Source organism: Trifolium pratense, linkage group LG2 (genome assembly GCF_020283565.1).
Source record: "Trifolium pratense cultivar HEN17-A07 linkage group LG2, ARS_RC_1.1, whole genome shotgun sequence".
NCBI classification, from domain to species: Eukaryota; Viridiplantae; Streptophyta; class Magnoliopsida; order Fabales; family Fabaceae; genus Trifolium; species Trifolium pratense.
In genome coordinates, this window is record NC_060060.1 from 55,952,056 (window position 1) to 56,023,779 (window position 71,724).

The window sequence follows — 71,724 nt, forward strand, 5'->3', positions numbered from 1 at the left end:
TAAGAAGATTCTGAAGTATTATATGTACCATATATCACATTTAATTCTCTTATACTTTATCATAAAAAAAAGGCAAAATTACACTGCAGGTCCTTCATCTTATTTTTTTGTAACACTTTGGTCCTTTATCTTTTTTTTGTAACAATTTGGTCCTTTATCTTTTATTTGTAACACTTTGGTCCTTTATCTTTTTTATTTGTAACACTTTAGTCCTTTTTTTGTAACACTTTGGTCCTTATCTTATTTATTTATAAAAAATAAAGGACTTAAATGTTACAAATAAAAAATAATAAAGGACCATAGTGTTACAAAAAAAAAGATAAAGGATCAAAGTGTTATAAAAAAAAGATAAAGGACCAAAGTGTTACAAAAAATAAGATAAAGGACCTTCAATGTAATTTTGCCTAAAAAAATGATGCTCAACAATTTAGCTCCAAATTCCAAACTAAATACTCATAAATTTGACTCTTAAAAATTCACGGCTGCCACTAATAACATTTTTACATTTATCAAATCACCAACTCATACATGTTAAAAGGTGGTCTCAAAATATTATGAGTATATAACAACCAAACATATTAATCATCAACAGTACATACATATGATCAAGAAAAATTTATACTGCAAAAAATGTTCACAAGAAGATCATATATTATTGTGATCCAATCAGTATCCATTATCTTAGTTCTAATTGAGCTAATAGTCAAGTAAAGAGCGCAACACGTTAACTGATCGAATTCAAATAAACTACACCTAACAGGAGACAAAGTAATATAGGGAATATACATCTCATGGCTCTTAGAAGGGTAATCATGTCCATCCATAATAAGTAATAATAATCCTATATATTAACAATGCAAACCCATTCGTCGAGAACTATTTCAGCCAAAAATCATCCAGTTTTCAAAATACTGAACTCTCCTTGATTGGGCCACTGTTTGTTTAGAAAAAATAGGGTTTTTACTATTAGATTGTACCTCAAAATTCTCATCAATGGATACATCTCTCTCTTTATCTAGACTCCTCTCTTCTTCCACCACCACATCACTCTTATCTCCCAAAACCAAAACCCTCTCTTCCAATTTTACCCTCCCCCTCAAACTCAACCGTTTCAAAACAAAAACCTCTCCGATTTTCCACTTCATCCAAAATCTCCGCCACCATCTCCGTCGGCGACAAACTTCCTGAATCCACCTTCTCATACCTCGACCCCGCCGGCGAAGTCCAAACCATAACAGTTTCCGACCTAACAAAAGGCAAAAAAGCCGTTCTCTTCGCCGTTCCAGGAGCTTTCACACCAACATGCTCACAGAAACACTGCCAGCTTATCATGTGCGATTGTTCCAGCTTAATAGGGTGTTTTAGATTCGTTTTTCAAAAGCTTTGCGCGCGTAAATTGATTCTGATTATGGGAATACTATGCGGCTTTGTTTCTAGCAATTGGGTAAGAATATATTCTGATTCTTCTTTTCTCTATAATCATTTGAATAAGACTATTCTCAACAGTGTGTTATTGTTTGTGATTCTCACTTATAAATATCCATAATTTCTTTTCTTCTTCCATTGCATTTGAGGCTGAATCAGTCATCCAATTCGATTTCGAAATGGCAACCCAATTTGACATGTTGTGCGATGTTCTTCCTGGGCATAATTCATGGAAGTTCAAAGTTCGTGTCCTCCGTATGTGGGCAATTTCTTCTTTTATGAAGCCTAATGAGTTGAACTCTATGGAAATGGTGCTGATAGATGAGAAGGTTTGTTCGTAATATTTGGTTTGTTTGCTAATTCATAGAATTGATTATTGTGTATGATTATTTTTTTTTGGTTTTGTTTTGATATGTTTCTCGTGTTCTTGGTGATGGTTGATCTATAAATAACGAAACTTTGAATAATACACAGGGAGGTAAGATTCATGCCTTGATAAGGAAAGAATTGGTTTACCTATTCCAGAATAAATTAAAGGAAGGGGAAGTTTATAAGCTATCAAACTTTGATGTTGTTCCAGTCGTTGGATTTTATCGTACAACTCTGCATCCTTACAAATTGATTTTTCGATCGAATACCAAAGTTCAGAATTTTGCGAGTTCTGATATTCCTATTTTGGGATTTTCTTTCACCGATCTTGCTGAAGTGGCTAGCTACTCTGTTAACTATGATTACCTAATAGGTAATTTTGATTTGAAGAACCTTACAAATTTTGTAATTTTCATCGATTAATGGTCATTGTGTATCAAGTTATTTGTTTCTTATGTCATTGTGTAGATGTCATTGGTTTAATCTCTGGTATATCAAATGAGAGGGAGTATATTCGTGCTGGCAAAGTCATCAAGATGGTTGTGCTTGAACTTACAGACAATAGGTAATACCAAGTTTAAGTCGGTTAATATTGGTTTTTGCCTAAATTTATTTGCACACTAAATTTTCAATCGGATCAGTGGTAAATGTGAATGCGCGTTGTTTGGTGATCATGTTGATGAGTTGCAAAGATTAATTGGTAATTGTCCTTCCGGTCTCCACGTTGTTGCACTACAGTTTGCCAAAGTTAAAATATTTAGAGGTGAGTGTTTGTTATTTTAGTTCTTTTCTCTTAGTTGTGGTTGTACAAGTGTGTAATAATATCCCTTTTTTTTCCAATCTTTTCCAATCATAGGGAAAGTTTCCATTCAAGATGTTATGAATACCACAAGGATTTTTCTTGACCCTGAGATTAAAGAGACATCCGAGTTAAGAAAGGGGTATGCTATTGTTGTCTTGCCAATCTTAATGTAAGCACTGGATTTTTCTCATTGCTATCTTATATGTTTATGTTTTATTTTTATTATATAGGTTAGCCATTGCTGGTATGTCAAACTCCGAAAAAAGTATTGAGCAAATTAATGCTATGAGTACATAATACATAAACATACTTCACTTATTGATCAAATACGTTATAATTTTTACTAATATTTAAGATTGGAGGGAGCAGGATCCAATGCAAATATTAATTTTAATCTATAAACATACCGTATTCCTTTCGGCCTTATATGTAATTAAAAATAACTTTTTTAGATTATTTGAAAAATGGATGTATTTAGTCTAAAATTTAGACTAAATACATCATTTTTTCAATGAACATAAAAATGATACTTTTGCTTAGATACGAGGCCGAAGGGAGTACCTTCTAACACTCTCCTATCTATACTCTATAAAATCATATATTCATAGATGAGATTATTCACACCAAGGTAACGTGTGCAAACCTTACTCCACAAACCTTACTCCATTTCAATGTCTTCTTCCTCAAATAATCCCACAAACCTTACTCCACTCCAAATGTTAGATCTATGGAAACTTAAAATTCCTAGCAAAATCTATAACCACACAATTAGTGCAGAAACTACTAAAGTGTCTGCAAATAGTTCCGATGAAAAAGCAATAACAATAGAACTTCATGTACAAGGATTCTATAAGCTTTTTGTTCAGCCTTTGGCTGGACTTCAACCTATACCAACCGAAAGTGATTTTATTGTATCTCCTATCTATAAATACAGTTTCAAGATTCCTCTTTTCTATCTCTCTATTTTATCTTTCATTTTATCTCGAAGGTTGGCCAATTTACCCATTAGCAAGGATTTAGCTAATTATATTGAACCCTATATTGTTGAAAATTGCATTTCAATGGGACAACAATTTGGAGAGAAAGAATTTAAGATTGTTTTTTATATTGAGGTCGTTGAAATAGATCTGGCAGATTGTGAAGATTGCGATGATTATCGTAGACGCGGTATCGTTTGATTGATATTAATGATTAATTGTTGATGGTTTTCTAGGTCTTGGTATTTTTCTTTAATATATGGTATGTAATTTTATTAAGTCGTGGAATGCCCTTATTCCTGATGATGAATATTAATTGGTTTGTAATTTACTTATAGTTAGAATTGAAATTTATCTATTTGGGTTGGTCTGTGCAGATAATAATTGTATCATTACTTTGTGATCAAATATTCAAATGTGCTAAAGTGATTCAAAAAGAAGCTAAAGGATTAAGAATATATTGGTCATCATATCTACGATCATGTGCAAGACCTCCATTCAAGATAAATATATATTATGAAATACTTTGTTTGTGATAAATCTCATGTCTCTGATGTGTTTTATCGACAAAGTTATTGAACCTGATTTATTGTCATTATGTTTGATAACTTATCATTAGCTTCAATGATTTGAAAGTTTATTTATTTATGCTCATGCAACATGTGTCTGTAGTACGGACTTTGAATATAAATATCAATTAGTTTTAATAATCTGATCTTACCTTTGGGAAATTTTATTTTTAATTTATTTATAAAAAATTTATCCTTTATAATTTTTACTATTTATGGTTGAAAATAATTGTTAGATTATGTATTAATTAAATATTTTAATTAAACCCGTGCATCCGCACGGGTCTTACACTAGTTATAATAACAATTACGGGATTGAGTACAATGATGCTTCATCGAAAAAATATCTCCAAAAACAAATCACCAACAAATTAAATAATTTTAATTTTACCACAACAACCCCAACAAGTATATATATACAAAACGTATTTTCAACAAGGTGTGGAATATATCTCCTAAAACAACCTTAATTTGTTAATCATATCTTTTAAATAAATAAAAATCACAAATCAAATTATTGATTAAATCAAGCATATGAAAAACATGTTCTACCATAGATGATTCTCACAAATAGAAACATATACAACATTCTAATACATTAATATATCAAATGCACTGTTTTATAAAGATTGACCGAAATTCAATTACAGATTGATTCCAATTTCTAGACAAATTCATCAAAATCACATAATCAATATAAAAACTTGCGAGGTTTAAAGGTTAGAATATGCACCTGACCCTTGTGGAAGATTTCAAGAGGAGAATAATGTAGAACTTACAAATAATTCGATCACCATGTTGATCCCTTTAGTAGACTGACCCCCACATTTTTGCGTCGTGCATCATAGAGAAAACAAAGACAATATCGTCCATGTGCCGGTAACCGCAAGAGAAGTGAAACCATCTTCCGCAAGCAAACAAAGACATACCCCCACATTAGCCGATAGTATTCCCTCCCAACATTGGTTCTGAGCGCTTCATCCGAGAGACATGAGAGCGAAATCAGCAACAAGTTCTTCAACCATGAATTGGAGTTGCCGTAGCTACAAAAGAAGTAAAACCATCTTCCTTGTTGTCATTGAAATAATAATCTTCAGCCATAATTCCTTAGATTGTTGGCGCGGATGGCTGAAAAACAAATAACTGAAGGCGTGTAATCACTGAACTAAGGAATTATCCGCAAATATTGCGCAACTCCCCCAGAATACAACCGGTTCTTCTCAACGATAAACATGCCGAGGCTATCAAGACACGAGAATATCAACAAGGTTGGTAACTCAGACACTTCACATAATGAAAAAGGCTAAAGCATCGAAACTTATAATAATATACAATATTTTTCTCAAAACCTTTTGTTTTCACGATCAAGTATTTTGATACTTGATATAATCTTGAATGTATCACACATGAAAAACCCCACTTTCATTCTGATGTTGTTTTCTTTCTTATAAGCAATTAACTAAAAAAAATTAACTTGGCAAAACCACAAATGCTAATAATTAGGATTGTGTAACCGTCCAATAGCAAGTAAATAGGTACAATTACTTTGAGTTAAAGTAGCAATAAAAGAAAAACATGTGAAAATAAGTTGCATTGCCCCATTAATTTTTAATCATTTAAAATAGAGTTCCTCAAATAAAAATTAATTAATTGGATCACAATAAAATGCAAAATATTTTACTTTTGAAATATCCAAAATATCCAACAGAATTCGCGCGTGTCTTGCACTTGGCCCTAGTCGGACCTAAATTTTAATTTTTGTCAATATTTTACGTTATACTCTCTCCGGTCATAAATATTAGCAAAAAAAAAATTTACACGATGTTTAAGAAATTTAGTTAAGTGTAGTTAATTTTCTTGATTTAATGCAAAACATAAGTTAAGTTTACTATATTACCCCTTTTGAAAAGTGTAAAAGTGAAATAAATGCCTAAAAAAATAGAATTAAATAAAGGTATATTAAGAATAGTAGTATTAATTAGTTTAAAAGTAGTTAACTTTTGCTTATAATAGTGACCAAAATTTGAAGTGTTTTTTTGCTTATAAATGTGACCGGAGGGAGTAACTTGTTTTTAGATCGGAATTAACCCAATATATTGTGAGTTATTTTGGAGACTCTGGGCAATAGCGAGAATAATAACGGGTAGAGAAATATTGTTATGAACAACTTTTTAGTTGTTGATAAATTGATGAAATAATTGTTACAAGAGACTAACAAATTATACTAAGTTAAAATAACTAATTTCTTTCATTCATTTTGCTTGATGATTAGATTCACCTCATGTCTTTATTTATGGGTTTGCTTAATCCTAACAAACTAACCAATGACTCGTCAATTCAATTCATCTATATCCTTCTAAAATATGAATAATCACCTACAATTAACTATCTTGGGCCTATTTTACCTATATTCATTCATTACAACTTATAAGCTAGCTTTTAACTTATAACGAATAAGTTAGCTGATTGAATTTCTAGTGTTTGGTAAAATTACCGGTTGAACTAGCTTATAAGTTATAATAATGAAATGATATATAAATATATTTTAATCAATATTTTTTTTTAAGTAAGATAATAGGGATAAAATTGAAATAAAAAATTATAAATTATAAGCTGATAATCCTTAAAAAAAAAAAAAAAACTGATAAATTATTTGAAATAGTGTTTGAAGAAGTTATTTTTAGCTTATTGGTGTCCCAAACGGAGCCTTTCTCTTTTCACGAATCTCTCCTTTCTTCTGCGAGCGAAACCATCACACTCACCACAACGCTGCGCCGTTCTTTCTCAACTACCTCACTCGTTACCTCGTTTAGCTACAGTGTGCGTTCCAGAGCCGTCATTTTCTCATTCTGTCGATTCTGTAAGTTTTCAAGTTTGGTTCAATTTCTCTTTCGATTATGGCTTCTCCTGATTCTCATACATGTATTCGTTGAGTTGAATTGAATTTTTCTGTCGAGGCATAGCCTCGAGGCATTGAATTGGATTGTTTTGCTACACTGATGTCTGTGTTGTATTCATATTCTTCATTCTTGTTGCATACTTCACTTTGTCTTTTTTGAATATCTCCTCTTAAATCGATTTGGTTAAACTGCAGTTCTTATAAGCTACATGCTATGCGTTGCAGCATAGCAGAGCTCCACTCTGTACCGCCATTGCCCGCGGTTATGTGTTTTGAGCAGAAGTTGTTATGATTGCTCGTCAAGTGATGAGTTGTTGCATTGTTTATTTGTTGCGCATCAAGTGTTTGACATAAATACAAGACGAGCTATATATTGTTCTTCCACTCTCATAATGTGTGGTGTGGTTGTATTTGAGTTTGGTTGATGATTATACATGATATGGCTCTAGTCTCTTGATTGCATGTAATGTTCTAATTGTTAATTAAGGGCATGTTTGGATTAGCTTATTTACGGGCACAAATACTGTTTGGTAGAATTTATTGAAACAGCTTCATTAGTTGTTTTCAGCTTATTTTCATAAGCTCCTCAAAGAAATTTAACTTTACTTTATTGTTTGCTATAGAAAATAGAAATATGATAATCGCTTATGTTATAAGCTGCAAATTAAGTTGATTACCCAAACAGGGCCTAATTTATTCAACTAGAATACACGTTTGTGTTTGATGTAGCAACCATGCTTTGGCACCATCATGGAACTCAATTCCTAAACTCTTTTTGGATACTAAAAGCTTGTATATTTTTAACCGCAAATGTTGTTATTATGTTGCGGGTGGAAATCAAAGCATCGCCATCCTTACCACTTCAATCCTTAACTGCCCCACTCAACTAGAGTAGATGTTGGTGTTGTTTTAGTAATTTTCTAAAAAACACCAAGGCTATATAGTATGGGATTATTGATGCTTAATTAATTGACAAAATTTGTTTGGAATCAATTGTGTTTTTTGATGGGTTGAGAAACTTTCGTCTGGGAAGAATGAAAAGTTATACTTAATTGATAGTCATTGTGTCTACAAAAGAATTCAATTTGCTAGCTTCTCACATGCTTATTTGATCCTTCATGTGCTGGTGATCCACTACTAATTATTACCATGAATCAAGTCTTTTCTTGCCAATGTATTTGTTTTTCTGATACTCCCTCCGTTTCAAATTACTTGACGTTTTAGAAAATTTTATTTTTTTCAAATTACTTGTCGTTTTGATAATTTAAGGTTATATTTTGTCTATTATACCCTCATGTAAATTCCAAATATTTAGGAGTAGTTGTTGAAACCGAAAAAGATTTAATAGATATTTGAAAAACTAAAGTTTTGTTTAATTTTTTTTTGGTACATAACATATTAACTTTTTTTTGGTACGTAACATATTAAATTTATTGGAAAGAGAAAGTGTGTGGAAAAAAAAATATTGGTGAATTAAAATAAGGGTATAATAGGAAAATAAGGTGCAAAAATACACTTTCTTAATTTCTTGTTTTTTTTCTAAAACGTCAAGTAATTTGAAACGGAGGGAGTATATTTTTTTGGGTCAAGTTCTGATTAATTATATTCAATTGATGCGAATTTGGAGAGTAGGGCTATCGTGAAATGGGTTGGAAAGCAGCTGAGAAACTCATTAGGCATTGGAAAGTTCTCAGAGGGGACAATGTAAGCCATTCCAATACTCAATCTATAATTTGTTTATACCATAATCATTTCCTCCTCTCATACATGTATTTATTTTGTAACAGGTTATGATAATAAGGGGAAAAGATAAGGGCGAAACTGGAGTAATTAAGCGTGTTGTTCGCTCTCAGAATCGTGTCATTGTTGAGGGCAAAAATCTGGTCAGAGATTAAAACCTAATTCATCATCACAACTTGCTCCTTGTATTTTCATTTGTGTTTCCAATTCCATTAACAATGTGTTGCGTCATAATCTTAATTATTGGCCGCAGTGTGCCAAGGTTGTCAAATAGCGGCTAAAGAGTGCTACAGCGTAGCGCAAGTTTAATAAACTGTTATTGTGTTGTGACACGTGATTTATTACAAAGTATTGTCAAATAGCAGCTATAGCACTGTAATGTAGTGGAATCTTAACAACCTGTTATTCCGTGATTTGCAATTGACAACTTTGGTTTCCAATTCCTTTAACGACGTGTCTGTCTTGCGCCAGAATCTTAATTAATGACCACATGGAGAATGTGATTGTGTAATCCCACACTAATTCCTTTTGACTCCCTCTTTACAGGTAAAGAAGCATATCAAGCAAGGACAAGGCCATGAAGGTGGTATTTTTACTGTTGAAGCTCCAATCCATGCCTCCAATGTGCAAGTTATTGATCCAGTCACAGGGTATGTATATTTGTTCACAAATTTAATCTTTAGAGGTTGGGGATAGATAATAACATGTATCAAAGGTAACTGTTACTTATGCAGGAAGCCTTGCAAGGTTGGAACTAAGTATCTTGAAGATGGTACCAAAGTCAGAGTGTCCAGGGGAATAGGAGCATCTGGCTCCATTATTCCTCGTCCCGAGATCTTAAAGATAAGGACTACACCAAGACCTTCCGTCGGTAAGTATCTGAAAAACTTACCTTATTTTTTTTTCTTGTTAAAGTTGTTCTTGAGAAACTTCTAGGGCCTATAGAGAATTGAAAGTGAGAAACTGAAAATGAACTTGGATTGTCGAGTGAAAGGCATGTCCAACAAGACAATAAAATTTGGCATTAGCATATATAAACCATAAGAGCAAAATTATCTATTAATCTCTAACTTTATTTCTTCACCCCGGATTATCACGTCATTTTCTTGAAAAGATATTAGATCACCGTGGGAAACTTTCAAACGAGTAATGCTTACCATTCGATTATTCACACAAACCCTTCGATGACTTATCGGCTGCCTTGCTTGAGGAGTAGTTTCATTTTATGATTGTAACTAACTTCCTAGATGACACATTTAACAAAATAAACTATAGTGATAGTTTATTTATCTCATTTAATTCTAATATGTGGCTTTCCTCTTCTTCTCCCGGTGCTTGTTGACACACGTGGTTAACCATAAGCTTGTTGTCATGCTTGCCATTGAAGAAACAGAGCTGCCTTACACCTTATAGACATGGATTGTAGTGACTCCTTTTGTTAGAATGCATAATTTTAGTTAATTGGTTAGCACAACACAAAAGGAGGCCATTGGAAAAGTATGGTGGAAGTAGATTATAGCCTGCTTGGATTAGCTTCTAGCTTATGAGACTTGATTAAAATAAGTTTATGGTTTTTCACTTAGCGGAAAGTACTTATAAAGTTATAGATGTTTATGGAGAAGCTGACCGAGAGAGGTTCTAGAAAAACTGAAATGTAGAAACTAATTTTAACTTATATGAGAAGCTGTTGTTTGTAAAGCACATAGTTAGCAAGAGATTCTTTTAATATTTTACACGATAACAACTTTCGAAGGCGTTTATCCAAAGGACTTAAAATGTTGAAGAGTGTTGATGTTGATCATAGAAGGTTTAAGATTCATGAAGTGCCTTTCCATTGTCTCATAAACCTTTTGCCCCCCCTCCTGTTTTGACAAATGCATAATGGACATGCACTGCATATTGAGAAACTAAGTAGAAAGCTACATTTTGTAAAATGAACCACAAATACAATATGACACGTGCGTACAATATGACTCAAACACAGGGATACTGTACAACAAATTTACCGCATAGAAATTAGTATGAAATTAATATGGCCACGAGTCAAAAAGTGGCCATGAGTCGTTGTAGACATAATAAAATGCTTCGCTTTATTTAATTATTTTTGTGTTACCTTATGTATCGGTGGTACAAAATTGTAAAATGCAGCTAGTAATTCACCGAACCTTCCAACATGTTTATTATTTTGAAGTATTGTGCTTTCATGTATAACATAATGTATTAACTTGAGTAATTTGGATCAATGGATTTAAGTTGTGTATTGAGTTGAGTCAAAATCTAGGTTCAGTGCTGAGGTAATTGATGTAAACTCATTCGCTTGTTCCAGTGTCAATCTATTTGGCTATTTTTTCTTCTGTTTTAACTTTTAAATGTGCAAAATTTGAAATTGATATATAAAATTAGCGGGAAACCTATGCTTAGTTCCGAGACATTTTTCAGAAACTTGCCAAGTATCTTGCACTTATCCTGTTTGTTATTCATTTTGACAGCTGGTCCCAAAGATACTCCAATGGAACTTGTGTATGAGAAGACTTACGATGCTAAAACAGGAAAGGGCATGCCTGAACTTTAACTAAGGAGATAGATTTTATTAGGTACCATATCCAATTAGATATTTGCTATCTCAGTGAGCATGGTATGATATGAATTTTGTCGCATCATGATACGGTTAAATAAACCGCTTTCAGATTTATGTGGGAATTACCAATCACTTGTTGTTTTACTTAGTAGCTAGCAAAAATTTGTTATTTTTTGTTTCTAATCAATTGATTCTAGCTTCCTGGTACTAGTGATTGTTATTTCACTCTTTGAACTTGTAAATTATTGAGATGAGTAAGATAAACTCGTTTGATTGTGCTTATTCTTTCTAACAACTTTTTATGGCTCTAGTGAGACATAGAGTACCTCTTTTATTTCCATCACTAGAATTCAAACCTTGAACATATGTCTAAAAGGTCCAAGCTTAGCCTTTTGTGATTTAATTAACCAAGTTCTTTCAAAAAAAAATTTAACCAAGTTCTTCCATTTGTCCTTTGATTTAGCTCATTTTTATTCACAATTTGTCACTGTATTGTAATACTATTGACTAATCAGAATGATTGAGGCATGTTTGGTTCATGAACAAAGACTTTGAAAAAAGTTGTGGAGGAAAAATGAAAGAATTACATGTTGGTGTGGATATTTTTAAAAAGAAAAGCTGAAGAAATCTCAAATAACACTTCAAGTGGTGGACCAAACACTGCTTTAATTGGAAATTTAGATGGAACAAGCTATAGATAAGTGCCTTGTATTATATTAGTAAAACACACTTCTAGTCAAACATATGTTAGGTATTAGTATGGCACAAAACAAATTTGGAAGCATTTTTTGCACATCTAAAATTAGCAGTGAAAGTGATATGATTTGAAGTTGATTGTGGTTAAGTGCATGAAGCCAAGAAATGAAATATGTCCTCCTTCGTGAGTGATGGTCGTATATAATTTTTTTGAACAAATAACTTTAGTATGATTAAGTTTTTATGCTGAGAGTAGGATCAAACTTTTGATTTCTTTTATCTTCCTGAACCCCAATCAGCAATTCATTGTTATTATATCTCTTATAGTCAAGTCATATTAATTGTCTATATTCATTCTCAATTCATTTCCCTTCTAGTGACTTTTGCAGGTAGAATATTGCAATGGTGTTGTCATGTTTTGGATGATAAAACACATTAGATAAAAAATAATGAAAAGTTATAATTTATTTTTAAGAGAACATGGCATATGAAATATATTTTATTTTTAATGCATTTTTTTTGGTCAAAATTAATGAAAATTTATAATTTATTTCATTTCCTTTAAAATTTGTGGAAAAAATCAGAACAAGAACATGATGTGTCAATTTAATACACAGAAGAAATGTACTTTTCTTGCAAGGACATTACTTTTAACTCAATTTAGTTAGCAAGGAACAACTTGTGCTTAAAATAAATTAAATAATCTATAAATGAATTTTATTTGGGTTCATAAGAAGTACTGCATTACTGCTTTCTGTTGTTATCCGGTATAGCCCGTTAGCAAATAGTACTGCTTCTGTCACTAAATAGGACTCCCTCTTTAAAAAAATTAGCACTACTTGTTAACTTATATTTTTTAATTACTAAGTGATAGGAAGTTTTCTAATTTCCATTGGAAAATTTTTAATGCGTTTCATCTGCTAAAAAACAGGGGACTGGACTGGATAACTTTTGTTGTACTCTGTTTGATTTGAAACTGATCATGAGACTGGACAAATTAGGTAGCAAAGGACAGGACAAAAACAAGATTTTTTGTCATTTACTAAACCACATGACAACTTTTTGTCCACAGTAAAACTATAAAAAAAATACAAAAATACCCATTTAATTTTCGAATATAAAAATATTATCGCCTTATATCTCTCCGGTACAGTTTTGTCCTGTCCTGTATTATCTTGTTCTGTCTTGTGTTGTTCTGTCCAGTTCTTGCTATTTTACGAATCAAACACACCCGTCACGTGAATTTTTCTCTTTCAACTGAATTTTTTATAGACAAAAGTTAGAGATAGTCACCTGCTTAAAGGGCTTAAGACTTTTACGACATAAACTAATTTATTTATTTTTCTGTTGAAAAGGGACTGGTTCATTGATGGTATAAGAGTATGAGATAAATTGATATATGTCTTACTCTTTGCCCTAACTAGGACCTAAATTTTAATTTTTGTCAATATTTTCTAACTCGTTTTTAGATGGAATTAACCCAATATATTGTGAGTTATATATTGGAGAGTTTGAGGAATAACAAACAATATAGCCGGTAGAGAAATATTTTTTGGATACTAACATTAAATAAAAAATATTTGGACGCACATACAAAAGAAATATTAATATCAAAAAAATTAGTAACGTATTTTAATATCACTTAATCATTTTCTCTTCTCTTTTAATTTATTTGGGATTGTGTCTAAATAAATATTTTTTTCAACCAATAAAAGACAATTCAGTAAAAAAATTTGACATCACATCTCAGCCTAAAAGTCTCTTACTTGCTCTCCTCCATACCAAATAATGACTTTGATACTAGACGAGGTCACGAGGAGTTACAAACTTACAACAGCTGATAACCAAAGACACAAAAAGACCTTGACACCATCGTCCCAAATACTAAACAAGGAGCAACAACAAGCTAATAATTAAAGACCATCACAATATCCATTATAAACTTTGTGGTATTTAACATATTAATCGATTGTCTCTTATATATCATCCATTTACCATTAAGATTAGGCATGAATATGTGTTCATAAGTGATGGTAATTCTCACCTTATAAGTTAGTTTTGTAAAGATGAGTTAGACCCAATACTCAATTATACGAAGATATCAGAGCCTCCACGGTTCGTTGGGCCCCCTGTTATCAGGTTTTTGATCGGGTCATTCACCCTTTATATCCGCGCATCAAGCCCAACAATATTGGGCGCGAGAGAGTGTGTTAAGAAATCTCATATCAGTTGTGAGCTGAACTTAATATGATGTTTATAAGTGACGACAATCCGCACCTTACAAACCAATTTTGTAAGAATGAGTCGGATCAAATATATCCATTCTAAGAACCATAAATAAAGCAATTGACTTGACTGATCTCAACCAATATTTAATTAATTTGAAGAATTCAACTTGGATTTCCAATGAGCATATACCTAAACACATATTCAGTTAAGAAGTTACTAGTTTATCAACTAATCAAATGACAAGTAGTTACAAATCATTAGTTTATAATCATCATCCTCCCTACAATAAAGGTAAGTGACACCGACCAAGTAACCACTATATATGCTACTTTGACGTGACATTGTTTATCATTGATATTCCCTCCATCTCAAAATAAGCATCGCATTTGATTATTCCACGTCGATGTATAATTTTGATCATTAATATTGTTAGTCGTATATTATTAAAAATTATGAAAATCTGATATTTTGAAAGTATTCATCGAGATAAATCTAACAGGATCTTATATGTTAATATTTGTCTTTATACATTAGTAAAAAAAATATAGTCAAAGTAGTTTATGACACTCATTTTGGAACGAAAGGAGTATTATAATATTTCATAAACAAATTGAAAGACATCATTCACCAATAAAAGTAAGACATTATATATGATTATGAATATGATATAATATTTTCTATATATTTGTGGAAGAATTGAGCAGTAAATTGTGTCTAAAAAAGATAAAGTAAATTAATTAATTAATATATCATAATAAAGCAAATCTATGTGTAAATTCATGTATCCTAGACCAATTAATGGCTTGTGAGAGACACTATTACTCAGCACCATGTGTTATATTCACTTCCTCTGCTATCACACAAACAGAACAGTACCTTTTTAAAGTAGTTTGCATGGAAAATTAATGGAAAGCATGCATGAATATAAACTGAAATAATCACTTTTTCCTAGACACCATTATCACCCCACGTCTTGCTCAAAATAATCACTCATGAAACTGTCCCGGGGGAATGTATTGGACAACTTAACTCCATGAATAGTGCCTGACACTAAATTTTTGTATATTTTCTTTTGGTCCTAAGTCCTAACTATATATTCCCTCCGTGACAATATATAAGTAAAAGTTACTTTTCTAGGTTCATTGCATATTTAATGAATTTGGTCTAGATTATAAGACAAATACATTAAATATGTAATGAATCTAAAAAGTTAATTTTTCCTTATATATTGTCACAGAGGAGTATTCTCATCCCTATTATTTTAGTTTAATGCTATTAATTATAAGCATCCAATTTTATTTAACTGTTTTATTAGATCATCAATGGGAAACTTAGACTCAATATGCTGCAAGTTCATGTTTGGATTTAGAATGTCAATGGGGAAACTTAAATATATTTTGCATTCTTATGCTTCTCATAATGTCCTTCAGTTTATGGTTAGAACTTGGAAATATCATTGATCATAGAGGTTAAATATGCTGGCTTTCGAGTGTGAGTGATTAAGTCTCACATCGACTATAAATGAGAAGAATGTTGGATTTATAAGAGAGGTGACACATTAACCTAATAACTTAAGGTTTTTGGTGGAGATGACGTCTTCCTCTCTTGTGGTCATGGAGCATTGACCAACAAGTGGTATCCGAGCTGTGTTCGGCTTGGTGGGGGAGCGGGAGTGGATCCTGATATTGGATCAACTATATAGGATGTGGATTGAGAGGTGACCCACTAACCTAATACCTTAAGGTTTTTGGTGTCTTCCTCTCTTGTGGTCTTGGAGCATTGACGTCATTGTTTCTCTCGAGCTCCCCCGAACTCCCCGACAAAATGGTCTAATGGTCTTAGCTTTGATTTGGCAATCGATTGAAAGATTACAGTTCAATATGTGCACAACTTATATTTAAATTGTTGTGTAAACGTGTGTCCTAAAGATATAAAGGCGCATGTTAAGGTATCTAGAAATAGAAAATGTGCATTAAATAAAACAAAAAATTTAATTTTCAAATTCTTGAATGCACAAGTTAAACGAAACCATTTTTATATTTGTCTCATTAAACATGTGTCTTTATGTCACATGTTAACGTTTTCCATATTTGAAATACTATGGATGTAGCCATTAAGTTTAGTCTAGTGGTAAGAAATTTGGTTAGTATCCTAGAGATCTCGGGTTCGATGCTCGACTTAATTATAAAAAAAAAATACTATGGATGTAAATTACAAAATTTACAAATATAAATTGGACTCTACTAGAGTTTTGTCATTGTACTCTTTTAAAACCCCCCAAAAAAAAATTATTTAGCCCCTAAAAAATTCTATATCAGTGGCTAAATTGGGGGTTCCAGTTGTGTTTAATATTAAGCAAATCACTTTCAAAGAATTAAATCATCATTTTTTATTTTTCAATGACATAAATTAAGAATTGAACTTCTTAGAATCGAGAGTTGAGCGTAACTCAATCCTATAAAATCGACTTATTAGATAAGAATCCTCCCTACTTTATAAACTTATATCTAAGTCATCTCACATCTGATGTGAAACTAACGCTATTTATAATCGACTGATATTACTTGAATTTCTCCGTCCCATTATATTCTTTCTCTTTCATTACACGTCAGTTTTTGCATTGAGTTGAGTTGACCTTCAATAATCAAACCTATATCTCAATCAACATGCATGCATTTGGGACATTTGGATGGATGGGAAGAGAAGAGTGTTGCTAGCTACTATATATAGTTCAGTTGTTTTGGGGTTGACAATTGAAGATTTCCAATCTTTGTCTCAAGTTTGGATTCACATAAACAAAGCTCCTGCATTTCCTCATTAATTAACTTCGCCGGATTTACAATATTTTTCGTTCGCTACTACGTAGGACATAGTACAAATAAATTATTGCAAATGCCTAATTAATTAAGCTAGTTATGGCTTAAAAAAAATTAAGCTAGTTATCAACGGAAAAGATAGATCATATAGGCAATAAATGATTGGTTGATTTAAGTCTCATCTTATAGGGTCAATTTAATTTGTAAAAGATAATACTCCTACTATGCAACATAATACAAGACAAATCCTGCACCATGTACAATTTCTTTTTATTATTGGATCAACAAGTCTTACTATTAGATCAAATGAGAGATGACAAGACATATTCATAAGGTGAAAATCAAACTTGTGAATGGTGTACTTATTTACTTGTGCACATTAAAAAATGTCGTGTCGATCTAATTTGGACCACTTAAACCAATTGGTCAAATGTCCGATCTTTAAAATTCGGTTGGAACGAGAGAGCTCATCATATGTACTCAATGTGGTGAAAACTTCATATAATATATGATTAGGGTTGGGAATAGGCTAACCGAGCTAGACTTTGTCAAGCCTAAGCTTGATGTGTAAAAAATTTGAAGGCTTGAGTCTGGCCTATGGCCTGTCATAGGCTTATTGTTTAGGTCTGATCCTGACCTTTTGAAAGTCTGATATGACATGTTAACATGTTTAAAAGCTTATTTCACATGAATATATTTAAATAAATAATTATATTTATTTTAAATTTTAAATATACTAATGAAGCAATAAACTAATGAAATTAAACTTTCTTTTAATATTTAACATGATATTTTAGAGAACTTGACTATATATGAAATTATATTTCAATTCATCTAGTTTATAATAATACATTTATATATGTAAAAAATTAATGTAAACTAAAAACTACTGAAAAGATTAATAGATTTATAATTTAATCAAAGTACAAATTTTAATATATAATAATAGTAGTAGTAAAAATATTATTCATATTTACTTAAATAGGCCGACCTAGTAGACGCAAAAGTCTTTTTTAATGTCATGCAGTCCGACCTTTTAGCTAAATAAGCATATAAAAAACATTGGTTTGCTCGGATTTAGATTCTTTACATTCAAAAATCCTACATTCACTTGCATTTAGTGTCAAAATGCTAGGAGAGAGAATGGAGAGTAATAGCATGGTAGGTGGTAATGACAAATTTGACCTTAAAAATAAATTAAATGTAGGTGAATGTAGAATTTTTAAATATAGAGAATCCAAATCTTAGTTTGCTCTATTTAAAGAAATAGTCTAAACTTATATATTAGCCGTAGGTAGAGCTGTCAAAACGGGCGGTCCGGCCAATTTCGGGCCGGCCCGGTCGGGCTTCGGGCTTCGTCGGGCCGGGCTAAAAAGTCCGGATAAAAAACGGGCTACCAAATTTAGTGCCCGAGCCCGACCCGGTACGGGTAGTCGGGCTTTCGGGCGGCCCGGTTTATATTTTTTTTAATTTTTTTTTACTTTTAGTGCTCAAACTCAACTATATAAATAACATTAATAATTCTCGCGCGTCCTATTTTTTACTCATCCGCTATAAATATTATATAATTCGCGCGTGCCGTATTTTTACTCATTCCCTATCTACGAGTTTCTTGCGCGCCCTATTTTTACTCATCCACTACCTACGAGTTTCTCGCGCCCTATTTTTACGCATCCGCTACTTACGAGTTTCTCGCGCGTCATATTTTTATTCATCCGCTACCTAGGACTTTCTCGCGCGCCCTATTTTTACTCATCCGCTACTACGAGTTTCTCGCGCGCCCTATTTTTATTCATCCACTATGTACGAGTTTCTCGCGCGCCCTATTTTTACTCATCCACTACCTACGAGTTTCTCGCGCCCTATTTTTACGCATCCGCTACTTACGAGTTTCTTGCGCGTCATATTTTTACTCATCCGCTACCTACGACTTTCTCGCACGCCCTATTTTTACTCATCCGCTACGTACGAGTTTCTCGCGCGCCCTATTTTTATTCATCCCCTACCTACGAGTTTCTTGGGTGCCCTATTTTTACTCCTGCTACTTAAGTAGCGGATGGTATTTTATAATTTATATTACAAACTAATTTCAAATCATCCGAAACAAATTATTTATATTTATATTTATATTTTATTTTAAATTTTTTTGGGCTTGCGGGCCGCCCGCGGCCCATTCGGACTAAAAAGCCCGGAAATAATTCGGGCTAGGATTTTCAAGGCCCGAGCCCGAGAAAAAATCGGGCTTGGCGGGCCGGCCCATTCGGACTAGCCCATTTTGACAGCTCTAGCCGTAGGTCCTTGTAGGCCAAGTCTGGCCTATTTCCACCCCTAAATAACATGGTAATCTCTTATATTCCTAAATTTTTTAAATATATTTCATATAATTAAAAGGGTCTTGCTAACGAGTGCCCCCGGGGCACTTTTTAAGCATTCCATTTATAGAAACTTTTTATTCAAAAAATTAAACATTATAATTTCCAATGCGTTGACTTTACGCATTCCGATAAAAATTCTATAAAAAGTTTACTATTTAAGAGCTTAAAGAGTGTCCCGAGGACACTATTTAGCATTTGCCTAATTAAAAACCGTGTATGTTCAAGCTTAAGAGGCCTAAATTCTTTAAATTTTAAATAAGCTCAACTGCTCAAGTAACGGATGATGTTGAAAAACTCAAAAATTATAGGCCCCTTGTGTTGCCCTTAAACTTCAACATATAAAAAAAGTGGGACTCATTTTCTTCATATCTTGTTTCTCTCTCCCTTTTCTTCGACCCTCTAACTCGGTTTTCGCAAAAATGTTTTAAACCTTCTGTCACTTTTGCAATCTAAAAATGTCTAGTGCTCCAATTCTGTGAAGTCAATGTTACTTATTATGTCATGGTCTTAGTCTTAGATACTCTCTCCGTCCCAAAATATAGTAAAAAGTGGTCAACAAAAATGAATGTATTTACATCAAGTTTTTTTGACTTGTTTTTGCTTATATTTTGGGACGGATGGAGTACTTGACATTGCAAAATATTTTGTAGTGGAGCTGAAAATATTGAAATGCTACAACTTATTTATATAGTATTTTCTCATTTCACAAAGTTTTCTAAATTGAAATCCTGCAACTTATTGCAAAATATTTAACCGTTATATTGTTTTTTTTTAAGGAATTTAACCGTTATATTGTTGTCACAACTCACAAATATGTTTGGAAAGTCATGTGAATAGTATATATACTACAAATTAAAACCTGAACTTCAAACACATCATGATTTTACTACTTCATAAGAAATACAAGTATTAAAAAATATAGTAATATGTATCAATCGTTAGTTGGTTCAGTGGTGATTGGTGCTGAATTTTGCAAAGAGGACCATGGTTGGATCCTCGCACCTGCGATCAGGAGGAGGCTGAAATCACTTGATGTCAGAACTGACCCCCAAACCAAATTAAACTGGTGATGAAAGCAAAAATAAAAAAATATAGTAATACTATTGTTTTGTTTCTTTTGAACAAGTTTATTTTTTAAAAAAAAAAACTTAATTTTGAACGAATTAGTAATGATTTTGTAACAAAAAATATAAGAAGAAAAACATTCTAATGATTTATAAAACATCATTTTCTATCTTCTCACAAGGAACCGAAAATTTCAGGGACTGCCTATTGCCTCTTACTTATTGTTATTCCTACAAATGGATGATACTTGAATTGAAATATTGGAATTTTATTTTCATTATATTAAAAATATATTTTATTTTTTTGAAGGATATTAAATATATATATATATATATTTGTTATAGTTTTTGGTTATTTTTATGCAATTTTTCAAAAAAATAAATAAATAAATCGATCAACTTATATCATCCCCATGTCTATTTCAAAAAAGACAAAAATAACATATGTACAAACAATATAAACTAATTTTACACTGTCATCCAATAGTAACGGTATACTCCACCAAATTATTCCACTACACCCCACTTCCATTGCATAATATAATGTTAGTGTAAAATTAGTTTACACTGACAGGACATATCCATTAAACTCAAGATAAGAAAAGAATCCTACTAAGTTTCACCTATAAAATAATATGAATGATTGAAGTTTGAGATCATAATAATTAGAGTGCTGGCACTAAAAAGTTATTTGTCTTGATACAATAATGCTATGTGAGGACTGTGGTATAATACATGCAATACGACCTGAATAGTGGCCCCATATGTTTTATGTACAAAAGTTATGCCAGTGATGCAAATCTCAATCTCAACCATTTTTATGGCTTTGAATTGATAGTACTACAAGTACAGCAATTTATGAGTTAAGATTGTAAAACTTAAGTCCCTTAATCAGACGCTAATATCATCTGTTTTCTCAGTTAATGTATCCTAACATTCGGACATTTGGAATCAAATCAAAGGCCATAGCTCAATAATTCATTTAATTATTACTTCATTAAGAAATAATGCTAGATGAGTTACCACCGCAAATGGGAAACTTAAATTAAAATTAGTATGAATATGATGTTGCCATGTTACTTATTATGCATAGAAATAAGATAATATTATAAATAAATATTAGAATGTCAATGTCAAAGGAGAAGTTGACAATGTTATTATTAAATTAGAGGTAAATTATTGTGTTATTATATATTGAAGCCTTGACCATGTCTTCCTTAAAGCTAAAACTATGGGTAGAAATCTGTGTGTTAACCGTATAAAGTATTGAAAATTGTGAGTTTAAAGTAAGAGCATGTCATGTGTGAAAGTTATTAAATAACAGGCCTCTATATTTATAGTGGTTACAAAGCAATGTGGTGTAGTCAATCTATCTATGATTAGAATTAGATAATAGTCGGCAAAGATTTTAACTATACGTTAAATGATCATTGTCAAAGTCTCCAAAATGGATTAACTATACTAATAATACCATTAAGAAGATGATAATAATTTCAATGCAACCTTCATACATACTATATGTGAATCAAAACCAAAAGAATAGGTAAATTATCCCACACACAATTAACGATGGTTAGGAAGTCGTAGGTTTGGATAAACAGTTTAATTAAACGTTTATAACATATACGTTTACCATATAATCGTTTGTGTATAAGTTATTTGTTTAACAAATTTCTATAATTGAAAGACTATGGCGGAAAGTAAAAAATCTGTCATATCTGCCATAAAATGCCACGGTGCTGCCAGATGTCTGACAACACCGAAATAAAGTTAAACTATTTTCATATAAGCTATAAGCTAGTTTTTTTAAAATAATCTCACAAATGCATAAACTCAAACAAGTTAATCTAAACATACCCTTTGATAGGTATAATATATATAATGCTATATATAGTGGTTTAGTTGGTTAAAACATGACTTGGTTGTTTCTAAAGCTACAAAATAAAATGAAGTCAAGGGCAATGGTTGACAGGGACTGATTCAAGATCTATTACTAATTAGTAATTACTAATAATAAATAAAAGTATGTAAGATAGAAGCAAAGTAGCTTGTGTGATTAATCAAATGATTTAATTAATGATGAGAATTAATGAGATGTAATCTCCTGAAAAGTGAGGTTTTTGTGTTGTGGACATGTATGCTACAAACAAGCAGTTACTCTCAAAAGCAAGCATTGACATTGGAAATTTTAATTAATTAATTAATCAAATGTGTTACCGTCTGTTACCTAACTCTAACGGCTGCTTTCTTTATAAGGGAACTTATTATATACTATTATTGGTTGACATCCAATATGGTGGGATATGTTTTCTATAAATAGCCAAAGCTACACCTCTTACATATCATCCCAAAACAAATCTCAAACAACTTTCATATCTTTCTCATAACTTTTCTTATCATAACTTTTCTGATCCAATGGCAGTCCCAGTTATTGATTTCTCTAAGCTGAATGGTGAAGAAAGGGCCAAAACTATGGCACTTATTGCTAATGGCTGTGAAGAATGGGGATTCTTTCAGGTACTTGTGTATGATATCATGTTATAAAGTACTTGTGTATGATATCATGTTATAAAAAATGAATGCATTTAGTTTTTATTTTTTTGTGGTTTGGTATTTCATATACTATATATGCTCATAATTTGTTTTACAGTTGATCAATCACGGCATTCCGGAGGAACTTCTTGAAAGGGTGAAGAAGGTTTCCACTGAGTTCTATAAGCTGGAAAGAGAGGAGAATTTCAAGAACTCCACAACAGTGAAGCGTCTGAACGATATAGCTGAAAAGAAGAGCGATGAAAAGCTGGAGAATGTAGACTGGGAGGATGTTATCACTCTCCTGGATGATAACGAATGGCCAGAAAATACACCAAGTTTCAGGTACAAAGCAAATCTACTATTCTTTCCTAGTAAACACTCATCAGGCATATTGATATCAGAATCGAAAAATCACACTACTGATTATTTCATGCATACTGTCTCCTATTATACTTGCTCTTATTCTTACTCACCAGAATTTTATGTTCTCGTATAAGTTCAAGAATATTGTGGCTAATCAAAACTCAAGCATTCTTGAGAGACTAGGTAGCTTAACTGATTTGAGCTAAAATAGGTGATTTCACAGTAAAATCTAAAATTGGAAAATTTTTAAGAGTTAACTTGATACCACTATATTTTTTTAAAGATTCAAGGACAGCACTACAAAAGATACTAAGTGATAGCATGACATAACATGTCATTTCATAATAGGTAGAGTTTCAACATGAATGCATAACTGACTTCTCATATGGATAACAGGGAAACCATGTTAGAATATCGGTCTGAGTTAAAGAAACTAGCAGAGAGTCTCACAGAAGTGATGGATGAGAATCTGGGCTTACCAAAAGGATACATCAAGAAGGCGCTGAATGGTGGAGAAGAAGACAATGCTTTCTTTGGCACTAAGGTCAGCCACTACCCACCCTGCCCCTATCCAGAACTTGTGAACGGACTACGAGCTCACACTGATGCAGGAGGTGTCATCCTTCTGTTCCAAGATGATAAGGTTGGTGGCCTTCAAATGCTCAAAGATGGGGAATGGCTTGATGTCCAGCCTTTGCCAAATGCCATTGTCATCAACACTGGTGATCAGATTGAGGTCCTGAGCAATGGCAGATACAAAAGTTGTTGGCACAGGGTTCTGGGCTCTACAGATGGGATGAGGAGATCAATTGCATCCTTCTATAACCCACCACTCAAGGCCACCATAAGTCCTGCACCACAATTGGCAGAAAAAGAAAACCAGCAAGTCGATGACACTTATCCTAAATTTGTTTTCGGTGACTACATGTCTGTCTATGCTGAGCAGAAGTTCCTCCCTAAGGAACCAAGGTTTAGAGCTGTTAAAGCCATTTGAGAAAAGCACATCGTTTCATATAGAAACCCGAAAAGAAAAAAAAGAAAAGAAAAATCGTCTTTTGTTCTGTTTACGGGTCATCGTTTTATATAAGACATGGTTGACAATAGCAAAGAATACCACATGGTTGCCATTCTCTTCATAATGGGAGCCATTGTGGGTATTAGTAGTTTGGTTTTATTTTAGAATATTCTGCTTTATCTTTAACTATCATGGTGTGGTGTGGGAGATTGTATGCATCTATATGGGCTTGATTTGTATAATAGTACTATTACATAAATTCTACTCAAGTTATCCTTCATGAATTTCTCTCTTCACCTTGTATACTATTGCCCTGTTCCATTTCAGTTATATTTCACATGAAGTGAAATAAATGCATCTATCTCCTTAATCATGGAATATTTTATGAAAAGTACCCTCTTAAAGTTCACTCATTACCAAGGAGCAAAACCCTTCTTTTTTAACACCAACAAGTACTGAAAGTTTTAAGACAAAAAACTGCCACTGATTATCAGCAATGTTAGGGAGATATGAAAGTGCAACATTCTCTTTTTCTCCAAATTGCCCTTCATTTAAACTTGTTCCATGAGAATAAAATGATAGTTGAAAAATAAAATCCAAAATAAATGAAGGGTATTTTAGGAATGGTGCCAATAAATTGGATGGATTTAGTTAATGTTTTCTTATATTTTAGACCATTGAACGTGAATTTTTTACTTATATTCAAAAACGGAGGAGTTAGTCTTTAGTACCACATTGCAACTGCTGTGCACTAATGACAGTACTCTTTTTAGGAATATTATATTAAATTTACTGGAGGACAAGCTTTGAAACAACAGTACAGTTTCTGCCTTGTGACCTTGACTTTCTCATTAATAGTTGAGATATTTCATTTTTCTCTTTAAAGTGAATAAATTCTGAATATATACCTTGGATTTAATTACTATGCCTTGATAGCATGAAAAAGTTTTACCCAGACATTCAAAAAAATAACATAATAGAGTTTAACACAGATATCTAATCATACTTTTACTTATAGATATTTGTTTACACATACTGTATTTTAGGAATAACATTATGAGTTATGACACAACATACTGGTAAAATATGATTGAACACACATGTAAAATATGTTTACATTGTCGGTGTATAATTATTAAACTCGTGTTAGATAGCAGAATATACCTTTGAACAAAAGAGTGTGTTGAATAAGAGAAAAGATCCAAAGAGAATGTGAATTGGCTTTGGGTGAGTATCTAACACCTCGCCTGTTTATTTATATTAGTATTAACGTGAGGCTATGTACAGACAAATAGTAACAGTTGTACAACGGCACTTTCTTTTTTTTGACACAAACAACAGCATTTTCTAAGACCAACAATTTATAGCGTTCAATGTCAGTGTAGAACAGATTCTTTCCACAATAAAGGGAAAAAACCATTACCAAACCCTAATTCTCATGGGAAGCTAATGTTACAAATTGGTAGTAACGAGTATACTATGTCAAAGTTCTTCAATTTCAATGTATAACTATATCTTCTACCGTAACTACACAATGTAGTCTATACTAGAGAATAACGCATATCTGATTGTCATTTTCACATGCCTTATAGGGCCTTTTGATCAAGTCTTTCATTCCAATTTAAGCAGCGAATCAAACTATGAAACCAATCACCTGTTTGGTCAAACTTGTTAACTGTTGGAAGAGGATGCTGACTCATAGATATTCGTACAGAATCTCCTCTTGAAAGTTGCTGCCTTCTCTTCCCATCAAATGAAACCCAGGCATTGCTTCTAGCATCCTCTGGAATCTGCTAACAATAAATTGTACGTTACTCGATAGTCGATACCGATATCCTAATTATAAAACCCACAATCATTAAACCATTAGTTATCCTCTAAATTCCAAATCATGTCAAAGAATTGATTCCCTAAGTTTAGTTGTTCGTCTAACCATGTAGTTTTTTCCAATACATATTTTTTGAGAGACTACAAAATATAGCTAAGGAAGGAAAACATTTGCACGCATAGAAGATGCATTATAAACAATGAAACATGTAATTGTGGAAACAAGAACAGCCAACATGATATGTTTACAACATAGATAATGATAACTTCACCTTTAATTCAAGTTGAGCAGAGTCTGGAAGTATAACTGGTCTAAATGAGAGTGAATGTGGACAAATTGGAGTGAACAGCATGCATGGAACATTTGGATGGACCTGCAATTTCCATTCACCATTAGACAGAAAACATTAACGAAAGCAGTGAATTAATTCAGGACGACTTCACACTAATATTGTGCAGATATCATGACATTGGGAGATGTATATGTAGTACACTTTAAGAAGTTATAATAAAGAAATTAACAATTATACAAGGTAACTTGTACAAAGTTTCTACGACTTTGCAGTTTGCGTGGCAATTCCTCGAAAGCTGGCTTGTTTGGTAATCCAAAAGTGGAATAAGAGTTTGTTGTATGATATATTCTGAGTGACTTAACAATTTTTACAGATGTTTGTTATTTCACTTTTCAAATGATAGAAGGGATGTTATAATAAGAAGCCTAAAAACTTGTATTTCTTTAAGGAATAACATAATGTGAGTGTGGACTATATAAAATCTTGTTTAGGTGGAAGGAAGAAAGGAAGGAAAAGAGTACTCTATTTAAACGAGCTCTTGACAAAATGGGGCAAAACAAAAAAGACGAGTTTGGCTTTGCTCCATTTATTGTCCATTTATGATGTAGGAGGATTTCTTCAGTATTTTATTATTTTAGTTAGATTTAGTTTTATTATATTTTAGGTAGATTTCTTATTTTTATATTTCACCTAGATTAGTTATTTTTATATTTTAGGTAGATTTGTTATTTTTATTTAGCTAGGTTTGTTATTTTTATTTTTACAATCTTTTAGAAGATTTGTTATTTTTATTTTTCACTACTATTTAAGGTAAACTATTGTAGCCTTGAAGGGAACTTTTTCATTCAATAAAATTATAGAGAATTTTCTCAAATTTGGTGGACTCCAAATTACTCTTTCGGTGGACTCCGAAACCCTATTTTGACAAGTTTGTGTTTGCGGCTTGTCTTTATCCATTAGGTTTAGCGTTTTGCTAACCTTAGCGCTTCCGTTCTGCGTCAGTTGGTATCAGAGCAGGTTTCTCCTGTTCTTTTCTAACGTGATCAGATGGGAGATCAACCGGTGACGAAAACAGAGTTTGATGGTGCCATAGCGGGTTTAACCGGGGCCATCACCGCTCTGACAACACAGATGACGACGTTATCCAACAACGTTAACAACAACAGAATCAATCCGAATAGGGGAGGAGAACGAATTCCGGTTATTAGGGTTCGTAATAACAACCAAACTATTGTTACCTACATAAAATCAGAACATACGCGTGGTGAATCTGATTTGGAATACTATGAGCGTAGATACTACAAAAGGTTGAAGGATGATTACTACACGTTTAAAATCTCTGATTCGACATATCGTTGTCCGTTTTGTTGCAACAAAGATTACTCCTTGTCCGACCTTTTGAGACATGCTTACAGAATGTCAGGTAACTTGCGTAAGACGATTAAAGATATTGCTAAACATTCTGTTTTGATAACGTATATTAATTGGTATGTTAAGGTTAAATTCGATGAAGCATGGAGCCTCCTCAATAATTCCAACAACAACAATCATGCCAACAATTTTCAACTACGTCACATAGCTAATGAAACCCTAGATGATAACCAACCATCTCATCCCGAGAAACTTGACGATTCTGCTGATAAATCCAAACCGAAAGAAACTGAAGTAGTTGTTGAACCAGATGTTTCAGTTGAAGGTGAAGAATCCAAAGATGAAAATAAAGAGGCCGATGAAGTCGAGCAAGTTCACGATGTTATTAGAGATTCCCAACACGATGAAGTCGTGGATTTTGAAATCGATAACACCAAATCAGCTATGGTTTCAAACGTCATCAATCCCAATGTGCAATCTGCTCCTTTAATCTGTGTCCAAACAGAGGCGACGACAGTCACAGATTGCATAGTACCAGCGTCTAAATATCACAATGAATCAATGGTTGCGTTTGAAAGGATCATGGATGCAGCAACCGAGATTCAAATAAGTGAGAATGAGCCACTTGAAGTTGATACTTGGAGTTCTCAAACTTCCCTCATTCAGCACCATTATTATTACCTAATTAGTGAACTTGATGTTAGTGACACTAACTCATACTTGTTAACTAAGGTGGGTCAAACATCCTTCTGTGATAAATTTCCAACTTTGTATGCCATCTTTGAGGAATGGGACCCCGGTGGTAACTTGGATGTGTTGGCACAAGACGGGTCCTCTCACTTCACTCAATGGGATCCAGGAGGGTGGTCTCTTGTTCATCGGAGGAATCAACTTGCAAGGGAAGCTCCTTATCAAGATGAGAACTCGGGGTCGAGTTCTTTTGAGGTAGAGGAGACTGATGTAGGAGGATTTCTTCAGTATTTTATTATTTTAGTTAGATTTAGTTTTATTATATTTTAGGTAGATTTCTTATTTTTATATTTCACCTAGATTAGTTATTTTTATATTTTAGGTAGATTTGTTATTTTTATTTAGCTAGGTTTGTTATTTTTATTTTTACAATCTTTTAGAAGATTTGTTATTTTTATTTTTCACTACTATTTAAGGTAAACTCTTGTAGCCTTGAAGGCAACTTTTTTTCATTCAATAAAATTATAGAGAATTTTCTCAAATTTGGTGGACTCCAAATTACTCTTTCGGTGGACTCCGAAACCCTATTTTGACAAGTTTGTGTTTGCGGCTTGTCTTTATCCATTAGGTTTAGCGTTTTGCTAACCTAGCGCTTCCGTTCTGCGTCAGTTGGTATCAGAGCAGGTTTCTCCTGTTCTTTTCCTAACGTGATCAGATGGGAGATCAACCGGTGACGAAAACAGAGTTTGATGGTGCCATAGCGGGTTTAACCGGGGCCATCACCGCTCTGACAACACAGATGACGACGTTATCCAACAACGTTAACAACAACAGAATCAATCCGAATAGGGGAGGAGAACGAATTCCGGTTATTAGGGTTCGTAATAACAACCAAACTATTGTTACCTACATAAAATCAGAACATACGCGTGGTGAATCTGATTTGGAATACTATGAGCGTAGATACTACAAAAGGTTGAAGGATGATTACTACACGTTTAAAATCTCTGATTCGACATATCGTTGTCCGTTTTGTTGCAACAAAGATTACTCCTTGTCCGACCTTTTGAGACATGCTTACAGAATGTCAGGTAACTTGCGTAAGACGATTAAAGATATTGCTAAACATTCTGTTTTGATAACGTATATTAATTGGTATGTTAAGGTTAAATTCGATGAAGCATGGAGCCTCATCAATAATTCCAACAACAACAATCATGCCAACAATTTTCAACTACGTCACATAGCTAATGAAACCCTAGATGATAACCAACCATCTCATCCCGAGAAACTTGACGATTCTGCTGATAAATCCAAACCGAAAGAAACTGAAGTAGTTGTTGAACCAGATGTTTCAGTTGAAGGTGAAGAATCCAAAGATGAAAATAAAGAGGCCGATGAAGTCGAGCAAGTTCACGATGTTATTAGAGATTCCCAACACGATGAAGTCGTGGATTTTGAAATCGATAACACCAAATCAGCTATGGTTTCAAACGTCATCAATCCCAATGTGCAATCTGCTCCTTTAATCTGTGTCCAAACAGAGGCGACGCCAGTCACAGATTGCATAGTACCAGCGTCTAAATATCACAATGAATCAATGGTTGCGTTTGAAAGGATCATGGATGCAGCAACCGAGACTCAAATAAGTGAGAATGAGCCACTTGAAGTTGATACTTGGAGTTCTCAAACTTCCCTCATTCAGCACCATTATTATTACCTAATTAGTGAACTTGATGTTAGTGACACTAACTCATACATGTTAACTAAGGTGGGTCAAACATCCTTCTGTGATAAATTTCCAACTTTGTATGCCATCTTTGAGGAATGGGACCCCGGTGGTAATTTGGATGTGTTGGCACAAGACGGGTCCTCTCACTTCACTCAATGGGATCCAGGAGGGTGGTCTCTTGTTCATTGGAGGAATCAACTTGCAAGGGAAGCTCCTTATCAAGATGAGAACTCGGGGTCGAGTTCTTTTGAGGTAGAGGAGACTGATGTAGGAGGATTTCTTCAGTATTTTATTATTTTAGTTAGATTTAGTTTTATTATATTTTAGGTAGATTTCTTATTTTTATATTTCACCTAGATTAGTTATTTTTATATTTTAGGTAGATTTGTTATTTTTATTTAGCTAGGTTTGTTATTTTTATTTTTACAATCTTTTAGAAGATTTGTTATTTTTATTTTTCACTACTATTTAAGGTAAACTATTGTAGCCTTGAAGGGAACTTTTTCATTCAATAAAATTATAGAGAATTTTCTCAAATTTGGTGGACTCCAAATTACTCTTTCGGTGGACTCCGAAACCCTATTTTGACAAGTTTGTGTTTGCGGCTTGTCTTTATCCATTAGGTTTAGCGTTTTGCTAACCTTAGCGCTTCCGTTCTGCGTCAATTTATGAAAGAGATAGACACAAATGAAAGATTAGTGGAACCCGTTAGTGGGACCACTTATTTAAATAGATTTCACTAATCTATCATTTGTGTCTATCTCTCTCATAAATGGACAATATATGGAGGTAGATAAATTGAGCAAAGCCAAACTCGAAAATGAGGGTGACGGATATGGAGAGCTATGTCTGGGTTCAGTTATCTGGAACTCATTCAGCATTGTTGACCACTCATATTTGCAAAGTAGTAGAGAAAAGATTCCTCATTAGTGATTACAACTTAGACAACATCACTAGTTTAAGCTTCCTGAGAACATAATAAAGCATTTCATCAAGTTATCTTTAAATTCCACATGTAGTGCAATGCAGTAAGAGTAGGAAAACACGCCAACGAAATGTTCAACAACTCTGCAGAATGTGCAGGTGAGGAAGGCGTGGATAAAATGATAGCTAAAATTTATAATGATTGCTTATCAAAGTATTCCAAGTCAAGGGCATCTAGCCACGCCATCTATCTACTTCAGTAATCAGTATAGGCTCTGGACAAAAACAACTCTAGGATAAGCTTACCATAGAACCTCCAGCAGCTGTAGAATAGGCCGTGCTTCCGGTAGGAGTGGCTATGATCACTCCATCACCTTGTACCTGAAAGACATAACAATCACCATATATAAGCCATAACATAACACTGCTTCAGAAAGCTGTTTAGAGGTGTTAAATTTAGAATAGTGACGGCTCTTGTTAAAGAATATAAAATATAAAATATGTTTACAAATTTGGAGTGCAGACAACAGACACTAAGTCAAACTCACCTTTGTTATAAGTCTGTCATGTTCATAGCATTCAATCTTGGAAAGGTACGGATTAGAACCCCGATCAACAACAACTTCATTGAGAATATCAAATACTTTCCCAGGCATAGCTTTACCCTTACGAAAAATTTCACATCGGAGACGCATTCTGAGAGTGATGTATACACCATCTTGTTTACTATTTCCATGGATGACTTTTCGTAGGTCCTGTTTGTAGTCTTCAAACTGAAAACAGAAATTCAGAATGGAAGTCAAACAAATGGAAAAAAAGATGCCTGCATTTCTTTGTACTGAAATAAATGATGGGTTTGAAGAGCATACACTATGAGAAGCCAGAAAACCGAGGGAACCAAGGTTAAATGACACAACAGGGGGAACAGCACCTCTAAATAGATTTGAAGCATGCAATATAACGCCATCTCCCCCCAAACATGCCACAAAATCTACTTTCTCGTGTAGATTGCTGAATCAAAAGCATTAGATATGTAACATGGTCATTTAATGAAGCAAATATTTTATATAGAGGGGGAAAAGTGGGAAAAGTTAAATCTATTGCACATAATTCATAAACTACAGTACCCAGTATCTTGAATATAGAAAGTCTGAATGAACCCAAATCCGGAAATCCCAGCAAATATATCATGCACATCAGGTTCCACAAATACGTTCATTTTCTCTTGGTTATATAGAAAAGAAGCAACCTGAAAATTTGATAAAGAAACTCTGCTTATAATGAATTTCGTCAAATTAATTACAAAATATTCATATATAGTTTCTATAAGAATCACAAAAGTACCAAGTGCTGTCGGAATACAGGTTAAAGTTCAGAATTAAATTTGCCAGTTCTCACATTCCCTATTATATTTGATTCCAAATTTTATGTCATTTGTTACAGAAGGTAGAGACTATACATCTTTATCTCCAGTGCAGTAATGATAGTAATGAAAAATATTTATCTAAGCATTTCGAACACAATGCTCTGCATAAAATCCCTACAACCCATCTTTCACAGTTTCCATCTACAGTCCCGTAAATGTCATGAATTTGATTCTTTTACTGATTGATATTTCAGCTCTTCAACTTTCTTTTTAGGAAAAATCTTTAAGAGTTATTGATAGTTATGACAGATTTTATAAAAGGAAACGTGGGCAGAAGGATACAGCTAATCATTCCCTTATAGGAATGTTTCCTTATTCAGCGAGGGAAGAGAAAGTAAATCTAGATCTGATTGATTAAATAGAAGAGTGTTTCCCTGCCATTGTTTTTTATGCATGATTTGAGTGGTGAATTTTACCCTAGGAGAGCTAAGGCCTCTCGAAGTGCCTCATTTATCATTTACAGCTTATTTCCTTACATTTTAGTCTTCTGTTTGTATTGTGAGCTAGATCCTACATGAACTCTAGCTATTTCCAGCAATAAGAATTTCTATTCACTACTATATTCTACTGTTTTATTTTATTGATCAATGTTTAATCGTAATCGAGATCGAGTCCTATCAATTGGTATCAGAGCCTTGGTTACAATCCAAAATCCAATCACCGAATAGAGAAACGTGTTGATGCGTTAGAACAAAGGATGAGCAAAGCTGAAGTTGCAGTTGAGCAGCTTCGTCAGTTGGTTTTGGAACAACAATCACGACCGCCACCAGTCACGGTGGAGCAGATTCGCGAGCTCATCCTAGAACAACGGGATCGTTGTAACCGTCGTCGGGGGCGACCACGGGAAAGAGATCACCACTATGACGAAGAAGAGGAATGGACCGATAATAGCACGTGGTCGTGGGACTCACAATCTCAACCACAGCAAACTGACGGTGGTAATGATCAGAGTTTCTGTGACGTTGAAGAAGGAATTCATCTCAACAAATTAGAGTTTCAACCAGAAACAGAATTGAAGGTTTGTGAAACTGCGGTGAAGGTTGTGACAGAGAAGATGAGGGTGCTATGTACGACGGAGGAGAACGATTGTGCACCTACACCAGCTTTGCAGTCTCGAACACCACCGCTGAACGTCGTTCGATCTACAACGACACTAGTACGGCAAGTTGCGCCGCCCAAACCTCCGGTGTCCAAAAACTTCCAAATCATTGAAGCACCAGTAGCGCACACACAGCTACTAGAGCCAGACCCGTCGGATTCCAACCAATCAGTGATGGTCCTTCCACAACGAGTTCCACTACCTAAACCTCCCGATCCGGAAAATTATGTTCAGGGGAATGGGTCGTTGGCCAAGCTACCACCATCATCGCAGTCACTGACCACCGATTCAGGAGCAGAGATAAGTCCACCACCACAGGCAACACCGGCGAAGATGACCTCTAGATCGACCGAGCAGATCGATCTCACTTCAGTTGAGAAAAATCTGGAAAGACGAAGGGCAAAAAAGGTAATTTCTATATTGGGAGGAATTTTAGAAAAACTGGGGGCAAAATGGGGAATCTGTGAATTTGGTACATCTTTTAATCTAATGAACCAGACCCATGTTAATGAGGTTTTGCTTTTTGAGATATTCACCAATTGGGCAGGAGCAAAAATAATAGAGTTGGCCCAATTCAAAACTAACAACTTGTGGGTTCAGAAAAAGGGAAATTCACATATCCCAATTCAAGGGACAGAAGAAAGGTTACTTTACCTTCCTTGTGGTCTTGGTTCACTACTAATAGTGATTAGAGATGTCAAAGTGTTAGATGTGTTAAGGATGTCTACATATGTCATTTCCCAGTGGCAATATAAAGATGTCAAGGCATTAGAGGTGCTACAGATGTTGACATATGCAATAGCCAAGTGGGCATTTACATGTGAGTATGCATGGCATGCAGGGAAGAAAATAGGTGTTCATATTTTCATTCCAAATCATTATGTTGGCACATTGAAGGATATCAATGTTACCAAGGAGCTAAGCAGACCTGTCGTTGTATCTATGGGAGTGGGGAATTCTAATCTAATTAGGATTGATTGTTGGCTCAAACAACACAATAACAAAGTTATACTATCTACTTGTGATGCAATTCAGTCGGGAGCTATTAAACAATTATGGGCACTTGCAATTATATTTCAAACATATGTATTAAAGAAAGGTCATGCCAAAGATCTTGTTGGTGTGGCAAAGGAAGCATGTCAACAGGCCTCTCATAATGGGTTAGATGTGGTTCTAGTTGATATAGCAGAACGTAGACATGATTATGAATATTTTATCTGTGATAACATGCTTGAGTTCAATTCAAGTCTTAAAGACATGGATAAAATTGGGGGTCAACCAATGTTGGTGAAAAAGCTCTTAAATCCAACTATGGACAGCAAGAACAGAGAAAATGGCATAGCACCAGCAGCAATTGTTTTTCATTTAACCATTTTCTCAATAAAGGATGCAGTCTGTGATTTTATCATGCTTCTTGATTTTGTAGAAAAGACGCCACTGGATATACTGATTACTGACAAGTATAGTGGGCCATCAGATGTCAAAAAGTTGAGGCTGAAAATGATGACCGCAGTTGCAAATGAAAGTAACACAGGTGAGATGGTGACAGAGCAGCGTGAATATGATGCCAATGCAGACATTCCAATTGCGAGGAAATCAATTTGGGTGGTTGTGAAGATGGTATTGCAACAGTATGATGTCAAGGTTGTTGTTGTTCCACTTATTCAATTTCTTGAGATGGAAAGGGGCTATTTTATCTCTAAAGCTTTGATGTTTGCAACTATGATATTAAATTCATCAGTGAGGATAATACCATGGGACCCCGGGAAATTCAATGTGTTTAAGGCTAAAGTTGATTGTGAATGTTGTTGGAGAAAATCTTATTCAATCTATGGTTTGCTTAATTGGGTCTATGGCAAACATAATCATTTCCAACCTTTACCAACTAGTTTGAATGAAGAGTGGCAGCTGAAACCAGAACCTGAAGAAGCATTAGATACCAGAAGGAATGCAAGTGGGGAGGTTGAAGTGTTAGTCACGCGGAAAGGACTTCTAGGTGTTGAGAACTCTTGGGAACTAGCTGACAAGATGAGAAAAGAGTTTCCCAGATTCCTCCTTGAGGTCAAGGAGAATTTTGAAGGGGGAGGTATTGATAGTTATGACAGATTTTATAAAAGGAAACGTGGGCAGAAGGATACAGCTAATCATTCCCTTATAGGAATGTTTCCTTATTCAGCGAGGGAAGAGAAAGTAAATCTAGATCTGATTGATTAAATAGAAGAGTGTTTCCCTGCCATTGTTTTTTATGCATGATTTGAGTGGTGAATTTTACCCTAGGAGAGCTAAGGCCTCTTGAAGTGCCTCATTTATCATTTACAGCTTATTTCCTTACATTTTAGTCTTCTGTTTGTATTGTGAGCTAGATCCTACATGAACTCTAGCTATTTCCAGCAATAAGAATTTCTATTCACTACTATATTCTACTGTTTTATTTTATTGATCAATGTTTAATCGTAATCGAGATCGAGTCCTATCAGTTATGAAATGGGCATACAAGATGCTATAGGTTATAAATTAAAATTATTTTGTGACATTCTTTCATGAAGATCGTCAAATATTTGATGTTGGGTATTGAAATAAAATATCAATAATATCTTGAATCATATATAGCTCAAACAATGACTTTAGATAAAAGGAAGGAAGAACCCTGTAATATAATTTCCTTTGTAGTACTTATATGGCTTAGACAGTCCACACCTTTCAGGTCAAATTTGTTGGGTAAGTTAGGTCTTGAGCTCAAATTCCAAGAATAATATGTTTTTCAATTAATTTATTTGGATTTTAAAAATCAATCAGAAGTTCTATTTGAAATTTTTTTTTATAAGAAGCTTTTCTAAAATAAAATTATATGGTGAGCTAGATATTTAATCATTAAACTAAAGAGTAATAGTTATAGATATGAAATTTAAAATAATCCCTGCATGGATAAAATATTTGATGTTATTTGAGCTAAGTTCAACAAATTTAATATTTCTACATAAAGTGAAATTACGCCAAGTTGAGCAAAACAAACGCAAGCTGAACCTTGGATCACTGTAAGTACGAATTGTTCAAGCATCCCTCGTTTACTATATTAAGCCCATATAAACGAGCTTGAGCGTAAATGAGGCTCACCCTACAGCTACATGATTCTTCATCTAAATGGAGTAACAGATATACAATGTTGATCAAAGATATAATTACATAACAGAAATAAATTATGTGGAAAGTAGTGCCAAAGATCCCAAATTTGATGCTAAATCCTTTTCAAAATTTTCTACTCAGCATCTTTATAGATGAACTAGCACCCACCCTGAGCCTGAACTAAATGTCTCTCCCCTCGCCACCACAACAGAACACATCCCACAATGTATACCAAAATATAATTAATGTTAGAAACTTTTAATAATTTGGGTGCTTATAGGAGTCTAAAAATATTACCTCTTTAGCTTCTTCCATTAGGTGCTCCCCAGGCTTTTTCAACAATAACACGGTCTTTGGGGTAGATTTCCACATTAGCATTTGTTGCTGAGTGCTAGGATGCGTGAAGGCCAGTGAAGATTCAGTCACCTTCTCTCTCACACAAGAAAATCCATCTGTTCTTACTAGGAACATCTCTGCTTTTTTTCTCGACTGCAGTCTTACAACTCCCGTTGAAGATGCACACATGTCCCCTTCAGTGAATCCCAAGTCTTCCCCTGCCTTATCCTCATCGGCTAAAATCCTTTGAGTATTTGTTGTATTATCAATATCATTGACATCAGTCATGCAATACATTTCTCTTTCACTAAAAGCATTAACTGTTGTTCTAACAGAACTGGAAGTATTCATATTCACTGACTTCCACTTGTTACCAACTGCAATCTGAGCTGACCCATTGGAACTTACTGCTGGACCCACAGTTTTAGGTCCAGGATTATGACCACTGCTGATAATCACTTGCCCCTGCAGTCTTCTATTATGCATGCTCGTTGATTCTGGCAAGCATTCCAACCTATTGACCAGATTACTTGAACAAGAGGGTTTTGAAACCTTCTTACTTCCCCAAAATCTGGACATCTCTTTTTTGGAAAAGATATCATGAGGAGGAACTTGAGCTTCTAAAGGGTTAGTTTTGTCGGATAAAGTGGGAAAAGATCTTTCCCCACCAGTAGTAGAAGCTTGTGATGAAGCCCTGTCAATAGGAATAATCCCACTTAAGGTCCCATTACTTTGTGTTTTTTCATTATTCTTATTTGGAGAGGTACTTTGGTCAAATGGGTCAACAGAACTATGGACTGAACCCAAATCCTCTTGCAACAAATCAGTATCTTTTTCATGGGAGGATCTCTCAGCAGGCGTTGAGTCCTGCAGTTTCCCAGATTCATTTGTATAACCTGATGACATACCATTGGAAATTACTGCTTGATTAGAAACATACTGTGATGCAGATTGAGCCATGTATTCCCTCCATCTGGAAACCATGGCAGATGTTCTCCAAACTCCTTCCTTGCTGTGCAGATAGACTGGCCTTTTGCTACTATCTGAAACAAGAGATGCAAACCTCTCAACTTGTTCCATTTTAGGCGCGGTCCCAACTTCAACCGGGATTCTGACCAATTCAATACTTCCAGAAGAAACAGCATCATGCACAGCAGCTTGGTAGAAATTATCTTTTACAGTCTCTTCTCTGAGATCCACAATAGTTTTATATCCTCTATCCAGTAGCCACTTAAGGCCTTCTTCTGTTACCTGCCCACCTATCCAAAAATCAGCTTCCGAATCTTTGGACTCCAAATCCTCGTTAGAACCGAACAAATATACAGGACTCCAGTTTGCAAATAGTGCAGGACACGGATAATCCTCTCTGCGAGGAAAACCGGAATCATAGCATACATTCTTCAGTCTCTGAAGTTTCCTCCACACATCCAAATTTCGATCATCACCAGGAACTAAATAGTTCTCAAGAGCAACATGCAAACTCTCACAACACCTTTTCATCTCGCTCCTGAAAATTGCAAGTGGGGGAAGGGTTTCCTCCACTGTGCCAACACCAGCAGCACGGACGGGAGACATAACGGAAAATCTTCCAGAAAGAACATCCTCCCTCCCATTTTTAACAAGAGCAACCATACATCCAAGTACAGATACTATTTTATCTTCTAAAAGAGGTTTCTCACCGGACGGAACATCATCCGAAACACTACATTCACTGGTGAAAGGGTTACACAAAGCATCCATTAATGCATTATGAAGCCTTTCAGAATTTCTAAAAATCCTACAATATGCTTCCACTTCAGCAATATCACCCGGAACCGGACCAATCCAAGGCAACCTTGATTCATCATGGGATTCAATACACTTCAAACTCTACAAACAAAAGCATACCAACACACAAAACAAAATAAAGAATCAATCTTTGATATCATGGATGGATACAAAATCCCTAATTTGGTCGCGGGAATCATTAATTGGATACAAAATCCCTAATTTGTTTCTAACTTGTTGCACCATTACCCTTTCAGTTATCCTCCGTCACAAAAACTTGTTGCACCGTTACCCTTTCAATTAGTCTCGTATATGTGTCTTTTTCATCAAAATAACATTGTGGAAGTCAACGTTAATAATCACGGTGCAACAAGATAACAGAGGTTAACTGAAAGGTAAAAGTGCAACAAATTAAAATCCTAAAGCACTATATGTTACCTAGAAAACATAAAAACTTAATTGTTACCTAAAAAACTTAAAAGAAATTAACTGTTACAAACGACTCCTACATACATTTGGGCTTAAATTTACTAAAACAGAATCAAATTGGTACTAAAAAAATATACATAATTTTGGTTAATCCAATAAAACAGAAACTCTTGAAGTAAAAAAAGAAGATGAAACCTGAGAATCCAAAGCGAGATTAAAGGAAGATGAATTGGAAAGATGAGCGGCGGTTGTTGTTCGGAGAGTGAGGTTGTTGGTATGTCGCCGGAGAGAAAAGATTGTGGGATTGTGGGAGGTGACGGAGAATGCCACGTGGCAGAGGCAGAGAGTACTACTACATGCCAGCATGGTAACTGGGACTTCACTGTCGCAATGAAATCAATCTTGTTTGTTTCTTTTATGATTGTGATATGTGATAAGTACTTTTATTATTTTTTTCTGGAAAATGCTTTGTTAAGGAGACAAATATTATGCAAAATTTAACCTTTCATTCTTTGATTTTAACTTCAAATATAATGTTAACTTCAACAAAAAAAAAAACTTCAAATATAATTTAATCTTTTCAAAGTCCATTGTCATTTTCAATGATTTTTTTTTCATAATTATTCTTTCTAAATTATAAGTTGTTTTTGACTATTTACAAAAGTTAAGAAATATTATTAATATTGTATAAGAAAAAAAATTATGAGGGATTCTACAAAATTATCTTTATTAATAGTATGAGAAAGATAACTTAAATATTTGTAAGAAGAGACTAAAAAATAGTTAAGAATATTATCTCCGTCCCAAATTGTAAGGGAAAATAAAAAAATCATACTTAAGAAAAAGTAAAACATGATAATTTGAAATATGTTTTTGTGGGTTTTTCTTGGAATAAGTTGCATAGGAAGATGTAAAAATAATTTTTATTGGTTGTTGTTTATTGAAAAAATGAGAGAGAAGAAATTAAATGCAATTTGCATTTAATTTTATGAAAATAAGGAAAAAACATTCTTGAAAATCATTTTTTCTCTTATAATTTGGGACAAAAAAAATGGGTTTTATTCCCTTATAATTTGGGACAGAGAGAGTATATAGGTATTGTTTGACTTTGACCAGTGGCGGAACTAGAAAAAATATCGTGGGTGGGCCGAAAAATAGTCAATCTATTTTCAAATTGAATTTTTTGCTCTTCTATTTTCACATGTTACTATTTTGGTACCAACAAACTATATTTTTACTCTAAAAATTGTGATTTTTGGCTATAAAGGTGATTTATTGTCTCCAACATTGAATCTAAAGATGAAATATCAAATTTGAGACCAAAATTCACAATTTTTTCCCATTAAAATTCGCTAATTTTACAGCAAAAAAGTAATAAAAAAATATTGAGATAGGACTAAAATTGCAACAAATGTGAAAATATGGGACTTTAAAAATTTAATATTAATTAAACATATTTTTTATGTCATTTCATATTTATATACGCTAGTTCAACTGCTAATTTTATCTATTATTATAAATTCAATTAATTATGAACTAACATTTACACTAATACTTGAACTAATATGTGTACCGAATTACTTATAGTCATCAATAATATACTCTAAATTAATATTTATATTAATATTTGTACATATATATACCGGGTAACTTAAAATCATTAATAATACATTTAAATTAATGCCCTACATATAAAAAAAATTATTTTTTGGGGGTGGGGGTGGGCCGCGGCCCACCTCAGCCCACCCCTAGGTCCGCTGCTGACTTTGACCTAGGTTTTTTTAGTTGTAGAAGCTCTTTTAACCATAAAGCTAAAAATAATAGCTTTTTAACTAAAATTAAAATTGTTCGGTAAATCTTACTTTTATTTTTACTAAAAAAAAGTTAAAAGTTGTTGTTTTTTTTATTATGATAAGATTAAAAGATATGTTTGATAATATATTATAATTTTTTAAAAAATATAGGAACTGTTTTTTTTTTACTATAGCTTTTTAAAAAAAAAAAATTGGCCTAACTTCTTACTTTAAGAAAAAAGAAGAGAAAAAAAAAGCTAGTTCAAACGATACCATAATATAAAAAGTATTATTTAATGTTTTATAGTATTTTTGAAATACTTGTTAGCAAAAGTCACTCTTAATTTCTTTCTTGATCATTTTTTCCATTTTCCTCTTATATGGTAGAAGTAATTTTGAAATGAAATTCCAATGAATTTATATTAGTGGAAAAAGATATTTATTAGAATTAGGAGATGGGAGTTTTTTTTTATATACAGATGGGTGGGAGTTTTGTTGGTGTCTTCTTTGAAGGCAGGTCGTTATAAATATTTTTATAAATGTGTTTTGAGTCATGTTGATATAATTATCTTAAAATATAATATCCTCGCACAATTTAGGTGGCTCTGAGATTTTTGGTACTATAAGCTAGGGGTGATCGTATTCGAACAAATCCAAAAGTAAAACCGCAAATCGAACCAATCCAAACCGAAACCGCATTTGGTATGGGTGAATTCGGATGATTTTTTTACTTAACCGCACAGTTTGGTTTGAATGAATTCAGATGATTTTTTTACTTAACCGCACAGTTTGGTTTGGATGGCGGTTTTTATTTTAGAAAATCGAACTAAACCGCAATGTGTTATATTTTGGAGCCATAATGATGTATTACTTTGAAACTTTAAGTTGTTCTTTCTTTTGGTACTGTAACGTTACTTTGGTGTTGTGGTGTTATTTTAGATAAACAACTTTTATCGGTATTGTGATGTTATTTTGGAACGTCAATTCTTTCTTTGGATATTTAAAATTGTAAGGTATTATAATGTTATTTTGGATAAACAATTTTTTTTTTGTTTACAATGTTATCAATGAGGATCGAACTTATGACCTCATGGATACTATCTAAATCTCTCACCAGACCAAACTTAGTGGCTTTGGATAAACATCTTTTACTAGTACTATAATGTTATTTTGGAACTTTAATTTTATTTTTTTTGGATGTTTAATTTCTTTGGTACTGAAATGTTACGCTCTAAACCGCACCAACTGAACCAATTCAAGCCCCATTTGACTTGGTTTGAATGACTTTTAAAAACCAACCAAATCAAATTAAACTGCATGCATTTTTATCTCGCGGTTAGGATAAATCATGTCCTCTTTTCTTGACAGATGGAAAGGAACTATGCCCCTCCTAATGTTTCTTAACTCATTGAAAGAGTATTACTAAAAAATTGGATTTTCAAAAACTAAACTAACAAAAACATTGTAAATAAAAGTGATTGAGACCAACATGAGCTACAAAGTCTAGTTGTGACTATCATTATTTGCCTAAAACGGTTGTTATTTGAGTATTCAAGTATTGTCAAAGTTTGGGATCAAACTTAGATATTTCTGATTGAGAATATAATTTTAAACTTAAACTAAAATTGAAAATTTAACTTTTAATTTGGAAATTTTAATGTTACTAAATTTAATTAAAGAAATGATGAAAAAAAAATGAAATGATATGCCACGAAGTCATAGATCTTTGGTCCTTTTAATGTTTTGCACATAGATTAAGACATAACAAATATTGATAAGTCATTTTTACCTTTACTTTATTGAAAAATAGAAAAATTCATTTCATGAATGTTTTTATTTTTGTAATGATACAAATGGTAAAATATGTTATATACATTGGCTTCTTAAAAGAACTAGAGTTTTGAGACAAAATCAAAAGACTAAAAGGACCAAAGTGTTGGGACCTAAGGAGTAGACAATTTGTTCGCCTTCATTTTCGTGTATTAAATATGACTCTTAGAGTTCAATATCTTAATCACCAAGAACACTATCTGACAACATCAATATATTATGAAGTTTAAATTAAGAAATTAAATTTTAAATACTAATAAATCATATATCATAGATTTACCCTCATTCTCTCTCATGTATTAACTATGTTTTTGAAATCATGCATGTAAATCATCAAAAACACCATCAATCAAGTACAACACCGATAATATAATTTTAAAGGAATTCATTCTCCCTAATTTTTGTATGCATTAAATGACTTTTGAATTCACACACATCATGTGATAATCTATACTATATATGTTAGAAATAGAAAATAATGGGGCAAAAAATAAATAAATAAATAATAATAATAATGGTGTATTCAATGTTTTCAAAATTATGATTGTCATTTTTAATGCTAAATTTTTGTATTTTGCATGATTAATTAATATTTTGTTTCAAATTATTAGTCGTTTTGATATTTGAGCAAAATAATAAATTAATTAATTGAAAGAAGAGAGTAAAAAGTAGTTAAGGATATAATAGAAAAAACATTTAACGTTTCATTAGTATTATAAAGTGACTTGTTTGAGACAATTTTTTTTCGAAACAATTTATAATTTATAGAAATAGAGAAACAGAAAATTGTATTTGACCATATTTCTCCTTAATTAAAAGAATTAGAGAAATAAAGTAAAGAAATAGAAAATAAGGAGAAATTGGGTCAAACATAATTTTTTTACTTGTTTACTACTTTTAAGGAGAAGAATAAAACTAGCTTTAAAATTAAGTGATTTTTTTTGAAATTTTGTTATCCAAAAAAGTTTTAATAAAATGGTGAAATACCTAAAATAATATTTTAAGACTAACTATTCAACCCAAATTTTTATTTGAAGCGTTTATAAAAAATTCTCTTCGCAAAAAAAATTTACACAAAATTATGTAATACTATAAAATCCATTTAAAAAAAATTCAAAACAAACATACCCTTAATTTTTGCAAGTGGGAGCAGCTGCCCCCAATTCAACACCTCACATCTGTCCCTAGTAAGTAGCATATTTGAAGAATGTTTCATTTTCAAAATTTTGAAGCTATAATATTTGTTCCTCTCTTTAATGGTTCCTTTTTTCTACAACACCACAAAAAAAATATCTATATGAAGGTTGACATCTCGATAGAAGGTTGACAAATAAGGTTACTTTTTACATAGTTTCGAGAAGACATGAGAGGAAACTATCTATATGAAGCTTTGAAATGGATGAGAGTATATGAGTGCGTAAGAGAGTAACAATGTCCTTATTTGGGAATATGGGATGTATACCTGTTATATCATTCGTCTGTAATATTTTTCAAATTTTTATTATATGACAGTTTAATTTAATATGAATTTTAAATTGATTGGGACAATGTACAACTCCATGAAATGAAAAATTATCTGACAAATATTCGTCCGATCGGAGTAACAGTTCTTTGGACGCATGATATGGCAACCTGGCAAAGGAGTAAGTATGTATATTTGTTTTTTTATACTAAATATTTTTATTTTTTAAGAAAAATTAATTAGTTTGTTTTTTTCAATTATACAAAATGGCATCTACTTTGAGCCTGCCAATATGATGAGTTTCGTCAAAACATCGCTAAATCCGATTGGGGGACACACCCTATTGGTGATCGGTTTTGGGAGAGAGATCATATGCGGAGTAGATCGGTTTTGGCCCCTATTGGTGTGATCATGGCTATGCGAAATTTGCAATGAATATATGGACCTTATATGGTTACCAGCTTATTTAAGACTGTTTCGGTTTAAAAGTTCGTTTAAACATATTGTCATTTCATACTTATAAACTAGTTCAACCGCTAATTTTACCAAACACTACAAATTCAATCAGCTAGTTTATTTGTTATAAGCTAAAAGCTAACATACCCTAGTTTATTCAATCAGCTAGTTTATTTTTACCAACATACCCTAATTAAAGTACATGTTTTAATAAATACCTTAAAAAAACAATAATGAATAATCCAATAACTCATTCACTTTCTTGAAGAATAAAATTGTAAAAAAGAATAAAATTATAAAAATAATACCAATTTTCAATCGGATCTTATAATTAAGGACGGAGGTAGTAATAAATAATTTAAGAAATTTGTAACAAAAAAAATAATAATTAAGAAATTAAGTTAGATTAGAATTATATAGTTTCCTTTCATATCTCCATAGCGGTTCTTTTTTCTACAACACCACAAAAAAAAATCTATTTGTCAATCTAAATGAACAAACAAAAACCAAAATCTTTTATATCACAAACCAAAATCTTTTATATCACAATGTTAGCTTTATGAGTATAACCAAAATCTTCTTCAGTTCTTCCATTCTCAGCTTTATTTCCTCAAAATCCTTCTTCAACCTCTCGTTCTCTCCTTCTGTCTCTTCTGCTCTTTTTCTTCTTCTATAAAAATTCCTTTTTTTTTCCAATTCTTTGCTCATCTCATCTTTGAATCTCGGTCATCTTTGAATCTCACTCATATTTGAATCTAAGGGTTTTGGTGTTTTAGAAATCGAATTGGAAGCAAATTAGATATATATATATATATATATATATATATATATATATATATATATATATATATATATATAGAGAGAGAGAGAGAGAGAGAGAGAGAGAGAGAGAGAGTGAAAGATGAAACCAAAGGAGAATTGTGTGAGAATTTGAAATTTGAAACCAAAGAGAGAAGTTGGAGGATGGCAGCAATGATGTTGCTTTCATTGCCCCTTTTATAGGAAAAACAACAATCGAACAAAACAATTGATTTTGGGGGGAGAATTGAAATTTCAGAATTTGAAATATCTATACCTTATAGATTAGGGTTTCAAATGCTTCACATCACCAAGAAATTGATTCTGATTTGGTTCCAGATAACCCTTTCATTAAAGCTGTCCTCAATTGAAAAAATGCATTGAAATGGTTAATTTTGGGATGCTATCAAAATGGATGTGGACAGATTGAGAATTTTTATCAACTAAAATTATTTCTTTTTTAAGCTCAATTTATTCTTTTAATTAAATGGACAAAAAAAACTTGATCAAAAATATGTAAAAAAAAGTTTGGCCCAAATCTTCAAAAAGCCCAACCCGTTCTAACCCAAACTGTGGCCCGTAATAACCGCATGACCCGTGACCCGTCCAAACCGAACACTGTTGCGGTCGAAATTGGGCCTTGAAATTCTCCATTCGGTTTCATCCAGCATTGACAAATTGGGCCCGAACCCGCCCATACCCGCCCGATGCACACCCCTAGATGAAGAAACGGTTGTAACTAACTTTTGAAGGTGGTTTTGCAAAACCACTACTAGGTCCTTGGATCTTGTGGTGATGATACCACTTGTTAGAGTCAAGGAATCATTCTCATTAATCACAAATGTGTGTCACACTCACTTAATATAGGCATTGTGCCTTATACAAGCAATGAGCTTATGTATAATCAATTGACATTGGGCTTGCATAAATCTAGGTCCAATAATCAATATCCAACAGAAATGGTTAATTTTGGGATGCTATCAAAATGGATGTGGACAGATTGAGAATTTTTATCATCGTTTGGGATAGAAATGCAGATGAGAGTTATGGGTTTTGTTTGTTCTTGTGAAGCATTTTCACACTTTTGGATTAGCCTTTCTTTTTGCATCGTGAGAGAGAGAAATTTGTTGCCTAAAACCTAAATCGCCAAAATGAAGTACAGTTGTTTGTATTGAACTGAGCCTCCTTGCAAATGGACCGGATTCTGAATGTCTTTGAAGGCCAGATCAGCCAATTCAGCAAAAAGAAGGGGGAAATTTAAAAGTTTCAATTTTCTTCCAACTCAACAACAAAGTTGGCACCAAAGATAAATATGGCAAAGATATAATATTTGTTAATGATGATTTGGCAACAATGTGGTTAGAAGTGGACAAATAAGCAAAATTTCCCTAACATGGGTTTGAGTTTGTATATTATTAAGATAAGATTAAGATAAGATTAAGATATTATTTAAATGCTACTCCTTATCAAATTGATTTAATTTATACAATTTTAGTTGGGTAACAAAAAAAAGTAATAATTTTAGTTGATTAATTAATTTTGTAAATTAACATAACTCGTTTAATTTAATTTTTATTTTAACAACTTATAAAAAGAGTATACTACTTCACGCTAGTTTTTTTTTTTTTACTAGAATTTTATGCTAGTGTTTTTTTTACTAAGCTAAGCTAGTGTTGTTATTAATATGTACAGTATATTTTGTATATTATAAGTAGAGAATAAAAAGAACAGTTTCACTCATTTTTTGCCTGTGTTGGTAAGCGAATTATTTATAGTTGAAACGAAAATTGAAAATTGAAACAAATAAAGAGGGTATATGTGGAAGAATCAACAAAATTGTTTTTCTCTGGGGCTTTCTTTAGGGATGGCAATGGGTAGGGTATGGGTAGGGTACTATAGTACCCATCCCCATACCCGTGTGGGTAACAATTTTTGCATCCGTCCCCATACTCTATGGGTACTTAGGTACCCATACCCATACCCGTTACCCACATTTTTACTAAAAATAAATTGATCAATTATAAAATATCATATAATTTTAATAGAATTAAAAAAAATTTAAAATTTTAATATTGACTAATGAAAATTATAAACAAAATTATTACTAACCTTATGTTAAAGTCCATATTTATGTTAAATATTCACATTATTTTTATATTATGTTATAAATAAACATTTTTATTAAAAATATGTAATAGTTTAGTAGAGTTGTATTGTTTTAAATTGATTTACATATATTATAATATACTAATATAAATAAAATAAATAAATATATATTATGCGGGTATGGGGCGGGGTGGGTACTAAGGTACCCGTACCCAGGGGCGGATCTATGTTGAAGTGAGGGTGTGCATCTGCACACCCTGAACTTTTAAAAATTACACATAGTATCCTGTATTTTTTGCACTTTGCACCCTCTGAAATTCTGTTTTTGCACACCCTGACCCAAGAGATTCAAGGGGAAAAATATGAGAAAGAAGAAATGGAACATAAAGATGCATTTGCAATGTAGAGAAAAAAAATAGAAGAAGAAGAAGAAAACTGCAGCATGATATGCAGAAAGAAAGCAGAATGTAAAAGAAGTAAGCTTTTAGAGAAGTAGCGGCTGCAGCATGTAACAAGTGTTTGTATCTTCAATTTAGGGTTTGAATACATAATTTGGGCTTTACTGCATTACCTCAATGGCCCAATTTTTAATTGAGTTTTTTTATATAATAAAAGTCCACTATATTATTTAGTCCACTCTTTTCTTTTTTCGGATACAAATTTATGTGTCTTCTAAATCATAATAAATAAACTAGACCCTTACCCGTGCGATGCACGGATGTGATGCGTTGTTTTATATTATAACATGGAAAATACAATAGTAACAATTTTATAAATAATTTTACCTTTCTTTACATGGCATGTGCACCGACTTATCCACCAAATCATTAAAATTCCTTCATAAAGAAATGATAAACTAAAGTGTTAAAAACCAATTTCCAAATAAAAGAAAACTACTAAAGTAAAATAGATATAAAATTGCGGCTCACAATAAAAATGAAAATACTTCACATTATCTTTATATGAATCTCTTAAAATAATCTATTCAAAAGTTTGTATAAAATAATCTTAAAATCACTTAAAAAGATGACAAAATATACTTACATGAGCTACCATTTTTCATAAGTAAGGATGTAACAAAAGTGAAAATAGAAGCGTTTATCCTCTTCTCCTAAGTCATATATATATATATATAAGACAATACGTTAAGAATTCACATGAATTTTTATTTTTATATTAGCCTTTAGAGGAACATTGTCGTAGCTACCCGAACCAAAAAGACGACAATACTTATACGACAAAAATTAAAATAAAGTATTTGTTAGATCAACCAATCTAAATTGGTATATCTACAAAACAAAAGATTTTATAGATATTCAAAGCATATGAATTAAAACTACTGCTGTAAATATCTTGAATGCAAGTAATTATGGGAGGAAACAAAAATTGTTAAAATGACGAACTATTACCTAATACCATGAGCAAGCACATTAAAAAGGAACAACATGAAAAAATAATAAGGATGAAGAGGTGAATGTGAAAGGAAGATAAAAAAAAAACATAGGTAAAGAAGAAAATCAATTAATTCCAAATGACTAAGGTGGTGGAAAGAATTGAAAAACAAACAAAGAAATAAAAACGTATTTATAATGTCCACCGAAAAGATAAGTGCTTATATGAAATTAAATTTTTACAACTTTTCATTGCTTAAAAAAACTTTTCATTGGAAACCATTAGATTTCTTGGTAATTAAAATGGGCATATGAAAAGGATAATGGTGTATGAATAGAAATGAAATGAAAAGACATATGAATGCTTCAAATTAAATGTGGAATATGACAAATCATTAGAAATAATGTGGCATGTGGCTAAATAAACAATTAATTATAATTGTTAATTTTTTTATTATTTATTTTTAAAAGAAAATGATTTAAAAGCTATGATTGGTTAATATAATTAGGGTTAGCATTAGTTGTAGGAGAACTATTTAGGATTTATATATATAGATGATCATATGACTTTCATCTATAAAAATAAAAATATATTATTATTTCTATTATTATTAAATTTGTATAGATTATATTTATTTGACACTCAATATGTGCTTTATAAATGCTTTTTTTAATTGGAACAAAAAAAAAAAGCTTTTTTTTAATGTATATTTCAATTAGTAATTCACTGGATCGATCAATAACTCAATGATTAGAGTATTAATTGAGAGGACCGATCAAATTTTGTATTGAATATTTTTTAAGACTTAAGAAATTGAAGTTTTAGAACAATATTTCTATATTTAGTTTTTTAATATGTGACTAGGAGGCATATTAACATTTGCATATTTTTATTTATTAAGACTAGAACTTTGACCCATGCGGTGCATAGGTCTAATTAGGTGTAATATGTAACAATAAAAAATAAAATACAAAAATTCTAAGAGCATTTTCAATAAGAGTAGTATAGGGAATTTCATGGACTAATTATTCTATATTTTTTTATGTGCTTATTTTATATTTTATATATTTTTTAAATAATTTTGGAACCCCATCGTTTTGTTTACTTATTAAAAAAAATTGCTGATAACTAAAGGTTAAAAAATTGATGATAATTAAAGGTTAAAAAAAAAAAATTAAAGACATAATCAAGAACATAAACTTAAGTAGACATCCATAAATAAATAAAATTTTTGATTAATTCTGCCGTTCAAATTTATTGAAAACAGGGTTAACATATTAGGATTCCTAAATTCTTTCATAATTGAAGCACATGTTTTTGCGGTTGAAAGGTTTTATTGAAAGGTTTTTTAATATAAAGCTGCAATAAAAAGAAAGAGAAAATGAGAGGGGAAACAATTTGGTTTAGGGTTAGCTTATGTTCGCAAGCTTATAATATAAGAGATTATCAGTTTTTAATTGTTTAAATTGTGCAATGAAAATTGATGGTGCTTAATTGTCGTATGAAATCTTTCCTATGAAAGTTGATGGAGCTTAACACTTTGTGGACATAATTTAAATCACAATTGGTCTGCTAGTGCATATTGTATCAATTGATCTTCGGTTAATATTAAATCTGCAATGTTAAAATCAAAATAATGAATGTGATTAGTGACATGACTATGGTTGTGTTTTGTTGTATTGCAAAAAAATTGATTTAGCATAATTGAGTTTGATAATAACTTTCCAAATTACACGTGATAATAACTTTCCAAATCTCACATGATAATTATTCTCTAAATTTATGATACGGTAGGAAAAAAAATCATTGATCAGGAAAGACATAAAAATATTTCGTGATGAATAATATAGTCAAAGATAATTTTGATATGATATACTTTTAAAATTGATGGTGCTTATCAATTATTGCACATAATTTTAATCACAATTGGTATACTTGCCATAGTGGTTGCAAATATTGTCTTGCACTGAAGTGTTGCGGGTTCGAATCCTAGTCAAGACAAAATTGTATTATTTTTTAATAAAAATTGCAAGGTAAAATGGAGGGAAAACAGGGAAAACAAATTAGGGTTTAGAGTTTGCTTGTGTATACAAGCTTATAATATAAAAGATTAAATAATATGCACCTTGTTAGCAAATCTCGGACACTCTTCTTTAGATTTTAATTGCAATTTTGTTATGTTTCTCCTTTTGCTTTGAAATTTCTTTTAGAAGATGATGTAAGAGGGGTTAATTTGCCTCGTTTTATTTAGTAGTTTAATTCATTTTCTTAAAAAAAAAATAGTCTGCACCCCTTGGTCCGGGGTCCTGGATCCGCCACTGCCCGTACCCGCACCCATACCCGTTCATTTTTGCGGGTAATTACCCATACTCGTGCCCGTACTCAAAATGCGGGTTTTTACCCTACCCATTGTGGGTAATTTTTGCGGGTACCCTCTGGGTATGGGTCAAATTGTCATCCCTAGCTTTATTCGCACATGAGATAAGAAAAGAAAAAGTGGTGGGGCCCACAGATTTTGATCTCTCTCCCTTGTTTCATTGCTCATCCAAACGAGAGAAGTAAGGCATTTCTCACTTAACTCTCTCGCTCATGTTTCTCTCGCATCATTTTCTCTAGAAACAAGCAGACTGTAAGTCTTCAGAGAAACTGAAATTAATGTGAAAAAATGAATGAGATGTAATGTTACTTTTTCGATGAATTAAAAAGTGTTTTTTTCTTATAATTGTGTTAGGATGAAGTAACAAACATGAGAGGAAGAGGAATGGATGGGATGTATTACATTTATATATTATATGTATATGTATATTTATTGCAAAAATCTTTGTCATCAGACAATATTAAAATAACTTTTATATTGTTATGAATAATATGTAATGAATGTCCATTATTGTGTAGGTTTTCTTGTCCCCTAATTGTGTCCTATAAATAAGACCCCTTTGTTACAATGTAAAGCACACTTGTGAATAGAATAATAGCAATGGTCTATTCCATTCTCTTCTCTCTTTCTCTTCTCCTTCTATATTCTTGTTATTCTTTAGAAATAGTTCATAACACGTTATCAGCACGATAGTCTCTCCCCTTTCAAGAAAGGTATAGCAACAAAAGGAAGTGACAATTTTATTTTATGTATGATTTTTTTTATTCTATTCTTTCAGATTTTTTGTCTTCTTATTTTTTTATATTGATTCACAAACCTTCGATCCAGAAGTATCGTGGTGAAATTTTTGAAATATGAATCCTGAAAATTCATAGTGTGATAAAATTTTAAAATATGAATCCTGAAGATTCATATTATGATGAAATTTTAAAATATGAATCCTGAAGATTCATGGTGTGATAAATTTTAAAATATGAATCCTGAAGATTCATAGTATGATGAAATTTTAAAATATGAATCCTGAAGATTCATAGATATAAGTAAAATGAACATCAATCCCTGAAGGATTGGATAAATAACTGATTGAATATATATTTGATCCGTTATACATGTTCTTAAACAATTTTAAAATCAATTTGTATTACCCACGAATTCCTGAAGAATTCATTACGGATACATCTTTAAAGGATTGTACAATTAGATATATTATAATATAACGAAGAATATGGATTATTCTTATGAGGATTGCATAAAAGATTATTCTTACATTATAACAATATTATATAGTTCCTGAAGAACTTAAAAGAAAAATCAAATTATTTCTTAAGAATTCCAGAAGAATTCAATATACATATGCATCCCTAAAGGATAGTTTTACCAATTTTTATAAAATTTTGGCAATTTACAATTTTCAATGGATTTATTTATTTATTTCTATATTGTACAAAACATAAAAAATTTATATCATATGCCAATTTTCTTATCAATACGTTATATGCCAATTTATTTTTATTTTTTCAATAAGTTACTAATTAATCTTATTCATAACATAGGTTACATTATAATTATTATTAAGTTACTATTTAATTTGCATTATAAATTTTCAGTATGTTACATTACATTAGTATTAATAAAAAATAATTGGAATTAATTTTTTTTATTTGACTATGTTTATTATGCTTATCTAAGTATTTGCTTAATTTTATTATTTGATGATAGTATATATCAATAATAAATGAATGAAAAATCATTCCCAGAAGTGAATGAAGTCCAACCCATTGATGTTACTCCATTCCCAGAAGTGAATGTAGCAACACACGATTACCATGGACAAAAATTGTGGCCATCGTTGAGGTAATAGTCATGGCCGTGTTAATTTTAAAAGCTCGGTTTCTCGCTAGAATTGAAAGAAAAAAAAGGAAAAGTAGACAAATTAGCAAAACTAATGAAAATATATGTGATATTAGCTAGTTCCCGAAGAACTAATTAAAGAATAAAAAGGGAAAACCTTGATATTGAAACATCTTTGAATGATTGCTCAAAGAATAAAATTTTCTTGAAGAAATTATGAAGATTATTATGATCATTATATGAAGATCACTTGTGATATAGTTCTTGAAAAGCTAAAGCTTTAATTTGGCGCATCTTTGATGGATTGCTCAAAGAATATGGATTTTCTTAATCAATATTATGAAAGATTGTAAAATTGTGTTTTTCTCTAGCCATTCTGAATAGAGATTTGTTGTTGAGTTCCTGAAGAACTAATTTTTGTTTACAACATGATTAAAGTCCATATGATCTATTTGATCTTAGTATAAATTGGACCAAAATTAAAAGAACAATTATGTATGTCTCTTGAATATGCTCCTGAAGTAGCAAACTTATGAAAATAATTTCAAAAAATATTTGATTAATCATATTTTAGATTGGTACAATTTCAATAATTATCAATTGAAATGTGAAAGTTTTTACATGATAATTCGACTTTATTTCTCGATGTACAACTTAGTAAGATCTCTATCTATCTATTTTATATTTTACTATGAGGTAGACGATTATTATTCCCTATGAAATATATGCCTAAGAAAAAAGTTACATTTAGCTTTTTATACATTAAACTTTGAATTTATTTTATGGTGATTATGTTTTCTTAAGCTTTGAATACAATTATTTTCTTAATTACTTATAATTATAATTCGGTTACAGTTTGTAAATATAAACTGATTTTAATTATTCCGGTTACATATTTAAATCAATTGATTGATTTTAATTTTAAAATCTTTTAATTGTTACTATATTTTAATTTCTAATTCTACTGAAATCCACATAAAAAAAAAATTTGTTATACTTTATTTTTACTCTTTTAATTCTATCTCATACAAATAAATTATTACTATTTTTTTTATTGTGTTCCACCGAAAAGATTTTTTTTGTAGAAACATATTTGTTTAGCTTGAAAATATTCATCGATGCTACTATTCATGAAAAATTAAATTTTATATTTGGTAGTACGAAAATTATTGAAGACTCCAGAAGAGTCAATGCATTGTTATATCGAGAAACAAAGTTGCACTTTGCTAATGTATTTTATATTTTAAGTCTTAAAGAAATTTGTTACCGAAGGATATTCACATAAATGAATATCATATTGAAACAAGAAACGACGGAGATATTTTATCTCTATATTACGAGACATATTATCAACTTTTATCTCTAGTTTGTGGTGTACTTATGATATTAGTGCAACTTAAGCACATGTTTAAGTAAATCAGAAGTTTACAATTTAAAATATATTAAGTTTGTAATTGGCAAGATCGGATGGGTCATCCCGAATCTATTATGATGTGAAATATAAAATAATTTTATATGAATTGAAGGGCCTGAAGTTTCTTCAATTTAATAATTTTTATGTGTTACTAGTTCCCGAAGGAAGTTGATAAATTAAGTAAATGAGCATATTTTATTTTTTAGAATATATATAAGGTGATATTTGTAAATCAATACACCGATCATGTGGACCGATTAGATTCCTAAAATTTTAATTGATGCATCAACTAAATGGTCACATGTATGTTTGTTATAAACTCACAACCAGAAGTTTGTGAGATTATTTTTAGGAGATCGTTTTATATATATTATTCTAGAAAATATTTGATAAATATCATATGTTAATTGAAATTTATACCAAACATCTTGTGAAATATGTTCATACAAACAAAAAATAATGGACCTGAAGATTCATTCTAAGTTATAGTTGGGAACACTCAAACATGTATGTTGAGATATTGAATAGCATCATGCCAACAAATTATTATATACATAAGCTCTCCCCTAATTTATTTAAATTTTAGTTTATAAACCTATTTTCCCATATAAACATTTTTGGATGTGTTGGGTACGTCTCAATTGCTCCAATATAATGCATTTAAATGGGTAGTAAAAGAATATTGGGAAAATAATTTTTATATGAATCTCCAAAGTGAGCCAATAATTGGAGATTTTTTTACAGCTTTATGGGCTGATTATCAATTGGTGAATTAGTTTTCCCAATATTAGGGGGAGATAATAAGCAGCTAAAAATATGAACTAGAAGTTCAATTGAAATGTTTTGAAATAAATTAATAATTGTTATTTTGATCCTCTTAGAAATCAATATGAACCAGAAGTTCAAAAGATAACTCATTTGCAAAGTTTATGAAATCAATCAACAGCTGCTAATGCTCCAATAAAAATGAATGTCCCTGTTGGACAATCTAATATTGCAAATGATTCCTAACCACGCGTGAAGCATGGTAAGCAAATTGGTTCCAAAGATAAAAATCCTCAAATAAGAAAAGGAGCTAAAAACAAAGATGACCCGAGTGAGGATATGAAAATAGTATTTGACATAATTAATTTTCCAGTTCCAGTAGAACATATCAGGTACCTGTAATTTACGAAAATATAGAGATCTCGACAAACTATGTCATGAATGGAATACGATGGAACCGAGATGAAGTCAACGTTGACAATATTTTTGCACATAATAAAGCGCTATATATGTGATAAATGACAATGAGGATCATAAATCAAAGTCTATTAAGGATTATAGACAATGAAATGATTGACTAAATAGATAGACGCAATTGATACAAAATTAAACTAGCTTTGCAAAGCGAAATGTTTTTGGACCCGTAGTCCATTTCATCTGCAGATGAAAATAATTCGATATGAATAAGTTTTCAAGAGAAAAATAATGGAAATAAAATATTTAGAGTTTGAGTTCTTATTCAAGTATATTGATAAATGTCTATCATTGATTTTCAAGAAGCATATTCACTTGAAGTGAATTCAAAAATTAATTAAGTTGAGTAGCATATGAAATACCCAATTCATGTGAAATATGTGTTTTAACGTATTTGACTGGCTCACTTGATAATGATGATCCCGAAAGGATTTAGTTATATTTGACAATGAATTTTTTATATCTGAGGCTTATATTGATGATAAAAATATCATTAAGACTCCTGAAGAGCTTATGAGATATTGTTATTTTTCTTACAAAATAAGTAATTGAAGAATGCTTCGTGAATCATGAACCTTATATAAAACATGATTCTATATGAAATTGTTGAAAGTTCATCAATAGTGAACTACTAATTGGTCCTGAAGTACCATATATCAAATGTTAATATATTTGTTGAGAAATATCATTTGCTATAAATATTATCAGAACTCCTGAAGAGCTTCTGAAATTTGTAGATTAAAGAAATATGTTGGATGCGCAAAGTTTATTTGGAATCGCAAATTTATAATAAAATTATATAGCAAAAGTATTAAAACAGTTTGACATGGACAAATCTGTTGTGTACTAAAATGGTTGCGATGTCATTTGATCTGAGCAAAGATAGTGTAATGCATTAAGAAAAATGATGAACAATTTGAATTGGTCCTGAAGTATCATATCTTAATTCAATTAAGGACACTGATATATTTTACTATATATAGTTATACATGTCGTGGTATTTTATTCAACTAACACAGATATTGGAACAAAGTCAAGCATAATATTTATACCTTAAAGAAACACCAATATCATTCAATCATGTGAAGTTTTCAGTACTACATCAAGCAAGTTGAGAAGACATTTTTGTCGAGGTCTGTAATTCAACACATACAAGAAACTTGTTGTTTTTATTACAAAAGGGTGGTTCATGCAACAATTCAATATGAAGATAATATCAGACACACTGCTAATTTGGAGAAGAACATAATAAAGAAGATATGACAGATCTTTCTACAAGTCAACTTCAAGTAAAACTTTTGATCAACTAGTACTGAAGATTATTTGGTTTTTCATCTCTATATAATTGTCTTTATGAGGGGGAGACACAAATATGCACTGCACTCTTTTTCCCTTCACCATGGTTTTATCCCATTGGGTTTTCCTGGTAAGGTTTTTAATGAGGCAGTTCACACACAAATGATGATGTACTCTTTTTCCTTCACTAGGTTTTTTTTAGAGAAAGAATATCCTTCATGGACATTCAAGGGGGAGTGTTATGAATAATATGTAATGAATGTCCATTATTGTGTAGGTTTTCTTGTCCCCTAATTGTGTCCTATAAATAAGACCCCTTTGTTACAATGTAAAGCACACTTGTGAATAGAATAATAGCAATGGTCTATTCCATTCTCTTCTCTCTTTCTCTTCTCCTTCTATATTCTTGTTATTCTTTAGAAATAGTTCATAACATATATGTTTATATTCGAACACTTTATATTTTATATTGTGTTTATCAAATAGTCTAGTGACTAAATTTTACCTTTTAAGACGAATTACATATTTCATTCAATATCCGTACAAACTGAGTTATACTCACAAAGACTTTAGATGCTATATTTTTGTATTTTAACACAACATACTCATAAATTTTGTTAATAGTGATATTTAATATTATTATCACAAAACTCATAATAATAATCCCAGGTTTTTTGTTAATTTGTTTTATGATTAAGATTCCATTTAAATTGACTTATTTTTAAACTTATGCAAATAAATATTCAAAACCCTTTATATATTATTATAAATTTTTAGAGGTAGTTTATGAGAAAACAACTTATAAAAATAATGTTAGTGAAAATTTATAAATTAACATAAAAGTTTATTTATTTGCATAAGCTATTTTTATAAGCTAAAAACTAAGTAAAATTCAACCCGTAAATAAGTTAAGTTTCTTGGTAAAAAAAATAAAAATAGTCAGTCACAAAAAAAAAAAAAACACTCGTTTAGTTAAATTATTACACTACCTAATAGAAACAGCTTAAAACACGGTTTACAAATGCCATTATCATAACAACTAACAAATCTACTTATATCTCTCTAAATCTTGACCAACATTTGAAGGATATTTAATTACAGAATAGTAAACATAAACAAGAAACGATTTAATAAACAAAAACGAGGGCATGTGTATATTACTCTATTAAAAAAGAAAGAAAAAAAAATGACAGACATTCTACTGTGGACATCCCACTCATGTTAATTAGCTTGACTGTTCAAGGCCTGGAAGGGATGTTGGCTGAAGATTTGATTTGGTGGGAAGACCAGAGGACTGCTTTTGGGACTTTGGCCTTTCTTCTCCCTGCAAAGAAGTCAGCTTCTCAGGACCACTATTTGCTCCTTCCAACTCAAGTTCTGGTTTTCTCTTCAGCTTCTTTGTTAAAACGCCATCTGCAACACGAACATCTTCCAGGGAATTGCTTGAACTTCCCTTTGCTTTTTCTTGTTGAAAACCATTCATAGGACTGGGGACCTGGACAGTTGTGCTCGTATTAGAAACAGGCTTGTTCGTTGACGTTAAAGCAAGACTGCCAGATTCTGTAGCCAATTTCTCTTGTTGGTTCTGCTGTGATGTAATTGAGGCTGAGCCAGCATCAAGTCGAACACTATCCTCTTGCCTCGATGCCAACAACTTCTTCCTCTTAATTTTTTCCTGATCCTAATAACACAAGTAAACCAATGAGATCAACTAAAAAACAATTTTTTTTCCTGACAAATATCACCAGATCCTAGTTATCAACTGGGCATAGAAATCAAATGTTATTCTTCCATTATTAGTTAGGTAATTTAGGTTCGTTAATGTTTTCTTGCTATCTTATTGACAAAGCTAATATTAAAATAAAATTTCTATATTCAAAACCCAAGATAATTTAACTCATTTGTAATGATATGTTGATTTGCAAGTAGAGTTTGTGAAGCAAGGCTAAAAATGAAATCAACGATGGTGGCCTCAAGGGGGAAGGTCTATATAATTTTACCAAACAGAGGGGAAGGTCTAACTAAAACCTTCTTTTCCCGTCCATTTTTCTCCATCCAAACATTCCCCAATAGGTATTCTTATGATCCAAGTATCAATCCACTCACTATACTTGGACCATCATATGATTCTGGGTAAGATCTAATACCTTGAATACCATTCCAAGCATGTGTAGTTTCCAACACGGCAGTGCCATATAGATAAGCATAATCAAGAGCTAAGACAATTTTCATGAAAAACTTTCTTCAACTTTTTTAAAATTTTTAAGAGCAGGGGGAGGTTTTTTTCTTCAGAATAAAGAAGGTAAGCTTCGAACAGTTGTTCATTAATATTAAGAATCCTTATTCACTGTAAAATACCTTATTTTTGGTGTGTGATGCTCTGCGCCTCTCTTTTGCCCTGCAAATTCCACGTTTGATCCCATGGGTGTCCATGTAACCAGTTGGCCATAATCCTGCAAGCTGATAAAGACAAGGAATTCTAAAGGTTAAAAAATACAAATATACCTGTTATAGGATGCAAACAGCTTAACTTAGACTTAACATAAACTACACATTCAGTACACACATGCACATGCATATTATCAAGCGATTAGTAGCATGAATGCTCCTTGAACAAGAGAGTTGTCAATTCAAAGGAATAGAATTAATACAAGGGGGAAATTCCAGCGGTGGGTACTTCTTACACCAATAAATTCTCAAAGCAAATTGTGAACCAGTGAACCATTTAGTTTAAATTCCAGCGACCAATAAATTCTCAAAACAAATTGTGAACCATTTTGTTTTCAGTATAGTCTAAGGGTAGAAGGAGGGGTTTTACGTGTAATAACGGTCAAATATATTCTTTTATATGGAAAGAATATGCAAGTTTTTAGCTTACATGAGAAGGCATTAAGAGAACAAATCAAACTTAATGCAAGCAAGTGAAGAATTCAAAAAACCAAGTTGATTAAGTTTTTGTCCTCAGCCAGAAAACAGACAAGCAACCCAGTAGAACTGCTAAGACCAATATTGCGAATACGGTTTAGAAAATTTGAACTACCTCGACATACAACTTTCTGATCTGTGGACCTGCATTGTCATCCAATCCCTACAGCCATTGCAAACATGGTTCAATAAGGTTTATCGCACACAACACAAATTTCACAATAAGTATTTGTAGCTCAAAAACTTACATCAACAAAAATGTCATATAGTTCACAAATCTTGTCTTCCAATGCGGCGTCCATACTAAAACTCCTTTTAGTTATTGCTTTTCCATCAGGACCAAATTCTTGAACATCACCTGATGCTCCAGCTTTCTGCTGTTGCTCCAAAAAACACCATACAACCCAGGTTAAATAACCAAAACATTCATTAAGCAAAAATATTTCTGAAAAACTATTATCAAACAGTGGAAACATTAAAAGATATAGAAAGGAAATGTGATCGGGTATCATGATTACAAGAAGCAATGAAAATGAGTCAGTAGTTAGCTATCCATATTTAGTGTTTGCACTGCAAACACAAAATCACATTGGACACATTAACAGAAGCACCCAATAGAAAGAATGACAGAAAACATAGAGCATGATGTACTAGCTTATTTTGAGGAAATAATCACTTTCTTTTCCCTACTTCCTGAAAGAGGTTTACTATTTACCCAGACATGGTATAAATTATTATTATGATGGGGAGAACAAAAACAATAATGAAGAACCAAAAAAGCTAAACAAATATGGAAAATGTGAGTATATCATACAATGCTGACTGATACAACAATCAATTTATATGTGAGTATTTTTTGAGGCATTATGAGCTTATCAGAATTGAACGTGAATTAAAAGAAAGCGCATTGAAGTCGGTCTACCAATCTTTATAATAAGAAATGTTATAACAAGGGCAACTAAAATAAACCTTGGATTCCAAAGCCGGGGCCTGCATCTTAATCATATCAACAACTTCCTTTTTTATCCGTTGAAACCTATCATCCTCCTCCTGCTTTGCCGACATACCCATACTGATCATTATTTTTAAGTTTCTCTGCCATAGGAAAACATTGTATGAGAAGATAAGTAGTTTTAGGAATTGAGAACCAAAATATACCAAACATACAATCAATAGAAACAATGAATAACAGTTAGAGAAACTACTCAAGATAACTATAACATCCAAAATAACCAAAGGTAAATTAGAGGTAGGATTTTTATTCCTCAAAAAAGACCATTTTTTAGTGACACGAAAAATATAAAAAAATACAACTTCCTGATAGTGATAAAAATGTCATAGTCATATTCCCATAGCCACATGTACCTTGAAGAACTCTAATAGAAGAAAAATTTAAGCATTCTTTCCAGAAAGTCACAAAAGTTGATCAGGAAGTCACTCAATCCACAATCTAAACTAAGCATACATTTGATTATGTCAAGAATGTATCTATTACTGAAAGCATATCTCCATTATTCTCAAGTCATATTATAACAATAAAGTCACTCAATCCACATTTTAAACTAAGAATGCATGTGGACAACAATGTTCTGCTCAAAGCATATCTCTCCATTATTCTAAAATCATATTCTAACAATTAAACAAAAAAAAGTTGTACATAATGGAGCAACACTGTACAGGGGATTTCAGAGAAAAACAAGCATACTCAAGTCTCAACACTAATACTTTTGGAATGCAACAGTAAATGTCAGTTGGAAGAAGCGCAGGGGGGGACTGAAGTTGGATCAGGATAAACTGAAAATGAAGGGGTTATCTGTTTATATTTAACAGCGGCAATACCTTTAATGTTCTGAGTTGCATCAAGTGCCCAAGAATACTCATAAGACGATTAATTAACTCCTTTGATACTTTCCCTTGGCTTGCCTGTCGCAACAAAAACATACAATTAATATATAATAAGTTCAAATCCCTTGAGCAAAAAAATATAGAGAATCATGAAATTAGAAAGTAACAGTTGCCAGTACCGCTAGTCTAGCAACTTTAGCAAGCTTTAGCTTTACTTCTCTGGGCAACCTCCTTTTGACTGCCTGGGATGTATTATCAGCCTCTGGGTTTTCCGCTGCAGGGGGCCTTGCTATAATATTATTAAAAAAAAACAAAAGAAGAAAAGAAAGGGTAAAAAAATAGAGTTAGCAACAAACTTCCCACATTAATCAATGTATGAAATATCAAATTGGATACTTACACTCAGCAACCATTTTCTCTAACTCGCCAAGAGCCTTCTCAAGCATTGAAGATTTTGGCCTAACACTAGACCCGTCTTTCTTGTGCATGTATTCAGATTTCTGCATAACATTCAAAAACCCATTAGTAGGACAGGAACTATTTGAACAAATTTTCATGCAGAACCAATCCATATGCCCAAGTACAACTTCCATCATCATAGTTCAAATTTGATGGAACAGGCAAATATATAGTTTAACAAGAGCACGACATGAGGATAGTTTACTTAACCCTTTCCATTATTTTTAAATATAGCACACCTGCTCCAGTGTATTTCAGTTCAGTGTCCTTAAAATTAAGTGGCTATCATTTTAAAATGAAGCATCATGTGATTGTTGTCGTTCATGCAAATGCAAAAAGGAAATGGAGTCAGCAATGCATATTCTTTTTTTATTAATTGGCACATTGTTGGGGGAATTTGGTTCATTTCATCCAGCACAGCATGTAATCCTTCAGTGTCAAAGTAGAACTTTATCTCAATGACAATGGAAAGTGGTTCTGCAAAGAAAATTTATTATTTGGAAGGCAGTAGTTCTTGAAAGCATCACGGGGCCCTTATGGTCTAAGACTAAGAATAGGAGAACCCTTTTGTTTAATGCCTAAAGGAATTGATGAAAGAACCACAGTGCAGAGGACCTCTTTTATCGTTTTTTTTTAAGTATTTATCAAATAAAAAAATTATAAAGACAACAGCAAAAGAAATAAAAACTTACAGTTGCTTTAGTGGAAAACTTTCCCACAGCCACGTTAAGATCCGGCAGTTGACGCATGCCATTTTTTTCTTTTGACCGACTAGGATTTTGTAAGCCATCAATACTTGTCGAGGGTCTTCCAGGTTGGGCTTTGGATTGTACATAAGCTCCTATCTTCTTATCAGCATCTTTTGCTTCTGACATGGCAACAGGGACATCATCACTTGATGTTTTCAAAGAGACAGAAGAGATTGATATTGGTTTAGTATCCGCAATTTTCTTTTTGGAACTATTTCCATAGACATCTAATTGATTCTGAGGTTTCAAGGATTCATAATGTCCATCGGGTACAACAAAATTCTGTGACGAATTACACACATTCTTCGCCTGTGTGGAAGCTGTTTTCCCATATGCTGCCTTTCCCACTTTTACATGCTTATTTGATCCATGGTCATTATTACTTTCGCCTCGATTCTTCACTATATCTTTTTTGCGCCTTTTCTTTGGTTGCTGGTTGGGTAATACAGGAGGCTCATCACTTGTAATATAGAAAGAAACAACAGAAAATCAATAATAATAATAATAATAATTAATTGTAAGACTCAATTTTTTACTACAATCTTCAACTAAATTCATTAAATATGTACAAAATTTGTAGCCAAAGTATCAAGAAAGAGTATTTAGCTATGAGCCAAGATGATAATGTCCAAATGTTGTCAAGGCACAAAAACAAATATTATATTTAAGGGGTTAAATATGTTTTGGTACCTATAAATTAGGTAAAATTGGACTTTGGTATCTATGAAAATTCTAACCATAAGGGAATATTCAAAGGAGATTTGTCAAACAAAATAAACTTACGTGCGTTCCAATTTCCCCCTATTTACAAAGAACCCATCATGTTTGACTTTGGAATTATCAACCTGAAAATATTCATCCTGCAGTGCAAAGCGAACAGTTAAACAACGTATAAAAGTAATATATAAGCAAAAAAAGAATCATCATAAGGAACAACACTATCCTATATATCAAGGTCAAGGAACACAAACACAAATACCAACCAGCTCAGCGTCATCGATAAAAGAATCTTCAGTATCATACTGATCATCATCAGGAACATCAGGCAGATCTTCATCATCACTGCTATCCTTACCCTGAAAAATGAAAATGATTCAGCATCTAATTCATGATTCAGCTTATTTGAAGTATCATATAGTAACAATTTCATTTCAGCAAGCAATATACACATACCATGTAAAGACGTTCAATCTTCTCTATTACAGCACTGAAACGGTGAGGCTGAGCTGCATCATTTTCCTCAACCTCAACAGGTTCTCCTCCCTAAGAGAAATGGGCATAGACTTGTCAAAATAGTAAAAAACTACACCGCGCATAAAGATCACGTGACTGGCAAAGTACAGCATGTATACAAATGCGTACTGACTACTAAACCTAACTTTACATATTTCTCAAATATTGAAGACTGTGTCAGATCACAGACAGTTGAATTGTATCAACTAATCTACATGTAAAACTGAGCTCGTAAAATTTTCAATTTTCAATTTTCAACATACCAATGCTAATCTACAAATGTGCACTGAAGAGTAACATATTTTACTACGACGAAAACAAGAATAACAATAAATAAGAACATGTAATCAAGTTAAACAGATAAATAAAAACACAGCACTATTGAAAACAAAACAAACAAAAAATTACCCCAAAACCCTTTGAAACCCCAAAATAACACTCAACTACAATGCAGAAAAAATCACAACAGCAAAATCTGAAAACACTTCAATTTATAACTACAGATTAACAATGCACGCGGAAATTAAATCCAGAATGAAGCACAGTGAAATTGAAGGGAAACAAAGAATTCTCACCGGAAAAGCCTCCGGCCGGGATAGTTGAGAAGTGGAAGCGGATCCGTTAGGTTTATTAGCGTCTTTCAACAACTTCTTCCATGATACTATGGTTGTCTCTCCTGGCCGGAGCTCCACCGTGAACAGTTGTCGGTCGCCTTTCTTGACGAACGACGAAGACTTCTTCTCTTCATTCATCGGAGGCGAATTTATCGAAACCGATGATTCTAGAGAAACACGGAATTGGAAATTGGGAGAAAGTTGAGTATGAGCCCTAGATGAAGAACGAGAAGAGAATTGCTTGCGGATTGCGCGGGATTGGAAAATTGAGTAACGAAAATAAAAAAGAAAATGGAAAATTAAATAAAATTGAAAAAATTGACACTGTTTCTCTCTGGTGGTTTTACCTGAAAAATTCGAGCTATAGCTTGTAAAAATTTTCCTGCTCTTTCCCGAGAAAAAACCAGAGGGGAAAGGAAACAGGGCGGATAGTATCTATGGACCGGGTCGTACCCACCCCGAATTGAAACCAAATTGAACGGGTTTTAAGATTGGTTTATGCTTTTGTCAGAAACAAAAGATTTAGTTTATGAAATAAATCTAAGAAATAAATTTATCAGAAACAAAATATTAAAATTGATTTTAGTCAAAAAAAAATAAATTAAAATCAATAATCACTTATTTTTTAATTTTATTTAAATTTAAATTTTAAATAATTTTTCTAGTGTCGTGAACTTATTCTCTTTTTCTTCAATCAGCAAAATCGGTACCTAGCAAAGCCACTAAGTTTGGTCTAGTGGTGAAGGTTTATATCCTGGGTTCGATCCTCAACTCATCGTAAACAAAAAAAAAAACAAAATCAGTACCTAGCAAAATCGTTTAAAATTTTAAAAAATTAATAATCATGAATAAGTGGATCGACCTCTTAAATAATCTATCCATTAATCTTTTTTACGGTTCTAATCCATACCAACTGAAATAAACTCAGGGGTTAACTCAATATCTTCAATATGCTGCTACCCTAATTCTTCTTTCTCTCCCTCTGCCGCTCCCGGGCACCAACTTTTTTTTTGTTGTTGATTTTCTAGGTTTATCAATTAGAGAGGGTGATTTATGATCAATTTTGATCCGGAATCACCCCTCTTGATTGTTTTTTTACTTCTTTTATTTAAATAAGTGATATTAACGTACTTTTTAGGTCTTATTCTAGTTTTTCTTTTGTGGTTTTTTCATCTGATTTGTTTTAATATTGTCTTAGTACGAAGTCTTTGTTTTGTTTGTCTCGTCTTGGTACGGTGTTTGTTTTTGTTCGGATTTGCAAGTTTGTTTCGATCCTAAGTCGGTGCAGATTCAATTACTTTAGCATCATCAACGTTGCAGATGCGGATACATGATTATTTCGGACATTTGAAGTTTGTCATATCAATTGTAAGCTTTGTCTTAGACATTAGGCCGTTTTATGCTATTAACTCGAATGTTGCGAGCCTGTTTGCAGATTCAACCTTATTAATTTTTAGCAAAATTGAATTTGTAGTGATTTCAATTGATCCTATGAATTTGAATGAATAACGTTATTTTTTACTAAAAAAACTAAAATAAACTCAGGCCAACAAACATTTTTAATAGTTTGAATTTTTAAAAATTAAATATAGCAAAAAGGAAGTGTTATCCTCTCTCTTCTTCTTCTTCTTCTTTCTCTTCACCGAATGAATGAAAGCTATGTCCATTTCTACTACATCATTCCTCTTCCTCTCACCACCACCACCACTACCTCCTCTTTCCAGACTTTCACAACCCTCTTTCCTCCCTACTTTCAAACCCAAACCTCTCTTCCTCCGGTCCCCATCTACCTCCTCTAGACGCAACCCATTCTTAACCCGCGCCGACGACGGTGACGACGTCGACTTCGCCGGCCCCGACGAATATGAAATGGAAGACGACGAAATCGAAGAGGTTGACAACAAGAAGGATTTCGACATTGAGTACGAGCGCGCCGGAGACGACGATATTTCGGCGGTGCAGAGTATGAACTTTGTTTCTACACAGGGTTGGGACCCTGATAGTCTCGTTGATTATAGAATTAACGAAGATGAGTTTCATAAGATTAGTTTGTTAGATTGTGATTTCTTCATACGAAAACCTCCTGATCCTGATAATGATGTTTATGATTTCAGAGAGGTTGGTTAATTGGTTGCTGCTATTGCTATTGCTATTCCAATTTTTGTTGTTAGTTTTTTTTAATTGTGTTGAATATTTTTGTTGTAGATGTATGTTACTCCTCCTGATACAGATGTTTATTCAATCCCTAAGGTGCTTGCACCAATGCCTCAGAAGGTAATCTTTCTCCTCAAATTTCGCCTCACCGACGGACATAGTTATTTTGATTAGGGCATGTTTGAATTGACTTATTTGAGTTTATCTACTGATTGACATAAGCACTTTGTGAGGATAGCATATGAAAATGGTTTATGACATGTCCATAAGTTGTTTTTAGTTTATTTACATAAGCTCGCTAGGATAGCAGTTATGATAACAACTTACAGTTTGACTTTGGGTCCGTTTGGATTAGCTTATTTTTGAGCTTTTGAAAAATAGCTTAGGCAAATAAATAAGCTTTTATGTTAATTCAAAGTTCTGGCTAGTAAAAATTGTACTTCATAAGCTATTATTTCATAAAATACCGTAACAAACTTATAAATAATACATAAAAGCTTATTTATTTGTATGAGTTGTTTTGCGTAAGCTCAAAAATAAGTAAATCTGTCAAATAACCAATTATCCCAAAAGCTTAAGCTGTTAGGATAGGGTCATATCAATGGTTTTATATTATTTCTAACACGCCCCCTCACGCAAGAGCCCACTTGGGCTTGAAGCGTGGATAATGCATAGGCCCACCTACCATATGCTTAAATTCCACTTTTTAATTAGAAAGTGAGGGGAGTGGGGATCGAACTCTAGACCACTTAGTCATAGAGGCTCTGATACCATGTCAAATAACCAATTATCCCAAAAGCTTAAGCTGTTAGGATAGGGTCATATCAATGGTTTTATATTATTTCTAACAAAATCCAAACGGACACTTTATATATATCTTTTGATACTCAAATAGCTTATACATAAGCACCTATATGATAACTATTTATACGATAAGCACTTAATTAAGTCATTTATCCAAACAAGGTCTTGATCGTATAATATCGGTATCTTATCATATATGTTATTATTGGGGGAAGTTTTTGCTTATATAGTATCCCCCCACCCCCATAAAATGTTGCTGCTTCAAGTATGATAGTATCTATAGGAGATGGGGGAATCCATTCATACTTATAATATATATTGATTACATTTGGTGGTTTAGGAAGCTATGCTAATTGCACTTAGAATGATTCATTTCTTCTGCTGTTTCTCCCTTCACATATATCACTTCCAAATATAAAGGTTGTTTTTCTTTTTCTCTGTATTTGTAGTACATTAGATGTGCGCAAAGTGATTTTGGATGCGACAATGTTACAGAGCCACCTGTTGAAGCACGCCGAGATCCTCTGTATAAATATGAGAGGGAAATTGAGAAGGTATGGTTTGATATTGTATTTGAGGCTTTTAAATAAAATTTGAATTCCTTTTATTTCTCTATTACGTTGTTGTATAACCGGATCTAGTCCAAAGATCTTAATGACTTAATAAAAATATGTGATATAAAATGGATAGTTATTGAAGGATTATTATACATGTAACTGCTTAAAAAATCACATGCTTTAGATTTTGTCTCAAGAATTGTGAAATATTACGGAACAATCCTCTTAAGGAATCCTGCCAGGCAATGAGTATTACTTGAGCTGTATTGTATCTTTCACACTTTCAGGACTGCGTTGTCCTTCTAGAGTGTATAGCAATATTCTCGGGAAAGTGAGCTTATACTATAACATTCTCATAAAAATTTCTTATTAATTTTTTTTGGGTATTATTGATTTGCAAGAAAATAAGGGTCTTTTCGATTTCATAAAACATTTTATGTTTTCAGTTTTCATCAAAATAATACATTGGTTTCACTTTGTTTCTGTTTTGAAAGTTTTCTACATGAAACAGTAAAACTAACATTCACTGTTTTGGTGTTACAGGTATTCTTGACAAAACACTACAAAAATCGGAGGCTAGGAGATCCTGAGTTTGTCTTGGATTTTGAGGAGATTTATGTTATTGACTCCAAAACTAAGTCGATCACCAGAGCCAAAGTTCTGGTAAGGAATTTTTAGTTAATTATCTGCTGTTTGTTTCCTTTCATAGTTATATTTTTCAGCCTTGAATTTACTTTTTGTTCTATTGTTTATACGATATCTTTGCAAGTGCTAGAAATGAATTCATGGAAGCTGCACTGTTGCTTAAACCTAATAATCTTTGTATTGCTCTAGAATGTTGGTTGAAATAATGGAAAATACCATTGCACACTGATAACGTTTTAAAGAAATAAAACACTTGCATGTTTGCCAAACTCCCGAGTTAACTTAGAGTTTTACAAGTGTACGGTTGGGTAGGCTTGCGAGTTTGAGGACAATTGAACAAGTCTAACATAATGGTTATTTTTCCCATACATGTCTAAAATGACAATGGTTCAATGTTTTTTTTAAAACCCAAAATACAACATCTGAATGATATTGATAAGACAGTGCACAAAACATGAACCTCACAATTTTAGTGCTCCACTCCATAGATCATAGATGGATGCACCTGATTCTGAGATTCCAACACAAACCCCGTCTACCAATTATGTAAATGATGCTGTATTGAGTCTCAACCACGTAGCTCCCAATATAAACGATGCCAAATGAGAACACATTAACATACCCATTGTTATATGTTGGCATGAATCTAACAGGCAAGGTCCAAGGTGAATGAACCCAACTTTGATGAGTTTAAACCTAGGATTTTCAAGTTACATCCAGCTCCAATGAGGGGACCTCAGTTCAGTCATCCTTCACTCTAGTAATTCTGAAGCTCGTGATTTGTTAATCCGACCCTAAATTTTGAATTCATGTGCTTTTTGTGTGTTGAGTTGTGATCCTATCTTGTGATCTGCGAATTGCTCCATCAATTTTGAATCATGATAGTTTGTTTGGGTTTAATTTATCAGTTGCTTATAAAATATTTATTAGAATGTTAAATATTCACTGTGCCAATTGTGTTTAGATACTATGATTGATTTTTTAACATTATTTTTGTATCAAGTAAAAGCTTACTGATTGAGTCTGCAAAGATTCCATGAGTTCATGTAGACTCTCGGGTTTAACAACCTCTCTCTAGTTGAATTTGTTGCAATCATGTGTAGTAGTTTTGAGATGCCTGATGTTCCCCTTCTCATTTCTGTGTGTTTGGAGGGACCGGTTTACACCGGTACAATACTTTAACTCTCACACTACCTCTGGTTGGGAGTTAAGTAGTATATTGCTCGTGTAGATGCAACTTTGTTTGTTGGTACATTGATTACTAAATGATTTATACTAATCATCGATATGCCTTCTGTAGGTAACAGCTCCTGGAGGGAGAAGTAGAGATAGAAAGAGCGACTTGCTTGTTATAGCTGATAAGGCGAACTCCTTCAAAATAATACACGTGGTGATTATTTATTTCCTGAATCACTTGTTATTTATCTTTTACATCACACCTCTGATATCCCATTTTATATGCAGAGTGAGAAAGATGATCCAACAGCTGTCATAGAAAGACGAGACTGGGCCCGAACCAGAGAAGAAATGGAAAGGCATCTTAGCAAGCTAAGAGACTTCAGCAATTCAAATTGGTTTTGATTTATAAGTACGTACTCAAGCACGGCCTCATGAATCATGATTGTGCCCAGCATGATAGGTAGTTCGATCTAACCCGTCACACGTTTATACAGGCAATTCGATTCAACCTTCCATTTTTGACAGTGTGTGCAAGTTACTGGATCTTATGTATATTCTGTTGTATTTTGTTAGAGATGCAGCTATTGAAATCCAATGATCTATGATAGTTAACTTACAGTTGAATAGTCACTGTTTGGATGTATAACCATGAATTTTAATTCAAGGCATTACCAAAAATCTATGAGTGAAGAGTTTAATATTTTTGTATTTTCGCTGATGAATGTAGTTAACTGCTAATGAAGGTATGTAATCAAAGTCCATTATAGGAGAGGTTTAGGCATATGTTTGGTTTTGTATTCCTATTATTGTCTCTCGCTGACGAATTTGTTGGATAAGCGGTACATAAGGATGAAGTTGTGAAGTTTCATAAGAAGCAAAATTAATCACTAGAGTGGAATCTAAAAAGAGATATTTCAATTCAGCTTGAGCAATTTTGAGACCATTTAAAATTGGATTGTAACACATAAGTAAGTGAGATTCCAATAAAATCAGAGAATCCAAGCAACCAATTCCATTACTATCATGCAAGATATTGTCGAAATTCGATCTTCCAGAATTGTTTGTAGCTTGTTTGTT

General features: G+C 32.5%; 6 protein-coding genes across 14 annotated transcripts; 4 read left to right on the forward strand and 2 right to left on the reverse strand.

Moving 5' to 3' along the window:
* The first annotated feature begins 847 nt into the window (after window positions 1-847).
* On the forward strand, window positions 848-4,265 carry LOC123905449 (replication factor A protein 1-like). Of its 4 annotated transcripts, none has more exons than XM_045955046.1 (7): window positions 850-1,444; window positions 1,575-1,754; window positions 1,900-2,167; window positions 2,263-2,359; window positions 2,436-2,557; window positions 2,651-2,735; window positions 2,827-3,035. In XM_045955046.1, the coding sequence occupies exons 1-7, from the start codon at window positions 1,331-1,333 to the stop codon at window positions 2,891-2,893; spliced, it is 933 nt and encodes a 310-aa protein (XP_045811002.1). In that variant the 5' UTR covers window positions 850-1,330; the 3' UTR covers window positions 2,894-3,035. The 4 variants fall into 4 exon arrangements, with proteins under 4 accessions (XP_045811005.1, XP_045811002.1, XP_045811003.1 ...); XM_045955047.1 differs by lacking the exon at window positions 2,827-3,035 and adding an exon at window positions 3,951-4,265 and having other exon boundaries at window positions 851-1,444; XM_045955048.1 differs by having other exon boundaries at window positions 851-1,444; window positions 1,585-1,754; window positions 2,827-3,034.
* Window positions 4,266-6,819: 2,554 nt separating this feature from the next.
* Window positions 6,820-11,641, forward strand: LOC123911125 (50S ribosomal protein L24-like). Its single transcript, XM_045962478.1, has 6 exons — window positions 6,820-7,002; window positions 8,674-8,745; window positions 8,829-8,924; window positions 9,328-9,431; window positions 9,516-9,652; window positions 11,271-11,641. Exons 2-6 carry the CDS (start codon window positions 8,686-8,688, stop codon window positions 11,351-11,353), a joined length of 480 nt encoding a protein of 159 aa, XP_045818434.1. The 5' UTR covers window positions 6,820-7,002; window positions 8,674-8,685; the 3' UTR covers window positions 11,354-11,641.
* An 11,216-nt stretch (window positions 11,642-22,857) lies between these two features.
* On the forward strand, window positions 22,858-24,736 carry LOC123906919 (1-aminocyclopropane-1-carboxylate oxidase 5). The gene is made up of 3 exons (XM_045956949.1): window positions 22,858-23,056; window positions 23,190-23,416; window positions 23,834-24,736. Exons 1-3 carry the CDS (start codon window positions 22,955-22,957, stop codon window positions 24,429-24,431), a joined length of 927 nt encoding a protein of 308 aa, XP_045812905.1. The 5' UTR covers window positions 22,858-22,954; the 3' UTR covers window positions 24,432-24,736.
* An 899-nt stretch (window positions 24,737-25,635) lies between these two features.
* LOC123906918 (NAD kinase 2, chloroplastic) lies at window positions 25,636-40,007 on the reverse strand. The gene is made up of 8 exons (XM_045956948.1): window positions 39,665-40,007; window positions 37,235-39,142; window positions 32,417-32,538; window positions 32,159-32,300; window positions 31,838-32,062; window positions 31,596-31,670; window positions 26,552-26,653; window positions 25,636-26,242 (listed from the first exon to the last, which is right to left on the reverse strand). Exons 1-8 carry the CDS (start codon window positions 39,833-39,835, stop codon window positions 26,039-26,041), a joined length of 2,949 nt encoding a protein of 982 aa, XP_045812904.1. The 5' UTR covers window positions 39,836-40,007; the 3' UTR covers window positions 25,636-26,038.
* Window positions 40,008-58,450: 18,443 nt separating this feature from the next.
* On the reverse strand, window positions 58,451-65,850 carry LOC123906274 (ubinuclein-1-like). Of its 6 annotated transcripts, none has more exons than XM_045956149.1 (14): window positions 65,656-65,817; window positions 65,270-65,522; window positions 64,635-64,724; window positions 64,445-64,537; window positions 64,245-64,321; window positions 63,405-63,921; window positions 62,654-62,753; window positions 62,433-62,542; window positions 62,248-62,331; window positions 61,378-61,503; window positions 60,657-60,782; window positions 60,524-60,571; window positions 59,842-59,943; window positions 58,451-59,164 (listed from the first exon to the last, which is right to left on the reverse strand). In XM_045956149.1, the coding sequence occupies exons 2-14, from the start codon at window positions 65,444-65,446 to the stop codon at window positions 58,709-58,711; spliced, it is 2,106 nt and encodes a 701-aa protein (XP_045812105.1). In that variant the 5' UTR covers window positions 65,447-65,522; window positions 65,656-65,817; the 3' UTR covers window positions 58,451-58,708. The 6 variants fall into 6 exon arrangements, with proteins under 6 accessions (XP_045812105.1, XP_045812102.1, XP_045812101.1 ...); XM_045956146.1 differs by having other exon boundaries at window positions 65,270-65,475; window positions 65,656-65,798; XM_045956145.1 differs by having other exon boundaries at window positions 60,657-60,785; window positions 65,270-65,475; window positions 65,656-65,798.
* A 1,019-nt stretch (window positions 65,851-66,869) lies between these two features.
* LOC123910213 (PLASTID TRANSCRIPTIONALLY ACTIVE protein 6, chloroplastic) lies at window positions 66,870-71,360 on the forward strand. Its single transcript, XM_045961299.1, has 6 exons — window positions 66,870-67,426; window positions 67,514-67,582; window positions 68,716-68,820; window positions 69,367-69,486; window positions 70,769-70,858; window positions 70,933-71,360. Exons 1-6 carry the CDS (start codon window positions 66,959-66,961, stop codon window positions 71,047-71,049), a joined length of 969 nt encoding a protein of 322 aa, XP_045817255.1. The 5' UTR covers window positions 66,870-66,958; the 3' UTR covers window positions 71,050-71,360.
* The last annotated feature ends 364 nt before the right edge of the window (window positions 71,361-71,724 follow it).

Excerpts from the sequence above, each read along its gene's own strand:
- LOC123905449 (XM_045955046.1), top strand. The coding sequence starts at position 1,331 with ATGTGCGATTGTTCCAGCTTAATAGGGTGTTTTAGATTCGTTTTTCAA. Across the intron at positions 2,168-2,262 it reads TAACTATGATTACCTAATAG|ATGTCATTGGTTTAATCTCT; the intron begins GTAATTTTGATT and ends GTCATTGTGTAG. Across the intron at positions 2,736-2,826 it reads ACATCCGAGTTAAGAAAGGG|GTTAGCCATTGCTGGTATGT; the intron begins GTATGCTATTGT and ends TTTATTATATAG.
- LOC123911125 (XM_045962478.1), top strand. The coding sequence starts at position 8,686 with ATGGGTTGGAAAGCAGCTGAGAAACTCATTAGGCATTGGAAAGTTCTC. Across the intron at positions 9,432-9,515 it reads GTTATTGATCCAGTCACAGG|GAAGCCTTGCAAGGTTGGAA; the intron begins GTATGTATATTT and ends TTACTTATGCAG. Across the intron at positions 9,653-11,270 it reads TACACCAAGACCTTCCGTCG|CTGGTCCCAAAGATACTCCA; the intron begins GTAAGTATCTGA and ends TCATTTTGACAG.
- LOC123906919 (XM_045956949.1), top strand. The coding sequence starts at position 22,955 with ATGGCAGTCCCAGTTATTGATTTCTCTAAGCTGAATGGTGAAGAAAGG. Across the intron at positions 23,057-23,189 it reads AAGAATGGGGATTCTTTCAG|TTGATCAATCACGGCATTCC; the intron begins GTACTTGTGTAT and ends TTTGTTTTACAG. Across the intron at positions 23,417-23,833 it reads GAAAATACACCAAGTTTCAG|GGAAACCATGTTAGAATATC; the intron begins GTACAAAGCAAA and ends TATGGATAACAG.
- LOC123906918 (XM_045956948.1), bottom strand. The coding sequence starts at position 39,835 with ATGCTGGCATGTAGTAGTACTCTCTGCCTCTGCCACGTGGCATTCTCC. Across the intron at positions 32,539-37,234 it reads TAATGGAAGAAGCTAAAGAG|GTTGCTTCTTTTCTATATAA; the intron begins GTAATATTTTTA and ends TCAAATTTTCAG. Across the intron at positions 32,063-32,158 it reads GTTTTCTGGCTTCTCATAGT|TTTGAAGACTACAAACAGGA; the intron begins GTATGCTCTTCA and ends TTCTGTTTTCAG.
- LOC123906274 (XM_045956145.1), bottom strand. The coding sequence starts at position 65,446 with ATGAATGAAGAGAAGAAGTCTTCGTCGTTCGTCAAGAAAGGCGACCGA. Across the intron at positions 64,538-64,634 it reads AGATTGAACGTCTTTACATG|GGTAAGGATAGCAGTGATGA; the intron begins GTATGTGTATAT and ends TTCATTTTTCAG. Across the intron at positions 62,543-62,653 it reads AGAGAAAATGGTTGCTGAGT|CAAGGCCCCCTGCAGCGGAA; the intron begins GTAAGTATCCAA and ends ATAATATTATAG.
- LOC123910213 (XM_045961299.1), top strand. The coding sequence starts at position 66,959 with ATGAAAGCTATGTCCATTTCTACTACATCATTCCTCTTCCTCTCACCA. Across the intron at positions 69,487-70,768 it reads TCACCAGAGCCAAAGTTCTG|GTAACAGCTCCTGGAGGGAG; the intron begins GTAAGGAATTTT and ends TGCCTTCTGTAG. Across the intron at positions 70,859-70,932 it reads CCTTCAAAATAATACACGTG|AGTGAGAAAGATGATCCAAC; the intron begins GTGATTATTTAT and ends TTTTATATGCAG.